The following is a 68,851-nucleotide window of genomic DNA, read 5'->3' on the forward strand; positions in this document are numbered from 1 at the left end:
AAATTAACTAAAACTCTCTAATGCTTTATAACTTTCTTTCCTGATCATTGTGTTATATAAGACCTACATATGAAGAAAAAGATTGGAATGGGTAAAGAGAGTGGTGGACTTTATTACTTGGTGAAAAAACCTTCTACTGCTGCAACATTTTCTACTTAAAATTTTGGTTTTGATCTTTGGCATTGGCGGTTAGGCGACCCTTCCTCTTCCATTTTACCTTGTTTGTCTAAGTTAAATTCTCATATCTCTCTTCGAAATAAATGTCCTTGCACCATTTGTCCTTTATCCAAGCATTGTCATTTACCATTTCCTATTAAACAAAAATCTATTGCTACTTGTTTTGACTTAGTTCATTTTGATGTACGTGGCCCATATCGAATTCCATCTTTGTGCAGTGCACGAAATTTTCTTACAATTGTTGATGACCATTCATGTGCAACCTAGGTATATCTCATGCAAACTAAGTCTAAATCCACTTTTCATTTGCAAAATCTTTTTGCTATGGTAAAATGTCAATTTAACACAAAATTAAACAACTTCGCTGTGATAATGCACTTGAATTTTGTTTAGGAGAATTTAATAAATTTCTTTGTAATCAAGGTGTCATTCATCAATATAGTTATTCAAGAACACCCCAGCAAAATGGGATTGTTGAACGAAAACATTAACAACTTCTTAATATTATACAATCTTTACGTTTTCAAGCAAAATTGCCATTAAAATTTTAGGGAGATTATATTCTTACAGCTACTCATCTTGTTAATCATATTCTTATCAAAATTCTAACTGGTAAAATACCATTTGAAATTCTTTTCAAAAATTACCTTCATATACTCTCTTGCGTGTTTTCGGGCGTCTTTGCTATGGTCATAATGTCATGAACATCAAGCATAAGTTTGATTAGAGTTAAGCTTGGAATTTTTATTGGTTATTCTTATGCTCAAAAGGCACATAAAATTTTTGACATATCCACGAAGAAAATTTATACCAGTAGAGACGTGACTTTTTTTGAAAATTATTTTCCATTCCATGGTCAAGATTACTTTCACCAATCTAACCCTTTAACTATTCCTTTTCCTATTCTAGATATATATGTATCTTATACCCCAATATCACCTTCTGTATCTAAAACACTCCTATCACCATCATCCACTTTGGACAATTCCTCTTCCACAATTCTAATAGTTCAAAATAACATGTATGAGTCACAATCACTCATTGCACAATCACATGTTAATGCACCAATTCCACATCGCTCCACTCGTTCTCATCACCCACCTCCATACCTAAGTGATTACCACTGCTCTTATGCTCAAACTAATTTTTATTCTTCTCATTCAGGTTGTGAAACCTCAATTTTGCATGTTGTAAAAAAATTGGTGAGAACTTGAATTTTTTATGCTTCATATGTTAGTGATGATTATCTATGAAAATTCCTAATCATTTGATGTAAATCTCTATATTATTGTGTTATATTCATGGATAAAAGATGGTTGAAAGAATGGTTGAAAAGGAAGTTAAACAAATGAATTTTTACAAGTTTGTACTTGGAGGGTCAACCTCCAATGGCTAGGAATGGACCCTAAGACAAAACAATAACTTGGGGGCTCAAAAAAACATCACATTCTAGTCTAGAGTCGACTACCCAAGGTAAGGGTTTGACTATATTAGGGAAAATAGAGCCATAGTCGACTACTAAGGCTACAAGGTTGATTATGGAGTTGCAGATTCAAAAAATAAAAGCCATAAATGTGATTTTCTCTCATTTATCGCGGCCTTCAATTGCCAAACCCTCCCAAACACTTTATAAACCCTCCCTCAACCTCTCAAGACCTTTTTGAATGAGATTCAACCTTCCAAATTCAAATTTAAGGTAAGGTTTAGTGTTTTTTGATTTTTATCACAAGGTTTCGACCTAACTCAAAGGTCTTGTAAATTTCAACTCTTTAAGTTAGAATTTGATTGGGTATTTAGGGGTTTTTGTTCTTTAACAAGGTTGTAGAGGTAAAAATGGTTAAGGTTTCATTAAATATGATTTAGGTTAAAGTATTAAGGATTATTGGCTTGAAATGAACATATGGGTTTAATCGTTTAGTTTCGAATGGGTTTGCTGGAAAAATAAGAAATTTATGTTAAAAATTGTTGTGATAGGTTGAGTTGAGAATATTATAAAATGAGTGAGGTTTGATGAAGCAAGGCTTAGAAGCACGTTTTTATCAAGGTGAGTGGATACATCACTTTCAAATTATTTTGGTATTTAATGTTAATGTAAAACCTGACCCTATAAACTCATGTCATGACATACATGCACTGAGTAGTATGTTATTATGCTAGGAAAAGCACATAAGAAAAGACGAAACCCGATATCGTACCTAACGGTACACTTGAGTTGATTTAACCTCGAACTAGTTCAAATAGGAATTGTAGGATGAAATTTAATATTTTATAGTCCAGGAATGACTAAAAATGATTGTTCGGAGTTCGAGAGTTCATTTGGGGTAAAATTAGAAATTTTGATATTCAAGGGTAAAATCGTCATTTTGCCACCTAAGATAATAATTTGATCATGGAGTGAAATTTTTGACCAAGATTAACTATTTAGAGTATAAATTAATGATAGGAAAGAAAAAGTTTAATTCTGGTGATTTTTGGAGTGTAGGGGCAAAATCGTAATTTTGCCACCCACGGACAAAATTTGAGATTTTGAGAGAATTTAGATCAAATTTGATAAATTGGAGAATGGTATGAGTATAAGGGATGAAAAATATGTCTATGGGCAATTTTTCAATTTTTGGGGCAAAAATGTAATTTTTGACTTTTACAGGGGCAAAAGTGTAAATTTCAAAATTTACTCCACCGAGACTTTGGATGAGTCTGAGAATTTTATCTAAGCTATGAATATATGAGACAAGTGTATGGTGAAAATTTGGAAACAAATGGATGAAATTTTAAAAATGGGCCAACGGGAAAGTGACATGTCGCATTTTTTAATGATATAATATTATTTTAATGAAAAGTCAGCCCATTTAAACCCAAATTTTGAGTGCTGGCCGGCCATAAGGAAGAACAAGAGAGGAAATAGAGAGGAAATGAAGAAAAAAAGAAAAACCAAAGAGAAACAAGAAAATTCAAAGGGAAATTCGCGGTTTTCGACCGTTTACGCGTCTAACGGTAAGATTTTTCGATTTTAGCTTGATTTCTACCTTTCCTATGCCTTTATTTCCATTTAGCACGCTTGAGGAGAGAGATCAAAAAGTGATATCAATGGCTGGACGAAATTCTAGGGGAGAGAAATTGAAATTTTTAGGTTTTGATTTTTAGTTAAATTGATAGTTTTAGTTAGTTAAATGTGTTTAGAAATTAAATTGGGCAAGAAATCATTAAATTTTCACAATACCCACTCTTGGCTGGATGCTCAATGCTGTACAATGATGATGAATTAATTTTATTCTAAGGGAAATGAAGAGAAAATTATGAAAAACGATTAAACGTGATAGAAAAACAAAGTAGAAAATTAACCGAGTTAATGTCCCATTTTTGGCCGAATTTTTCAAGGAAGGGAGTGAGCTGATTTTGTTGTTTTTAGAAGGTTATTGGCTGATATTTAATGGTTAGAAATGTTGGAGATAGAATGGGATGATTTAGAGCTAAAATGGAGCGCGTTAGCAATTTATCGAGCAAAGTGCCAAAAATAGGTTAATATCGCGTTTAAGCCGTTTTAGGCTATTGCATTTCATACCATGCATTAGTATAGGATTTAAGTTAATTATATAGTGATTTAGCATCAATGTGATGAATTGTGTAAATTTTTGTAATGTGTCTAGGAGGAGAGCCTTCCGAAAAAGGCAAAGAAGTCGTACCCGACGAGTAGTGATCGGGGCGCTTAGAAAGCTTTTAGTTTGTACAAACGGTGAGTAAACTTATTATTATTGTAAATTATCTAGAGTTTATTTTTAAATGCCCTTTATGTATTTTATGAAATGAGAACGAGATTAAAATGGGATTTTTGATGTTTTAGGAATAAATGTGACAAATAAAAATATATTGTATTGATTATGAAATTGAGTAATTGGAGGCTGCAAATTGACTTGAAAAATATATATTTTCCTAGGAATGGCCTATGAGAAATGAGTATATGTGGCTATATTTTGTGAGTGCATTTGGGAAATTTATGTAAGTTGATTTTACTATGCAAGCTGGATAAATAAATAAAAGTCACGTTATACTGTCGAAATTTTATTAAAATTGGTGGGTTAGTCACTACAGTGACGGGTTTCCGTAGACTGCCTATTAGAGGGGCACGGTAAACCCAGTTATATAGTTACTCCGGTTGTAGAGGCGAGGAGGGTAACTCCCGGGGTAGTATTAGAACTCACTTCACGTCGAACCCCCACGTGAATATGTAACTCGGCCAACGCCAAGGAACGGCTGGTTTTAAAAATAAAAATGTGTTTCACATGTGAATATTTTAACACCTTTGGCGGACTCGGTTAGATGCCTCGGCCAAGGTATCCCCAAGGATTAGTTTTGGCTTGAGCCTTGTTTTAATAAAAGACATAAGCCTTAACAACTGTTTTGGTAAATTACAAATATTTTATGGTTTAAGAAATAAACTGAAAACATTATGAAATGGGTTGAAATTTGTTGTTTAAACTTGCCTCCATTTTACTCGCCTTTAGATATTTATGATAATGTCTGTTTACTCATTGGGATTTTATAATCTCACCACCCTCTTTTCCACCCATTTCAGGTTCAGTATAGACTGTAGATAGCTGATCTCATCGAGGACTACCATTGGATTTGCATTTTCTAAACTGTAGGTTCACAGTCCTCTTTACTTTTGTTTATTCGGGGGCCTTCTTGTTATTGTAAATTAAATTAAATATTTTGGCTTATTGTATTTCAGTATGTATAAATTTATTTAGCTTTTACGCTATAAAAAAATTATTCACGTATAACTCTATAAATATTGTTTTATAAGAAAATAGAATATTTTCCTTAATATTTCTTTTATTTTCTTATTATATTCAAATAACCGTAATTTCGTTTTAAATGAAGATTTTAGACTTTTAAACTCATTTTGAATATGAATTATGTGTTTTGTACTTGTATATTACGTTTTAGCCAGTTTCGAAATTTTTGAGAAAAAAATGACCAAAATACCCCTGTGTGGCGAAAATTTTATTTTGATTGTTTTTGATCTAAAATAGTATATATTCTCTAAAAACTCGATATTTAACAATGATTGCTCACAGGAAAGGAAAGAAACTGATATGTAAGCCTTGTGGGGTTCCGGTTGGCATTCCGGATAATGCGTGTCAATCGGGACGTCGCGGCGATTGTCATGGGCCTGAGGGAGGTTCCGGGTCGTGATAGTTAAAGTATAATTTGATGAGTATGGTTTCACATAAATTTTTTGCTAAGTGAGAATGTGTTTGTGGATGATAAATTGTTTTGAAATGGTTTTCAAGTTACTATATATATGTACATATTCTATTATGTATTAGTTTTGAACAAGAAGAAATAAGTTTTTTCAAGTGTTTATACCAAAACTACCACTTCTATGAGATGTGTATGAAATGCTTGGAGCATGCTAAATTGCTATGATTATACGATGATGAATTTCACATAGCAAATGAGTTATGAAGGATTACATATTTATGTATGTTGATTTGTAAGTGATGACAATACCACATACCCCATAAACGAAAATAGACATATGATGTAAATTATGTTAAGATATGTGAGGTAATTTCCACATAACCTATATGAGAATGAGCACATGTTGAATGTCATGATGCTAAGTATGTGAGGTAGTTCCGTAGACCACATGTTATGAGTATGAGAGCACTAGGTGATGCTAAATGAACACGATTAGTAATGAATGATGGTGAATTATGAAATGAGTATTCGATGTTAAGATGTTAAATGTTGGTTGTTGCCAATGGTGAACGAGGATTATTCCGTTAACAAATTTTATAAGCTAATAAAGGATTTTTTCTATTCCCATCTTTTAAGACAAGAATGAGGCATTGATTCAATTCCATTGTTACCATAAGATAAGGAAGGACATTCCATTACCACCTATAAGGAAGAGTAAAGGGAATGAGGCATTGATTCCATTCCTTCATATGCGTACACTCATGCCAACGTGAATTGTATTGAAAGGCTCATTGAAATACCCCATACTTTGATATGGTGATAAATAAAGTTGATCGAATGTAAATTGAGGTCAATTAAAACGTTTAAAAGTGATAAGAGACAAAAAGAGTAGTTTAGGATAAAATATTTCGCAAATGAGAAAATAACAATAAAATAATAATAATTTTATCGGAGGAGAATTTGTGAGATAAAAGACGATTCAGAAGTCAAGTGAGGTATAATAAGGTATTTTGGGTACCAAGGAGACAAGATAAAATTTTTAGAATAAAATAATATTTTATAAATAAAATAATATTAAAATATTAATATTTAGCCGGATGTCGAAGTCAATCAAGAAGAAGGATCATAGGGTTGATCCAAGTGGGGGAGAAGATGACAAGCCCAACTTTATAAAAATATTTATCATGACATACATGTGATGGATAGCATGTTTGCATGCTAGGAGAGTCTCGAAAAATTTACAAAAGTCGGTATTGTACCTAGAGGTACAATAAAGTTGATTTAAGCCTCGAACTAGATCAAATAGAGAATTTAGGATGAAATTAAGAATTTTAAAGTCCCAGAATGGTTTAATATGGTGATTCGGAGTTCGAGGATCAATTTGGAGTCAAACCGAAATTTTCGCTATCTAGGGGTAAAATGGTCATTTGCCACCTGGGGACAAAATGAGAATTTTAGAAAAGATTTTTTTGGCCCCATTTGACTTATTGGAGTAAGATTTGAGGTTTAGAAGTGAAAAATTTTAATTTCGGTATAATTTGGAGTAAAAGGGTAAAATAGTAATTTTACCACCCCAGGGGCAAAATTGTAATTTTCCACCACCAGGACATTTTTCCAGCACATGGTCTTCCTTTATCCTCATTTTGGCCATTGACTAATTGTGTGGTGGAGATAAAAAGGATTAAAATTTTAAAATTTTAAAAACGGGCCAATGACATGATGCCACTTGTCATGCCTTTATTAATTTATTATTTTCCTTTTTAAAAGGCACAAAATCAGCCCATCTTCCACCCCATGGCCGGCCAAACCAGCAAGAAGAGAGAGAAAACAAAAACAAAACCCTAGAGAGAGAAAATCAAAGAAAAAGTGTGAATTTTCAAGGAAATTAAGTGAAATATGTGAGATTTTTTCTATTAAGCTTGAGTTTTCTTATTCCTAAGCATTTCTCTTTATTTTCCATGATTAAATTACATGTTTTCATGATGAATTCAATTCTGAAAAAATGGGTTAGGAGAGAGAAACTTGTTAGATTAATTTGATTTTAAGTTATGTTAGTGTTTTAAGTTAGTTTAGCATATTTAGAAACAAAACAACAAGAAAAGAACTTATTTTCTCCCACAATCATTAATGGCCGAATTTACTATGTGTTGAGTGAGGATAAATTTGATTTTCATTCTAAGAGAATTGGTTAAGAAATGATGAATTATGAGCCTAGAAAAATAATGGAAATTTTCGGAGTAAAAATATAATTTTTTACCCACTAGGGGTATTTTCAAAATTTACTACCGAGATTGATAAATTGAATCTCATTCACAGGCATGGAGGTAATTTAGTTATAATTGGAGTGTAGAAAGTGAGAAGAATTGATTTGGAGTTAAATTGGAGATAATAGGCCGAATTAGGTCAACACCGCATTTAAGCGGTAGTCGGATAAGTTGTATATCATATCATGCATATATACCGAGCCTAAATTGATTTTATAATGGTCAAGCATTGATGTGGTGAATTATGTATTGTACATTGTGGATAGGTGGTGAGCAAAGTACACTGGTAAAAGTACAAAAATTGTGCTTGGAGACTGGGATTAGGAGTACATCGACTCCTAGAATTGTGAGTGAACTTATTATCGTCTTAATTATCTAGAGTAGTTTTATACAATTGTGTGATTTTATGAAAAATGGGTTTAAATGGTAAATTGCTATGTTTTAGGAAAAATTGTGATTTTATAAAATGATTTTATAAATTTTCTGGAAAATCGAATACTGGTTTTGAAAATAGAGTAATTGGAGACTGTCTGCTTGTGTTGTAAATTTATGGTTTTAAATTGAATAGCTTATGACAATATATGAGCATGAATGACTAAACTGATTTTGGTATTAGAATTATTTATACTGTGTATTCAGTCTTGAGAGGCTAGGTTGCGATAAATTGCCATGTCATGCTGAATGAATTTTATTGATTGGTGAATTATATATTAATTATTTACTGCAAAGGGGGTTCCGTGGACCAGCCTATTAGAGGGGCACGGTAAACTCCATTATATTATTACCTCGAACGGAGAGGCGCGTAGGGTATCTCCTGGGATAAAGCTTAGGGTTCACTTCACGCCAAACCACCACGTGAAGGGAAACTCAGCCAACGCCAAGGAACGACTGTATTTTTCTCAAACTAAAAATATATTTTAAGTGTATACAAAATTTTAATAGCCTTGGCGGATTCGGTTGGATGCCCTGCGCAAGGTATCACCGAGTATGAGTTTTGGCACGAGCCAAAGTTTTAAGAAATTCATAAGCCAAGTTGATTACTCGATTTATATGGATTGATTTTATTTGGTTGAAATGAACTGAAAGGTAATGAAATTACAGTATGATGACTTATTTTAATTGTCTCAATTTACTCGACTTTAGATAGTTTAGATGGTATTTGTTTACTCACTGGGATTTTATAATCTCACCACCCTCATTTTCTCACATTTCAGGCTCAGGGAATTCCATAGTTAGTTGACTTTGACAAGGACTTTCATTTGGACTCGAATCGGTAAAAGCTGTAGGTTTCCAGCTTCCGATGCATTTTGGATAGATGTGGGCCCACGTGTCACTGTAAAAGAAATTTTATGCTTTGGTTATTTGCTTTATAGTATATATGAATATAATTATCTTTTACGCTATAAGAATTATGTACCGATAGTTTTATGAAAATTATTTTACAAGAAAATAGTTTATTTTATTGAATATTTTATTATATTCAAATGGTCAAATTTTCACTTCAAATGAACGTTTTAGATACTTAATTTGCTTTTAAATCATTAAATATATATTTTCTGCTTACCTACTACATTTTTAGCAAGTTTTGAGATTTTTGAAAAAAAATGACGAAAATGCCCTTGTGAGCAAAAAAAAAAACAATATGTTATGTTATGATTTGAAAATGATTTGTAATCTTTCGTATTTTAATTATTTGATAACTATTGCTCATCGAAGATGCGAAAGCTGATACGAGAGCCTTGCGAGGTTTCGATCGACATTCGGGGTGAAGAATGTTTGTCGAGGCTTCGCGGCGGTTGTCATGGGCTCGATGGGGAGTTCCGGGTCGTGACACTCATGGTGAACGAGATTATTCTATTACAAATGTTAAATGATGAATGTTAGAATGATGAATGTTAATTGATGAATGCTACTCGATGTATGTTATTAATGTAGTTGATTTTATTTAATGAATATGATGTGTATTATTTGTGTTGGTATGATTCATGAAAAGTGGATAAGGTTCTTTAGTTTATTATGAAAGTAAGAGGTAAAGTTGAAGTATGAGATTTGGAATCGGATAGTTCGAATTCCTTGATTTTCAAGTCCATAGTTGATGAGCCCTAGAAGGTAAGTGTCGTTTCCATGATATGAGACGACTAATGCATAAGCTAGCCTTTTTCGGATGTGATTCAAAAGGTTTTACGTTCAAACTGGTTTCTAAAGGTTTAAATGATTTATTCTGCAAAAAAAGTGTTTCCATAGTTTATTTGGATTCTTTACTCACTGATTTAAAGGAATGGTATTTATTTTCGATGAATTTACAAAACTTGTTTAAACGCATGATTATTTTTTTGCAAGTTCCTTATATGTATTTGAATTGTCATATGTGCATGGTTATGTAAATGTTTATTTGTGCAAAAGCTCTAACCCCTTGACTTGTTCCTTTCCCATATCCACTCATGGAGTTTTTATGACTCACATGTTAGTTTTTTTTCAATTTTTTTGTTACAGGTTAATGATAGCTCTTAAGCACCTGTGTCACGTAAACGTGGCCCGTTCTTCCTTCAATAGGTGATATAGTAGCCCTTGAAGCCTAAGAAGTCGAGTCATGTTTCACTTGACGAGTCAGTCTTTAAATTTTCATTTATAACTGTTTGTTTATGGATGATTGTTAAGCTATTCAATGGCAAGATATTTTTTATTATGTTATGTAAATGTTATGAATGATGGCTTGAGGCCTTATAAGCACTTAGGGTACCAATTTATAGAATTTATATGAAATGTATTGGGTACAATTACTATGAAAAAAAAACATTCACGCCTTTTGTGTTGAGAAGTCCATAATTGTATGATTCGCTTACATATGAATGTTTTATGATTAGTTGACTCATGCTAAGCAATGTATGACAATGATGATGGCAAATAACCCAAATGTGATTGATTGATGATAGAATGATGTTAAGAGGTTTACTAGGGTCAATGGGTCATACCCACGTAGGTCCTAGTACCGATCATGATCCTTTTAGAAAATGGGATGTGACACAAGTACTATTCATCCCATTCAAAATTATTTATCTAAGGATAAGTTTATCCCTTCTCATGCATCTTTCCTTATTTCTTTATCTTCATTTGATGAACCTAATTCATTTGCTAAGATTGAGCAAATTCCAAAATGGAGTGAAGCCATGCAGACTGAAATCGAAGCTCTTGAAGATAATAACACTTGTGCCTTTTTTCCTTGACAAATAGCCATTGGTTGCAAATGGGTTTTTTAAATCAAAAGGAAGTCTGATGGTTCAATCAACCGCTACAAAGCTTGACTTGTGGCCAAGGGTTACACTCAAACTGAAGGAGATGATTACCATGAGACTTTTGCCTCAGTGGCAAAACTTATGACCATTAGAGTTCTTTTTGCAGTGGCTACTATCAAGCAATGGCCTCTTTATCAACTTGACATTAATAATGCCTTTTTACATGGGGATTTGGTTGAAGAAGGGTACTTGAAACTTCCTCTCGGTTATTAACGTAAAGGGGAGAACCTTGTTTGTCGTCTTAACAAGTCAATCTATGGTTTAAAACAAGATTCTGGAAATTGGTTTTGAAATCTTTCTCAATCTCTATTTGATGTTGGCTTTCACAGTCCAAATCTAATTATTCATTATTTTTGTCACTCTAAAAAAGGTTATGCATTTTTTGTCCTTATTTACGTTGATGACATAGTGATTACAAGGATTGATGAGTCTGCTATTCTTGCATTGAAATCCTTTCTTAGCCAACGATTGCACCTCAAGGACCTCAGTAAGCTCAAATATATTTTGGGCCTAGAAATTTCTTGCTCTAAGAAAGGCATTTTTTTGAGCCAACGCAAATATGTCCTTGACATCTTTGTAGATTTTGGTTTTTTTGGTGCTTGTCTAGCTTCTTTTCCCATGAAACAAAATCTTAATGTCACGACCCGGAACCTCTCTCGGGCCCATGACAACCGTCGCGATGTCTCAATTTACACTTATTACCCGAAATACCAATCGAAACCCCGCAAGGCTTACGTATCAGTTTCTTGCCTTTCCTATGAGCAATCGTTGTTAAACATTCCATTTTAAACAATTACCAGTCGTTTTCGGCTCAAGTAAATTAGAAGACAAATTTTTTTTTTAAAAGGATTTATAAACAAATATTACTATTCAAAATATTGATTAAAATATAGCATTTTTATATAAAACAATATTTATAGAAACACGTGTAAGTAAAATAAATTCATACATACAATAATTTACAAAGTTATAATGTACAATGATAATTACAATGACAAGTGACCCATAAATACACCAAGTGTTGGTGATAGTAACCTATTGTCTGTGAGATAGAGGGGTAAACTGGAATCCTCGACAAAATTGGGTATTTACAAGCTACCACAGGCCTGAAATATTTGGAAAGGAGGTGGGTGAGATTTTGCAATCCCAATGAGTAAACAGACATTATTATAAATATCTAAAGGCGAGTAAAATGGAGGCAAGTTTAAACGACAAATCATAAACCATTTCATAAGGTTTTCAATTTATTTCTTAAACCATAAAATATTTGTAATTTACCAAAACAGTTATTAAGGCTTATGACTTTTATTAGAAACAGGGCTCAAGCCAAAAACTAGTCCTCGGGGATACCTTGGCTGAGGCATCTAATCGAGTCCGCCAAAGTTGTTAAGATATTTACATGTTAAACACATGTTAGTTTTGAAAACAAGTCATTCCTTGGTGTTGGTCGAGTTACACATTCACGTGGGGGTTCGACTTGAAGTGAACTCTAACACTACCCAGGTAGTAATGCTCACTGCCTCTACAACAAGAGTAACAATATAACCGGGTTTACTGTGCCCCTCTAATAGGCAGTCCATGAAAACCCGTCACTGCAGTGACTAAACCCACCAATTTTAATAAAATTTCGACAGTATAACGTGGCTTTTATTTATTTACCTAGCATGCATAGTAAAAGACAACTTACATAAATTTCCAATGCAATTATAAAATATAGCCACATATACTCATATATTATAAGCCATTCATAGGAAAATATATTTTTCAAGACAATTAGCAGCCTCCCATTTACTCAATTTCATAATCAAAAGTTTCTTATTTCAGATAATCAACACAATATATTTATTTGTCACATTTATTTCTAAAACATCAAAAGTTCCATTTTAATCTCATTTTCATTTCATAAAATACATAAAGAGCATTTAAAAATAAACTCTAGATAATTTACAATAATAATAGGTTTACTTACCATTTGTACAAATTAAATACTTTCTAGGTGCCCCGATCACTGTTCGTCGGGTACGACTTCCTTGCCTTTACTGGAAGGCTCTCCTCCTAAACACATTGTAAAAATTACACAATTCACCACATTGATGCTAAATCACTATATAACTGACTTAAATCCTATACTAATGCATGGTATGAAATGCAATAGCCTAAAACGGCTTAAACACGGTATTAACTTATTTTTGGCACTTTACCCGATAAATTGCTAACGCGCTCCATTTTAACTCTAAATTGTGCTATTTTCTCTCCAACATTTCTAACCATTAAATTTTAGCCAATAACCTTCTAAAATCATCAAAATCAGCTCACTTTCCTCCTTGGAAAATTTGGCATAATGGGTTTCAATGGGAGAAAATTATTTCTCTAGCTTATTTTTGCTATATTACAATATAACCTAACTAAAATCACTTAATTCAATTAAAATCAATCAAAACTCAAGCTCAAAACTCATCCATGGAGGTTTGGCCAGCATGGGTGTCCATACCCACTTTCTAATTTTGCATGAAAATGAGAAAAATGCATGGGTAGTGAAAATCAAAAGGAAAATCAATGAAATTTACCTTTTTAATGCTTGATTTCTTGATTTCTCTTGATTTTCCCCAACATTTTCAACTAGGGTTCTTATTTCTTTTCCCCTTTTTCTCTCCTGGTTTGGACGGCTTGAAGAAGATGAGAATTCTAGAAATTTTGACCTTTTTAATGGCTAAAATAATATAATATTATTTTATTTATTTTTTAAATGTTTTATTAATTCCTTAAATTCTAGGCATCCATTTGTTTCCAAATCTTCACCATACACTTGTCCCAATATCCATAGCTTAGATAAAATTTTCAGACTTATCCAAAGTCTTGGTGGAGTAATTTTTAAAATTTACACTTTTACCCTCGTAAAAGTCAAAAATTACATTTTTGCTCCAAAAACTGAAAAATTGCCCATAGACATATTTTTCATCCCTTATACTCATACCATTCTCCAATTTGTCAAATTTGATCTAAATTCTCTCAAAATCTCAAATTTTGTCTGCGAGTGGTAAAATTACGATTATGCCCCTACACTTCATAAATCACCGAAATTAAACCTTTTCACTTCCTATCATTAAATTATACTCCAAATAGTTAATCTTAGTCAAAAAATTTCACTCCATGATCAAATTATTATCTTAGGTGGTAAAATGACGATTTTACCCCTTAACATCAAAATTTTTAATTTTTTTTCCAAATGAACCCTCGAACTCCAAACAATCATTTTTAGTCATTCCTGGACTTTAAAGTATTAAATTTCATCCTACAATTCCTATTTGAACTAGTTCGAGCTTAAATCAACTTAAGTGTACCGTTAGGTACAATACCGAGTTTCGTCTATTCTTAGGGACTTTCCTAGTGTAATAACATGCTACTCAGTGCATGTATATCATGACATGTGTTTATAGGGTCGGGTTTTACACTTAAACTTACAAATACTGATGGTGACCTTATTTTGGATCCTTCATCTTATAAGCATTTAATTGGTCAGCTTATTTACCCCACCATTAGTCAACTTAACATTGTTCATACTGTTCATATCTTAAGTCAATTCATGCAAGCACCATGAAAGCCTCACATGGATGCAACCACTCACCTACATCGATATCTAAAAACAAGTCTAGGCCAGGGTATTTTTTTCTGTTAATACAAATTTGAACCTTTGAGCTTATTGTGATTCAAATTGGGCTAATTACATCATGACTCATCGATCGACTACGAGTTATTGTATATTCCTTGGTTTAAGTCCAACTTCCTAGAAGACCAAAAAGCAACTACTGTTTCTCTCTCATTTGCTAAAGCATAATATATGCTAAAGCAGAATGTAGAGCAATGGCAATGACTACTTGTGAAGTCACATGGCCTAGTTATTTACTTTGTGACTTTGGTATTCTTGTTGCATCTCCAATACTTCTCTTTTGTGACAATCAAGAAACTTTACATATAGCAGCCAACCCCGTCTTCCATGAATGCACTAAACACATTGAAATTAATTGCCATTTAGTGAGGGATAAAATTCAAGACGACCTCATTTCCACTTCTCATGTTTTTCTTTCCATCAATTGGTTGATCTTTTCACTAAAACCTTAGAAAATGAACAATTTCATTTCTTGAAGGACAAGTTGGGCATTTGCAACCTGCATGATCCAACTTGAGGGGGAGTATTACACTAGCTTAATCTTCTCCTTGATTAGAGCATGTTGACCAGCTCCAAATCAACTACACTTCTCCTTGATTAAAGCACGTCAATTCTTTCTTAATTTTTGCAATATCATTTCTTCTTATAATTGAATTGTTAATTGTTCTTTTTCTACAATAATAGTTTACGCTATAATCTTTTCTTTCTTTTTCTATTCCCAGCTCATATCTGTATATAAGTATGTACCATTGAGTAATTGAAAGTGAATGAAAAATACCATTTTCTAACAGGTATCTCAATTCTCAAAAGCATATATAGCCTCCAATTTAAGCTCAAAGATATTTTGATAATTTTATTATGCTTGCAATGTTTGAGGCTTGTTTCCCTTCATTTATGGTAACATTGTTCTTTTAGAGTGCGCATATTGGTTTAACCGCTGAAATGGCCTTACGAGGCCAACTTCATTTATGGTAACATTTACTTGTTGAGCACTACAATTAGATATAGCAATATTTTTAAGGTAAGCTTCATTAATAAAAAAGAGAAAAGCTCCTTCGTGAGTACAAAAGGGTTTGAGGTTCTTATGTTCAAGAAACATATGAATCTCAAACCTTAGGTCACAAGCTCTTAATACCAAGAGCTTTCCCTAATATATGTTTAAACCATGAGACCATCAAGAAGGGTCGTAGGTGTCTTTTAGTGATTTCTTGCTTATTTGGAGCATGGGAAGAATGATGGCATTGAGAGCTATATACATAACAGCCATGCGGTTGTTTATAGCATTTATTTTAGATTTTTATTTTCATCTATTTTTTATCTTTTGCGCCATGGAACTATGACAAACAAAATGTGCATTTTGTTTTCTATTGGTCAAAGTGGCTTATTATTATTAGCTGACTTGATGACCAAGTTTTCAGTATGTTATTTATATGTTGTTAAGGAATGAAAAATCTGCTTGGTTAGCCTCTGATTTTAGGAATTTTCTTTCTTAAAAAGTTTTTCTTACAAAAGCTCTCTTTTTAATGATATTTATGGTATCAGAGTTGAAAAATGTCTTAAGGGATTTGTTCAGCCATTATTCGCATGTTTTTTGCCTTCGAGATAAAGAGACAACCTATGTTTTCTTCTCTTGAAACCTTGAACCGAAAAATCAAATGGCTTTATCGAGCTTCAATGCTTCTTCACCCTTTGTCTTTATAGATGAAAATTTTCCCATTTGGAGTGTTAAAATGAAGGCATACTTGAGGGCTTGCAACTTGTGGGAGATAGTAGAAACAGGAAGTGAACCACTTAAGTTAAGAAGGGATCCCGCTGTTACTCAACTTAAGCAGCATAGTGAGAAGATTACGAAAAAGTTGAAGGCTTTTGCTTGCATCCACTCTGTCGTTTCAAACTCGATCTTTACACACATCATGGCATGTGATAGAGCCAAAGAAGCATGGGATAGATTGAAGGTAGAATACCAGGGAAGTGGTGGTACTAGGCATATCCAAGTACTTAATCTATAAAGTGAGTTTGAAGTACTCAAGATGAAAGAAGAATAGATAATCAAGGACTACACAGACGAGGTACTGAAAACTGTAAACCAACTTAGATTACTTGGTGAAGAGTTGAATGAGAAGAGAATTGTAAACAAAATACTTGTTAGCTTACCTGAAAAATTTAAGGCTAAAATCTCCTCACTAAAAGACATTACAAAGCTTATTGTTATTGAGCTTATCAATGCTTTTTAGGCATAAAAGCACAAATGAGCTATGAAAGTGAAGAAAAAAATGAGGGGGCTTTGTTGACAAAATAGAAAAGAGGTGCAAATAGTAGCTTTAAAAAATGAAGATGGAGAAAAGGGAGAAAGATAGAAGGCCTGGTGATGGAAGAAAGTCAAACAGAAAATTCCTACCTTGTCAGTACCGAAAAAAAAGGAACCATTCAAAAAAGTTTTGCTAGTACGGACCAAATGTCAAATGTCGTTCTGTAACTAGCTTGGGCACATTGAGAAGGTTTGTAATGCCAAGGTGAATTTTCTAAATGAGAAATCAAGGGTTGTAGAGGACAAAAAGCAGCAGATGAAGTTTTGTTCATGGCCAAAAATCCTGATATATTGAGAAGACAAGATATTTTGTATATCGACACTAGAAATGATGAGATCTTTACTTCCTTGGATAGAAGCTTCAGATCTCAAGTAGAGATAAGTAATGGGAACTTTTTGAAAATTTTTGGAACAGGAACTATGAGGGTTGAAACTCCATCAAGTATGAAGTTAATTCCTAATGTCTTTTTTTCACCAAAAATCAACTATAACTTGCTATAAGTCAACTGGTGTAAGAAAAATATTCTCTCTTATTTGATTACAAGTTTTGCATTGTTTTTAAACCCTGTGGAAATAAGCTACTTTCTACTGGCATGAAGAACAAGTGTTTTCCATTGTATTGGAAAAATATAAATCACCAAGCCTACCATTGTCTAATTGATCATTATGAGCTTTGGCATAAACAACTTGGGCATGTGAATTGCTTCTTTAGAGCTCATGGCATCTACTAATTTGGTAGAAGGTCTTCCTAAGTTGACTTAACCCGACCACCTATGTGTGGCTTGCAAATTTGGGAAGCAAACCAAGAAGCCTTTCCCAAAACAGAGCATGTGGAGAGCTTCTGAAAAATTAGAGTTGGTGCATTCTGATTCTAGAGATCCCATAAATGTGCCATCACTTAATGGTAGTAAGTATTACCTTTCTTTCATTGATGACAAAATAGGATTTTTCTAGCTTTATTTTCTCAAGCAAAAATTAGAATTGTTTGGGTGCTTTGTGAAGTTTAAAGCCTCGATTGAAAATCAATTTGGCAATACAATCAAAGTTTTTAGAACTGATAATGGTGGTGAATATGTTGCTGATGAGTTTGAGGAAAACTTGAGAAACCTTGAGAAAAAGCACCAATTTACTATCCTGTATAATCCACAGCAAAATGGAGTCATTAAAAGAAAAAATTGAACCTTGCTTGAGATGGCTTGGTATTTGATTTTTGAGAAAGATCTATCAAAACCATTCTAGGCCGAAGCAGTTAATACTGAAAATGATTTGCTAAATATTATGTCAACTAAAGTTCTTTTAAACACAACACCATATGTAGCTTGGTTTGGAGTTAAACCATATGTCTCCCATTTGAAAGTATTTGGGTGTATAGCGTTTGCATAAATACTAGAAAATAAGAGAACAAAGCTTGATAAAAAATCTCATATTGAAATTCATATAGGTTACAACAATGTTAGCAAAGGCTATAGGTTATTTGATGTGAATACTAACAAAGTCTTTGTGAGTAGGGATGTTGAGTTTGAAGAAAACAAAGATGGAACTGGTCAACAAAGGAAGCTGAAAATTCAGAAAGCCTACAAACTTTCATGACAAAGAACCAGCTAAAATTGAACTTAAAGAAGGTGATAATGTTGATTATGCTCTTGTACGTGGGACTAGGTGTTTCAATGAAATCTGTAACAGGTGCAATCGAGCAATGTTGGAACCTAATACTTTTGATGAAGCATTCAGCTCAAATAGGTGGAAACAAGCTATGGAGGTAGAGATAGATATGATCATAAAAAAAATACTTGGGAGCTAGTGTCTAGACCAACTGAGCAAAAAGTGACTGGGGTTAAATGAGTTTATATAACTAAATTGAATCCAGATGGTTCTATCAACAAGTTAAAGGCTTGCTTGGTAGTCAAGGGTTTTGCACAAGTATATGTCATTGACTACATTGAAACTTTTGCCTCGGTTGCGAGGCATGATACAATCAAACTATTAGCTACAATTGCAACTAAGAAAGGGTGGCAACTTTCGCACTTGGATGTGAAATTAGCCTTTTTAATGGTTTGCTAGAGGAAGAAATTTTTGTGGAAGAACTAGAGGGTTTCGTTTGTGCCAAGTATGGAAGACAAGGTATGCAAGCTCAAGAAAGCTTTGTACAGGCTCAAGCAAGCTCCCTGTGCTTGGTATGGAAGGATTGATGAATATCTGAACAATAAAGGATTCATGCGAAGTGAAAACGAGCACACTTTGTATATCAAGGACTAAAGGATTGAATACCAGATTATTACTTCTATTTATGTTGATGATATACTCATAACTGGTCGAAATGGTTTTCTCTTGAACAAATTTAAGTAAGAGATGATTAAGGAATTTGAAATGATTGACTTAGTCTTTTTCATATCTTTCAATTCTATTATAAATGAATAGTCCTTCATATCGTGGAAATAGATTCTTTTATCTTCATTATGAAAAATATGAAAAGAGGAGTTTACAGTTTATATTCTTTTTTCAAGAACTCTAATTTAATTTCTTGATTTTATGTTAATCAACTCCGAGTTAAGTTTAGTTTCAAATAGAGTTTGAATCATTTATTTTTTTCAAATTCAATATTTTGATTTCGTGCTAATTTTTCATAAACGGGTTATTATTAAGTCTATCTAGTTTTTCATGCTATATTTATATCTGACACGTAATATGTCTAATCATATTTCGCCATTTGCATTCCTAAAACTCTATTGTAGAAAAAATTGTTAATGGTCAAGCAAGTTAATTCATAGCTTATCGAATTATGTACTAGTTTTATTACAAGTTTAGGATGCAAATGATAGTTTAAAGCAATTATAACTCAAGTTTATGTTTACAAAAAGATATATAAATATATATATATATATATGTATATAAAAACTCTACAATTCTTTGATTTTCCTCCTTTTCTGATGCTAAAAGCACTATAAGATACGCAGACAATCTTGTTGGAACTTGGAGGAGCCAGTAAAGATGTTCTTAAATTAAGTGTCACGTGTGATTCCATGACGTACTTTCATGCTGTTTCAAATGTGACATTTTACATTACATTCCAATGTTTCACTATACATTTTGATTAATTTACATTATTTGTACACCTAAAACGCCTAAAACCTCAAGGAAATGAACACCTCTCAAATCTCAATAGATTGGAGAAGGGGCGAGGGGTGGCACCCCAAAAATTTTGTAAATTTTAATTATTATATATATATTTTTAATCATCCTGAAGAGTAGTATATTTATGGAGGCTGTAGCTCCCCAAAAAATTTTGAAATATTTCATTTATTATAAATTTTTGATGCTCTTCAAAATAATTTTTTATTTAATAATTAATATAAATAATAAATAATAAAATGACCATCTAAACCCTAATCAACGTTACCTTAATTCAAGTTTATTCATACTTCTTTCTCTCTCTATTTCTTTTCCTCTTTCTCTTATCTTTTTGTTCTTTTATTTTACTTTACTCTCTATTCTTTAATTAATTATTGAAACATATTTTATTCTTTAAAAGAGAGATTTATGATCTTGTGAACTTGGATAAGATAAGATTTTCTTTTATTTTCTTCTTTCTATTTATATTATTTAATTATTATTTGATATTCTATATATGGTATTTAACTATTTATATTTTATATATTATATTTTATGAATCTAAAAAACATTATCGAGCATAACTTTTTTTGTAAGGTTTTCTTTCTTATTTCTTTTGATTTATATGTTATATAAAATTATTTTCTATTATGAATCTCTTAATTGTTGTTTAAACGTAATGTATTAATTTCAAAAAATTTTAATTTTTATTCTTCTTCGACTTTGACTCTCAACAAAAATTGGCTGGCTCTGCCTTTGGATTGGAGGATATAATTTTTACTTGATAAAAACTCTAAATGAGAAAGGATATTTAGGAGAGAAACTCTGGTATGGATCAAGCTCCTAAACAAGCACTACAATCCATCTTCAAAACCTTCAAAGATAGCATCCAAAGATTCCAATTTTACCTTTGCAGATTGAATTTTCTCTTCCTCAAAGTCATCTCTTGAACTCTGCAGTAGTAAGTTGCTCACTGCAACATCCACTCTCTCTAACTCGTTCATGTTCTGATGCTCTCCACATGCTGTCGGACCCTTCCGTACCAATTTTGAAACCAATGACCATTTTGAAGGCTTTGGCTTAAACAATGTTGGAGACAGGAATAACAGGAGGGTGTGAAAGATGGAAGTAGTGGTCAAGCTTGCTTCTCTAAGCACTCCAGCCACTGCAGAGTGATGATGGTTTTGTTCTAACTGGGGAAAGTCCCTCAATATGCTATCCATTTGCCTCCATGGTGCAAGAGAATTTGCAATTCCCATTTTCATGGTCTTCCTGGAGGAAATGTAAGCTTTTATATTGCTCTCAATTCTCAAGCTCTCCTCCCTTGCTTCGTCGAAGAGCTGAAAAGTTCCTGAGCACTTTGTTTCATCGACAAAATGGCGTCCCTTGTGTTACAGCATATAGATCCAAGTGCTTTAATGAACTATCTAACAATTCATTGTCCCATTTCTCATTGTGATGCTGAGCCAAAGCTTGCTGTGTGAGGGGCAAATTAACAAGATCCTCTACGCAAATTTACAACTCTGCTGGGGCAAATAGAGTGGTGCAAAGTGTTTCAGCATTTGATGATGAAGCTACCTGCCAAGACCTAAGCTTGTTCAGTTTAAAGAAAAAGGTTGGCCATTCTATTATATGTTTTACAAGTAATACTGTAAACCAAACATCTTATATACCATAATGATAAAGTTTCATTATCGGTGAAATCATTGATGGTGCAAGATCATCAATGGTTTCATTTTATCCTTGATTCCTTAAAGATGAGAAACACAACTTATAAGAGTATTTCCATGTACTTAAGATCTTTGTTCTTTAACACATATTAAGGGCATATTCATTTAACAAGTTATTAATTCACCCAATTTTTTCAAAAACGAAAAAAAAAGTTTATTAATTCACCCATTTCGTATTGAAATGTACTAATTAATTTGATACCTTTCTCAATATATCTAATTTGTATTTACATATAATGCTTCAATTGGACATTCTCAAAGCCCATAGAAAAGCCCACAGTTCAAGGTTTAATTTCCCCGTACATAGCAGGGGCCATACAAATGTACAGGGACTACGTTTTGCTTAGTGGATGAGAAGTTTGTGGTCAATCGATGCGAGGTCTCTGCCACAAGGAGACCCTTCCATGGGCTCTCCACTGCCTTAAGATTTTCCTTTCTCAGGGTAAATAAAGACTCCCCAAATATCAAATGTTATCCACATGAATTTGTAATCTGTCCAGCACCTCACAATTTTTTTTTTATTTTTTTCAAAAGAATATCCACTTCTAAATTATAATCATCAGAAAGTTTCAAAACTGGCCCCCAAAAAATATCACTCCTGCAAGGCTGCAAAGGCCATATCTTTCACCATTTTCATCCTCCCAAGACTCTTAGCGAAGAGCTAGAGATGGCTCTGGAAAACTGTTTTCAGTTGAGCTCAGCTTGCACTACTAGAGCTAGTGTGCTGCAAAGCTACCATCATTTTTCTTCGGTTGAGAAGGTTCATTTGCCGACATTTAGAGGGTTCAATAAACCCAATTTATCATTCACTTCTTCTTCTTCTTCTTCATCTTTAGCTCATTCATTCACTCGCAGAAGCCAAAAATCCAGGCTCATCTGCAAAGCTCGTGAAGCTGTAGATGAAGGTACGCTGCTATTTCTCCACTTTTTATTTCTTGCTAATTTATTCATGTTTTATTGTTGCCTTTATTGCTATGGATACTCCTTTTAAATAAGCCTACCTAAAGAAGATCAGTAACCAGACTTCTGTGGTAGGTTGATGATAATGTCCTAGAAAAAAAAATAATCCTTCTTAAAATGAAGGAGGCATAGACAAAGTCAAAAATATTGCCTATTAAGTAGGTGGAAGAAAATGAGAGGCCAGCAAGTGTGGTTGATAAAGTAATTTGGTTATTTGTGTTAAGGACCTGAATCTCATAGTTATTAGGAATTATTAGGGTGAGGGGTTAAGGGAAAGAGGGACATTACTCTCATAATTTCATTGCATAGCCTAGCCATGGAAACACCTAACCCAGAAAATTTCTGGTCCTGTTTTTAATTGTCAACAATCCTACTAATTTTGGCGTTAAGAAGCATTAATGTGGCATGATATTTTTTGGTAGTAATTATTGCTAAAATCCGATTCATATTCTACACTCTGCAGTTGCAGTGGTGACAGAATCAAGCTGGGGTGAGCTTGTCGTTGGAAGTGAAACTCCAGTTTTAGTGGAGTTTTGGGCACCATGGTGCGGACCCTGTCGCATGATTGAGCCAGTTATCGCTGAATTGGCAAAAGAATATGCTGGGAAGATTGCTTGTTACAAGCTCAACACTGATGACAGCCCAAACATCGCCACAGAGTTCGGGATTAGGAGTATCCCAACTATGTTGTTTTTTAAGGATGGGGAGAAGAAAGAGAGCATCATCGGTGCAGTGCCCAAATCTACCTTGGCTGCTACCATTGACAAATATGTTGATAGCTGAATCCAAACAAATCAAAGTTTGTTGTAAGAGCTACATGGTCTTGTTCATACCATGCCAGTTTTATATATTATTCATTCAAATGGCCTCTCTCTGAACATTTGCTTCCATTAATATATATGTTGTAAATATTAGTAGTATGTCATGTTTTTCAGTTTGCCGTGCTCAATGTTCTTTGATTAACCTGCATTACACTCAATTATATTTCTTAGCTTCTCCTGTTAGACATTAAACAATTACCCACTATTCTAACTTTTAAGATTTAGCATTTTTCCTTTAAAAGTTACCCATCTATTCTAAAGCCCAAAAGGTTTGGTAAGAAAGAGGCATTCAATGTCATCAAAGATTGGGGTCAACCAATATCATGCAAGTAAAAGCAACATATATACATATTTAATTTTTATATTGCTTGTTAAATAAAGTAAAAATAAATTATATATAATACAATTAATAATTTTTACATGATTTTTGGGAAAAAAATATAGGGTTTTGCTAAAATTTAGTTATTATGAGAAAATATATAAAACAACTTTTACCTATAAATCTATAGTAACATTAATATCAATCCAATAAGAAAACTTTTTAAGTTCATCTTCATTGCACATGTTGTATATGCACTAGCCAATAAATTGTTCCCTATCTAGTCATTTAACACTTCAACAATAACATATCCATCATCCAGTGCTTGAATTGGGTTATTTAAAACATAATGAAAGAATCAAGATGAAAATGATTCTTGTTGGTGTTTTGAAAATCAAATTAAATCAAAATGACAAATAGCGTATTAATGAACCCAAAGTCGATTGCTTGTTTAGTCATCAATGAGGCTTCCTAAATAGTTTTCCTTTTTATTTGGATCGATTAAATATTTGATACCCAAATCATAGTGAAACTAAAGATTTGGCATATGAAAGAAAAAAAAATTCATAATTAGGTACTTCAAACTTTCATTTTATCAATTTGTGTTTCCATTAACTCTATTAGTGACATGTCCAAAAAATACTTGATCTCATGTGTCTAAAATAACCATGTTATTTTTATTTTGGCTGATCAGATGATATGGGATGAAGAAAAAATAAGGGAGTGCTTTTTGCCATATGAAAGCAATCATATTTTATCATTGTCGTTGAGTCTAAGGAGGCTGTAAGATCGATTAGTGTAGACCAATAGCAAGGATGGCCACTATATGGTTAGATTGGGCTACTGTCTGCTATGTTCGGTAATGGGGGGAGCGCATGAGCCTAGTTTATTTGGTAATGCAATATCGATGCGGAGGAAATTGTGGGGTCTGAATTTGTCGAGGAAAATTCTTCTATTTATATGGAGGGTGCTGAATAGTTGTTTGCCTACAAGAGCTGCTTTGATTAAGAGGAGAGTTAATGTTGATACAGGTTGTTCGTTTTGTGATGCGGTGATGGAAACAGAATTTCATATTTTATGTGAATGTCCTTTTTCTAGAGCAGTATGACTTATCTCTATGTGGGATTTTCTTTCACAAAAATTTTCTTCTATAGGTGATTGTTGAGAGTGGTTCCTGCCTCAGCATTGAAGTTGTTCACAATGTCAACAGTGGAGCTTTACTTATTGTTAAGTAGTTATTTTACTATTAATGTTAGAAGTTGGTTGTGGTGCTTGACCAAGTTTTTTGTAATGGGTGGTTATCCCATATTAGGTACCAAACTTAGAATGTGCCCATCATGGCACTAATTTTCAGTTCTTCTTTGTTGTTTTTTCTTGACTTTAGTTGCAGTTTTTTTATGAAATGTATTGTAAGACAAGTCTATGTGTGAGTGTGATCATCTTCTCTAATGTCCAATACCTGGTTTTCTTGATATCTCTGTTTTTCCTTCTTAAAACTCTCTTTACTTCATTGTGATCATCAACAAAATACATTTCTTAACATGGTATCAGAACAGTAAGAGGCATCTTGAGGGACCTAGTTTTATTTTATTTTTCCTTTCATCAAGTATGAAAACCAGTATCATCTTAGTATTCTTTTTTGCCTGCATTTCATTGTTTTTCAATGGCTTCTGCAAGTTACAATGCCTCCACTCTACTTGTTTTTTTTGGAGAAAATTACCCTATATGGGCCGTTAAAATGAAGGCTTATCTTCGAGCCTTTGATTTGTGGGAGGTTGTAGAAGTTGGGGGAGAACCCTCGGTTATGAGGCCAACAAATTCAACCATCACTCAGATAAAGCAGCACAGTAAGGGGGTGGCTAAGCACTATAAAGCTCTCTCCTGTATTCACTATGCCATGACAGACTCAATTTTCACAAGAATTATTGCTTGTGAATCTCCAAAAGAAGCTTGGGACAAGCTTAAAGAGGAATTTCATGGCACTGACAAAACGAGACAGATTCAAGTGCTCAATTTGCTGAGGGAGTTTGAAGTGTTAAAGATGAAAGAAGATGAAACCATAAAAGACTATTTGAAATAGTCTTGAAGATTGTCAATCAACTGAGGTTATTAGATGAGGAGCTTCCTAATAGAAGGATTGTGCATAAATTTCTGGTTAGCTTACCAGAAAAATTCGAAGCAAACATCTCCTCTTTGGAAGACTTGAAGGATATGTCTAAACTCTCAGTGATTAAATTGATAAATGCGCTACAAGCTCAAGAACAAAGGAGAGCCATTCGTCAGGAGGAGAATGTTGAGAGTGCTCTTACAACAAGGACAAAGGATCTTAGACTTGGCAACTATAGTGCTAAAAAACATGACAACTTTAGGCGAGATAAAGAAAAGAAGAATGGTGATGGCAAGCAAAACAAACAAGGAAATAAATTTTCTCCCTGTTAGCATTGTAAAAAATAGGAACCATACTCCTAAATATTGTTTGTACAGGCCTAATGTTAAGTGTAGGTCTTGTAACCAATTCGGTCATGTTGAAAAGGTTTGTAAAGCCAAGAATGGTCACACAGATGAAAAGGCAGCAATTGCAGAACAAGTAGATGCAATAGAAGAACAACTCTTTATGGCTCAAATTGCTGATGATGAGGAAAGGAACACTTGGCTCATTGATAGTGGGTGCTCCAATCACATGACAAGGAATGACCAACTCTTCACCAAGCTTGACATAAACTTCAAGGCAAGAGTTAGAATTGGAAATGGGATTTATTTGAAGATTATGGGAATAAGAACAATAGTTGTGGAAACAATGAATTGCACCAAATACATCTCAGAGGTCCATTATGTGCCTGAAGTGATGCAAAATCTTCTAAGTGTGGGTCAACTAGCTGAAAATCACTATACTCTTTTGTTCAAAGAACAATTCTGCACAATTTTTGATCCATTTGGTGATGAGTTAATGACTGTCAAAATGAGAAATTGATGCTACTCTATTAACTGGATGAAAATCGAGCATACTGCTTGTGTTGGTCAAGAAATTGATGCTGAACTGTGGCATAAAAGGTTAGGACATGTAAATTTTAAATCTTTGAGTTACATGATTAATTCTAACACTGTTGAAGGACTTCCCTGTATGTCCATTCTTAAGCAAATTTACAGCACTTGGATGCATGGCAAACAGAGCTGGATGCCATTTCCCCTATCAAGTTCCTGGAGAGCGGGTGACAAATTGCAACTTGTCCATTCTGATGTTGGTGGTCCAGTTAATACTGCTTCACTAAATGGTAGCATCTATTATGTCATTTTTATTGATGACTTTTCTCGATACTATTGGATTTATTTTTTAAAAAATAAATCAGAAGTATTTGAGAAGTTTAAAATCTTTAAAGCGTTGGTGGAGAATGAGTTTGAAAGTCCTTAGAACTGATAATGGTTCAGAGTTCTGTTCAAATACTTTCAAAAGTTATCTTGTGGAAAAGGGGATTAAGCATCAGTTAACAATCACATACACTCCTTAGTAAAATGGGGTCTATGAGAGAAAAAATAGGACCATATTAGAGATGACACGTTGTTTACTACATGAGAAGGGATTACCCAAGTCATTTTGGGCAGAGGCTGCAAGCAACGCAGTGAATTTGCTTAATATTTTGCCTTCAAGCAGTCTCAAAAATTGTAATGCCCATGAAATCTGGTTTGGGGAAAAACCCTCTGTGACTCACTTGAGAATTTTTGGGTGCATTTGTTATGTGAAAATTCCTGATCAGAAAAAAACCAAATTAGATTGCAAGACAAAGATTTGTATTCACCTTGGTTGCAGCAGTGTCTCCAAAAGATATCAGGTTTACAAAGTTCAAAGCAAGAAAATATCTATCAGTAGAGATGTTTGGTTCGATGAGAAAAGTAAATGGAATTAGGAAAAGAATGCTGTTGGAATTTCAGAGAAAGTGAACTTCTTTGATGATGTAGTTTTGAATGAACAGAATCATGAAGAAGACATTAAAGATGAAAGTTTAGTAGTCAAAGGAACAAGAACATTGCAAGACATATATAGCAAATGCAATACTGCTATAATTGAGCCTTCCAATTTCGAATAAGCATCAACAGATAACAATTAGAGACAAGCCATGGAGACTGAAATGGAAATGATAAAAAAAAATGGCACTTGGGTCCTTGTTAATCGACCATTAGATCAAAATATCATTGGAGTAAAATGGATATTTAAAACAAAGTTGAATGCTGAAGGAACAGTCAACAAATACAAAGCCAGGTTAGTTGTTAAAGGGTATTCCCAAGTTTATGGGGTGGATTATTGGGAAACATTCGCTCTGGTGGTCAGACACGATACAATAAGATTACTCACTGCTGTAGCAGCAAGAGAAGGGTGGAAAATTTGGCATATGGATGTCAAGTCAGCTTTTTTGAATGGCACATTATCTGAAGACATTCTCATTGAGCAACCGGAAGGTTTTGTTGAACTTGGCAAGGAAAGAAAAGTTTGCAAGCTTGTGAAGGCTTTGTATGGTCTCAAACAAGCTCCTCGGGCATGGTATGATAGAATCGACACATATTTAAAGTCTCAAGGATTTATCAGTAGTGCTAACGAGCCTACATAATATGTAAGTGATTCATCTATTTCTGATAAGCACATTATTTCTCTTTATATGGATGACCTGTTGATCACTGGTCCTAGTGGGTCGATTCTTGATGATTTCAAAAGACGCATGAAACAAGAATTTGAGATGTCAAACTTGGGGGAAACAACATATTTTCTGGGCTTGCAATTTCATCAAGCTTCTGATTTTATATTTGTACATCAACGCAAATATGCTTGTGAAATGCTGAAAAGATATCGCATGGAAGCTTATAAAATGGTGGAAACTCCACTAGTTACTGGTGCAAAGTTCAATAAAGATGATGGAGCTCCAGCAGCTGTTGGTTCAACTTATAGAAGTTTAATTGGCTCTTTACTATACTTAACAGCCTCACGACCTGATTTAATGTTCACAGCAAGCTTATTATCCAGATATATGCAAGCTCCTTTAGAGATTCATTTTCAGCTAAGAAAAGAGTTCTACGATACATTAAGGGAACTGTGGATTATGGACTCAAGTTTGAAAAACGAAAAAGCAAGGAGCTAAAGGGATATTGTGATAGCAATTGGGCTAGATGTTTGGATGATTCCAAAAGTACGAGTGGATTTTGTTTTTCATTTGGTAGTGCTATTTTTTGTTGGAAATCTCGAAAGCAGGAGGTGGTTGCCCAATCATCAGCAGAGGCCGAATATATCTCAGCTGCTTCAGCAACAAACCACACACTTTGGCTTAGGAAAATGCTTGGAGACTTGGGCTTCGTACAAATAGAGGGCACTACTCTGTTAATTGATAACAAGTCAGCCATTTCAATTGCCAAAAATCCTGTACAGTATGGTCACACTAAACACATCAGAGTGAAATTTCATTCCATTAGAGAAGCTGGAAAAAATGGAGAAATCAAGGTAGAGCATTGTAGCACTGAAAATCAACTCGCAGATATCCCTACTCAAGGATTAAGTAAAGAAAAATTCATTTATCTGAGAGCCAGACTAGGAGTCTATAAGCTAGGAACCAAGGAGGTGTGTTGAGAGTGGTTCCTACCTCAGCATTGAAGTTGTTCACAGCGTCAACAGTGGAGCTTTACTTATTGTTAAGTAGTTACTTTACTATTAATGTTAGAAATTGGTTGTGGTGCTTGACCACGTTTCCTGTAATGGGTGGTTATCCCATATTAGGTACCAGACTTAGAATGTGCCCATCATGGCATTAATTTTCAGTTCTTCTTTGTTGTTTTTTCTTGACTTTAGTTGCAGTTTTTTTATGAAATGTATTGTAAGACAAGTCTGTGTGTGAATATGATCATCTTCTCTAATGTCCAGTACCTGGTTTTCTTGATATCTCTGTTTTTCCTTCTTAAAACTTTCTTTACTTCATTTTGATCATCAACAAAATACATTTCTTAATAGTGATTGGATCAAGATGCTACTTCAAAATGTCAAAAATGATGTGGTAGAGGAGATTTGTTGTGTTATATGAGCTCTTTGGAATGGCCGAAATGCAGTCGTCTTTAACAATTAGAGAAAAAGGAACCGACAAAGGTGGTTGAACTAGACATGACATGTGTTCACAGTAACACGTTGCTGTTGCTGTTGCTGTAGCAAGGCTGACTCAGATGGACGATGTATTTGAAGGAAGATGATGGAGCTTTCCAACTAGGATGAAGCTTAACTATGATGCATGCATCGATTTTTGCTTTAAATTGTGAAACATGGGTAAGGGCGGGTTTCATAGTTAGAAATTCTAATAGGGAACTACTGTTGGCTAGTGGGGTGAAAATTGCATACAATTTGCATGTCATGGTAGTTGAGCTACGATCACTATTGTGGTCTTTTCCGGCCTGCCACAGAGAAGTAGTGTATGTGACAGAAGTTGAAATCGACTATATGCATGTAGTAAATTCGATTAAAGGTAAACAGTTTAATGGTGACATGAGGCATGTGAATTATAACTACTGTTTGGTATTGAGCCAACTTAATTGTTCTTCCATTGAGCATTGTAGAAGGGAAGGAAATATGGTGGCTTATGAAATTGCTAAATTGGTTAAAGCTTTAAGGTTGGACCAAGTTCTATGGAGGGAATTTTCTACTCTTCCTAATTCAGTCCAACATGCAATTAGGAATGATAGTATTATGTAGCTAAGTTTGGTATTGTGTTTAGTATGGCATGATAAAAGAGTACTCTTTTTTTCCTTCTTATGGTTTTTATCCCACTAGATTTTTCCATGAGAAGGTTTTTAATGAGGCTCTTTTTTCATGATAGGAATTTACAATGTGAGGGGCTATGATTGTATTTATTCGATACACTTCATATTGTAATTGTTCTGGTATTTTGTCATGGAATGAAATTCTCCTTTCTCTAAAAAAAAATTAACCATGTTATTGTTTCTTTTTTATTTTAAATTTGATATAGTATCTAGAAAAGTCTTTAAATTATTTAAAAAAATTCAAATAAATCTTTATACTTTGATTATGTTCAATCAAGTCCTTATACTCTTATTTTGAGTCAAAACAAGCTCTTATAACTATTTATTAACTTAATCAAAATATCATTTATCATTTTATATCACGTGACATGACGTTATATACTAACATATCATAATTGATAATGATGTGGCACGTTGACATGTCATAATTGATAATGACATAACATACTAATTAGCCATGATAATATAACCATGTGACATTTTTCACTCTCCACATCAACGTCATATCAATGTCATGTTGACAAGTGATGTTTTGACTATAACAATTAATCAATCATTAATTATAAAAGTTTATTTGACTCAAATTAAAAGTATAAGAGCTTGATTGTACGCGATAAAAGAATAAATACTTATTTGAATTTTTTTAAATAGTTTAAGAGCTTATTTGAACATTATACGTTTAAATTCTTTCTAATCTTGAATTAAAAAAGTCAAAAGATAGAACAAATTAAAAAAAATTTAAAAAAGAAAACAATATAAAGGGAAATCGAGAAAAGAGGGAAGGGGAGAGAATGAGAATAGGAAAGACAAAAAGAAAGGGGAAGGTTGGCCGCTGTCAGTCTGGTCGGTGTAAGTTAGATCGAGTTGCTTGCCTAGCTTTATGAAAAAACCAACACTAATATGCCAAGACCAACATCAATCCGCCCTTTCGCTTCTTTCTTTATCTTTTGTTTTCTCATTCTCCTCAATTCCCTTTTTATGTCTCCTCCATTGATTTTTCATTTTTTTAAATTCTTTTGGTAAAATTTTATAATTCTATAATTTTACTTTTTTACTTTTTCAAATTTCAAGATATAAAAAAATTTAAAAAACTTTAAAAATAAGAAATCTAGTGATTTTTTTAAGAAACATTACATATGCTTATTGATTATATTTAACCACATCACACATTTTGATTAACTTTGTTACTCAAAGTATGAATTGACGTATAGATTTATAATTTGAATATCTAATTGAGAATTTTTTTCTCAAATATTAAATTTACAATTTCATTATAATTCAAGTACTCATATATTTATTTTTATTTATATGAAGTTTTACTTATTTTTTTGTTAACTAAGTGACAAAAGCGTGACAATTGCATGACAAGTATTAAATTATTAAGATTTGAATTGTTTGAAATTTGGATCACTCAAATTTCAAGTTTCAAATTCAGCTAAATTTCTTCTTACTTATAAAAGAATGATTAGGCTAGATAAAACTTGGTAAGTTAAAAGAAGAAAAACAAAGAATTTTATATTACGAAATAGGTTGTTTTACCATTACTATTTTGTATTAGGAAAAAGGTTTTCTATCAACGGAAAACCTCTTTCTCTAGAGGAAATCAATCATCTTGAACGAAGCACAAAGAATTTAAAGCAGGGAGAGATGAAGCGATAAAGGGGATCAATAATGATCTTTCAAAAAAGATTTTCAAAGAGACTCTTTCGTGGGGAAAAAAGATGGTAGTGGTGCTGATGCTATGGGCAATATTGATAAAATTGCATTTGATATGGATAAAGAATGGGTGGATGATGATGATATGGTGAATGGTGAAGGTCAAGATGATATTTGTCGTAACACGCGGGTTTGAGAACCCGACCGCTAGGCGTGAGAAAACACTTAGGGAGTCTCCACCAACCGTTTTTTCTAGGTGTGATTGGCCACCTATCGACTTGATTCTAATCGACGAGGTCTTAAATTGAATTTAAGTCCGTCCAGAGAATTTTAAATTGGTTTACGATTTTTAAGACCAGGTTCGGGAGTACGGTTACGTTTGGGGAAGGATTAACACCCTTGTGACGTCCGTTCCGTGAACGGTACCATTAGACTATAAATTATCCTATTGAAGCCTTAATTCTTAAATTTATTATATGTTTTTAGTTATTATACATTCATTTCATCCTCTATTTTATTGAAATATTTTATTTGACTTTACGGGTGTGATATGAACATGATGTATGCATGGTATAAAATTCAAATAATGTCGAACGAATAACCTTTTATTAAGGATGTTTCCCATATCCTCCCATCATGCTGATGGGGTTTGGGGATATTCTCTCACCTAGGAAATTATCCAGAGAATTTACCTTCGTAAATTTGACGAATAAATCCCATCTTTGTGGTTATTGTACGCGTTTTAGAAAAAATTATGTTTTCGTGAATGTAAACCTATTATGAGCAAAAGCCTTCTTATTAAAGATATTTCCTGAGTCCTCCCATCGTATTGGTGGGACCCGAGGAAATCCTTTCACCTAGTGAACTTTTCAAAGGAAACTCGCCTTTGCAAGACCTTTCGGAAGATCCCATCATTGGGACTTATACTTGTAAACATAAGTAGCTATATGCCATGACATTTACGATGCAAAAATGATGCATTTTATGCTTATGAAATTCATTATTTTATTTTTAAGTCCTCATATATCTTTTTTATTTCCTTAAGACTTCCCTTTTCTATCATTTCTCTTTATAAATATGTATATTATGAATTATATATATTTCTATGTTATTTAAGTGTATATCTAGTAAGACATCTTATTTTATAATTGTATATATTTTTGATTCGATGTTTCCCCTTTTTATTATATATTTTATTCCTTTTTTTATAACAATTGTAAATTTATTGTATATATTCTACATAACCTAATATTTAACTTTTACACTTTAAATATGCTCATTATTATGAATTCCCATTATTGAATATTTTACTTATTTACTTATTTATTATTATCATGAGTATCATTTTAATAATTTTATCTTTATCTCTTAACAACTTAAATGAGTATAGGTCATCTCTTCTTACATATTTATTATATTTGTATTTATATTTGGGCTAATTTATTAGATAATAATTTTGTTTATTTAAAATTAGAAATCTCAGAATCCTATAATTGAGACCTTCCTATCATATTGGTGGAGTCTTAATTTGGATCCCGAGCCTATGAAAAATTCATCCGAGATTACGACTCCTCGTTCCGACCAATCATCCCATCATCAGTATTGAAATACTCCATACTTTGATATGGTGATAAATAAAGTTGATCGAATGCAAATTGAGGTCAATTAAAATGTTTAAAAGTGATAAGAGATGAAAGGAGTAGTTTAGGATAAAATATTTCACAAGTGAAAAAAATAACAATAAAATAATAATAATTTTATCGAAGGAGAATTTGTGAGATAAAAAGTAATTTGGAAGTCAAGTTAGGCATAATAAGGTATTTTGGGTACCAAGGAGACAAGATAAAATTTTTAGAATAAAATAATATTTTATTAATAAAATATTATTAAAATATTAATATTTAGCCGGATGTCGAAGTCAATCAAGAAGGAGGATCATATGGTTGATCCAAGTGGGGGAGAAGATGACATGCCCGACTCTACAGAAATATTTGTGATGACATACATGTGGTGGATAGCATGTTTACATGCTAAGAGAGTATTGAAAAATTTACAAAAGTCGGTATTGTACCTAGAGGTACAATAAAGTTGATTTAAGCCTCGAACTAGATCAAATAGAGAATTTATAATGAAATTAAGAATTTTAAAGTCCCAGAATGGGTTAATATGGTGATTCGGAGTTCGAGGATCAATTTGGAGTCAAACTGGAATTTTCGCTATCCAGGGGCAAAATGGTCATTTGCCACCTGGGGACAAAATCGAAATTTTTAGAAAAGATTTTTGGCCCTATTTCACTTATTGGAGTAAGATTTGAGGTTTATAAGTGAAAAATTTTAATTTCGGTATAATTTGGAGTAAAAGGGTAAAATGGTAATTTTACCATTCGGAATCGAAAATTTAATTTTTGAAAGGATTTTGATCAAATTTAATTATTTGGAGTGTGAAATGAGTATGAGGAGTGCAAATTATGCATTATGGTAAATTTTCAATTTTTAGGGCAAAAATGTAATTTTTGAAAAGTTCGGAGGCAAAAGTGTAATTTTAAAAAATTTGCTCCACCAAAACTTTGGAAAAATCTGGAAATTTCACTTAAGACTTGGATAAGTCAAAGGGAATGCATGGTGGAAAAAGTAGGACAAATGGATGGCTAGAAAAAAAAATGAATTAATAAAATATTTAAAATATGAATAAAATAATATTATTTCATTAAACAATAAAAAAGGCATAAAAAATTCAGCCCACCCATTCTTCTTCTTCAACATTCGGCCAAGCAAGAAACAAGAGAGAGAAAGGAGAAAATAAAACCCTAGCTAAGAAATTTAAAGGGAAAATAGGTGGAAATTCAAAAATCAAGTGAAAAAAGGTAACATTTCTTAAATTTGTCTTGTGCTTTACCTTTCCCATGCATTTTCCATCATTTTTCATGGTTGAATCATGTGATTTGAGGATGATTTGAATTCTGGTCATATGGGTTTAGAGAGAGAAAGTTGTTAGATAAATTTGATTTTGAGCTATGTTAGTGTTTAGTGTTAGTTTAGCATGTTTATGAGTAAAACAACAAGAAAAATATTTATCTTCTCCATGAATTTCCCTAGGCCGAATCTAGCCAATGGTATGTGAGGATGAGGTTGACTTTATTTTAAGAGAATTGGGTGGAAAAATGATGAATTATGAGGTTGGAAATTAAATGAGAATTTTCGGTGCAATAAATTGAAATTTTTACCCACTAGGGGTAAAAGCGTAATTTATAGTTCGGACTGATAATTGGACCAAATTCACAATCATTGAGGTATTGTGGATATAATTGGATAATTGAAACTGAAATGGATGGAATTGGAGTCGAATTGGGGATTTTAGGAATTTACACCGTGTATAGGCGAGTTAGGTCGACACCGCAATTAAGCGATTGTCTAAACATTTCAAATCCTATCTAGTGCATACGCATGGATAAGAGCCTGAAATAATTTATGATAAATTGACACAATTTACTGAATTTTGTGTCATGGATTATGGATAGGTGCTGAGTCAATTGTTTTGGGTAAGAGACTGCACCCGAGGGCCGAAGATAGGAGTATTTCTACTCCTAATACTGTGAGTAAACTTATTATCGTCTTAATTATCTAGAGTAGTTTTATACAATTGTGTGATTTTATAAAAAAATGAGTTTAAATGGTAAATTGCTATGTTTTAAGAGAAATTGTGATTTTATAAAATGATTTTATAAATTTTCTGAAAAATCGAATATTGATTTTGAAAATAGAGTAATTGGAGACTGCCTGCTTGTGTTGTAAATTTATGGTTTTAAATTGAATGGCTTATGACAATATATGAGCATGAATGGCTAAATTGATTTTGGTGTCAGAATTATTTGTATTGTGTATTCAGCCTTGAGAGGCTAGATTGTGATAAATCGCCATGCCATGCTAGAATGAATTTTATTGAATTGGTGGAGTATATATTAATTATTTACTGCAGAGGGGGTTCCGTGGACCAGCCTATTAGAGGGGCACGGTAAACTCCATTATATTATTACCTCGAACGGAGAGGCGCGTAGGGTATCTCCTGGGGTAAAACTTAGGGTTCACTTCACGTTAAACCACCACGTGAAGGGGAACTCAGCCAACGCCAAGGAACGGCTGTATTTTTCTCAAACTAAAAATATATTTTAAGTGTATATGAAATTTTAACAGCCTTGGCGGACTCGGTTGGATGCCCTGCGCAAGGTATCACCGAGTATGAGTTTTGGCACGAGCCAAAGTTTTAAGAAATTCATAAGCCAAGTTGATTACTCGATTTATATGGATTGATTTTATTTGGTTGAAATGAACTGAAAGGTAATGAAATTACGGTATGATGACTTATTTTAATTGTCTCCATTTACTCGGCTTTAGATACTTTAGATGGTATCTGTTTACTCACTGGGATTATAAAATCTCACCCCTTCTTCCTATACATTTTTCAGGCTCAGGACAGTTTGTAGATAGTCGAGTAAGACGAGAACTAAGCTCGGAACTGCATTATAAAAAGTAAGAGTTCACAGTCTTACATCCTCTTGGTCAATTGGAGCCCACGTGTCATTGCAGATCAAAACTTATATTTTGGTTATCTGTATTTCTATTCATACAATTTTTACTTTAATTTCATGTGCGAAAAATTATTTACGAATATTTCTATAAAAATTTATTTTATGAGAAAATAAAATATTTTATTTATTATTTTTTAATAGTATTAGTTGTCAACAATTTGCTTTCAAATGAACGTTTTAGGTACTTAATTGTTTTTAAATCATTAAATATATATTTTCTGCTTGCCTACTACATTTTTAGCAAATTTTGAGATTTTTGACGAAAAATTACGAAAATACCCCTGTGAGCCAGAAAATAATATTTTATTGTTCTTATTTAAAAATGACTTATGATTTTTTGAAATGCGAGATTTAATAACTGTTGCTCACCGGGGAGATGCGAAAGTTGATGCTAAGCCTTGCGAGGTTTCAATTGACATTCGGGGTGAAGAATGTCTGTCGAGGCCTCGCGGCGGTTGTCACGGGCCTGATGGGGAGTTCCGGGTCGTGACAATTTAGATTGGTATCAGAGCATGGTTTAAAGATCAGATATTTTGATTTTAAAGCTTTGGATTTTAAAGTTTTTGATTTTAAAATTGTTTTAAGGAATCTACACTAACACTGCGTGGCCCCAAGTCCAGTTAAGTTAAGATAAGTTAAGTTAGGTTAGATTGAATAGTATGTATGCATCTTCATATAGAAATCTACCTACTTTTGAGATGTATAAATAATTAAACAATTACTATTTGATTGCATATAGGTTTTGAGGTGCACTGGTGACATACACACCATATCTAGGAGAGACGGTGTCCCGACGCCTTTCATAGTATTAGTGAGGGATCTCTAGATTCTACTGTTAGGAGCCGATGGCAGCCCGAACCGAGTAGTCCAAAAAGTGCAGATAGTAATAATATTAATGTAAGCATAAGAGGTTCCCTTTTGAGAGAATCTAAGGAACATACTAAAGAAAGGGAAAATTAAGGATAGCCGAAGGAGGTATTCGTTCTAGGAAGAGTGTGAGAGTAGTCCGACACTTTCCACCAGGCTGTGGGAGAAATGTAAGGGGACAACCAGAAAAGGATAAGGAGAAAATAACAGTGGCAAGTAGACCCCTTAGAAAAGTGTCAAGTGTACGACATTTTCCTCCCGATTGTGGAAGAAATGCTGCACCCGTGAGTGATGAAGAGTATAGGAGAATACAACAAGCTTGGATTGAGGAGCAAAGGAAAAAAATCTCAAGAGGAGGAAAACTTAGAAGAGGATCTTCAGGAGGACTCGGAGTAAAATCTTCCGATAAGATCAGATTAAGATGATGATCCCAAGGACATGTAATATTTTCGTAGGATTTTACACTACCTTAACTCTAAGTAAATGTTGTGTAAAAGAGATAATAATTATCTATACAAAGAAGTAAAAATAGTTTGGCTTTTAAAGTATAGGACTAGAATGTATTATAAAATGGCTGTTTAAGTAACTGAAGGTATATGGGAATCTTTTAGTGTAACAGAGATAAATTGGTGATATAATTATTGAGGAAAGTTATAGAAGGAAGCAATAAGGTTATAAATGACATTCGGAATGGATAATGTGATTACATTAATGATGTTATGTTCATATGAAGGAGTGGAACAAAGGATAATAGAAGTTGACCCTGAAAATGAAGTCAGATAATGAAACTTTCCCAATATATTATGAAAATTGGAATTCGAAAATGCTTGAGGCATACATGATTCAAATGGGTTCGAGTCTTAAGTGACAAATCAATATCGTAATGCAAGAAAGATACAAGGTAATATAGAGGCATGAAAGATGATTAAGGACAAAAGGATGACTCTTAGGAATTGTGGTATTGCATGAGATGCAATGATCAAGTTGAGATAAATCTTTGAGGCATCAATAGGATTATAAAGCATACACGCATAATAGATTATAATTCAATGGAGATGACATTGTGGTGAATGATATATAGTATAAGGAAACTCAAACATATGGTTGGAAATGATATGAATGATATGAAGTTATACACAAGTATAATAAGAAGGTTGACATGCACTATAAGAATTATTATATTGAAACTAGGATTAGGATATGGATGAATAAAGGGGGAATGTAGTCCAAGGCATGTGAACACATGGATTCCTATATATAAAGAGAGATGTTGACATTTGAAAATGCATGTATCTATGTATATATGAAATTGATAATTTTTCTAACTAAAGTGAAGAATGGTTATCAGTAATTGAGAGATTTTGAAATAGTGTTCAGAGAGGTTAGTGAGCTAAAGTGTTAACGAACATGTAATGAATGATTAAAGTTATGAATGACTTTGAAGGTAAACCTTGGATTGTTTAAGTTCTTAATGGAACTCTAATAAAGGAAGGGTATGGACCAGTATAAGATGGATGAATCAAGGTTGAGAATTTTGGTACGGAGCGAATTAATAAAATGATGATTAGGTATACATAAGTAAGTATGATATGTGATTGAAATCAATATAATTGAGATGAAGTTATGGTTCAAATTTAATAATGGTGATAAAGGCATGCTTAGTGTCTCGATATAAGAGATCATGGTTATGAAAAGTATTACTGATCCAGTTCCAAAAGATGATAAGTGCCATAAATAAAGCATTTAATTGAACTGAAGGTGAACGAGGTGAACAAATTGAATGTCCCTATAGAAGGAACAAGGAGCAGGATCATAGAGGGAGACTGATAACGCAACTTCGACGGGAATTCGAGGACGAATTCTATTTAAGTGGGGGAGATTGAAATACCCCATACTTTGATATGGTGATAAATAAAGTTGATCGAATGCAAATTGAGGTCAATTAAAATGTTTAAAAGTGATAAGAGATGAAAGGAGTAGTTTAGGATAAAATATTTCACAAGTGAAAAAAATAACAATAAAATAATAATAATTTTATCGAAGGAGAATTTGTGAGATAAAAAGTAATTTGGAAGTCAAGTTAGGCATAATAAGGTATTTTGGGTACCAAGGAGACAAGATAAAATTTTTAGAATAAAATAATATTTTATTAAGAAAATAATATTAAAATATTAATATTTAGCCGGATGTCGAAGTCAATCAAGAAGGAGGATCATATGGTTGATCCAAGTGGGGGAGAAGATGACAAGCCCGACTGTACAGAAATATTTGTGATGACATACATGTGGTGGATAGCATGTTTACATGCTAAGAGAGTATTGAAAAATTTACAAAAGTCGGTATTGTACCTAGAGGTACAATAAAGTTGATTTAAGCCTCGAACTAGATCAAATAGAGAATTTACAATGAAATTAAGAATTTTAAAGTCCCAGAATGGGTTAATATGGTGATTCGGAGTTCGAGGATCAATTTGGAGTCAAACTAGAATTTTCGCTATCCAGGGGCAAAATGGTCATTTGCCACCTGGGGACAAAATCGAAATTTTTAGAAAAGATTTTTGGCCCCATTTGACTTATTGGAGTAAGATTTGAGGTTTATAAGTGAAAAATTTTAATTTCGGTATAATTTGGAGTAAAAGGGTAAAATGGTAATTTTACCATTCGGAATCGAAAATTTAATTTTTGAAAGGATTTTGATCAAATTTAATTATTTGGAGTGTGAAATGAGTATGAGGAGTGCAAATTATGCATTATGGTAAATTTTCAATTTTTGGGGCAAAAATGTAATTTTTGAAAAGTTCGGAGGCAAAAGTGTAATTTTAAAAAATTTGCTCCACCAAAACTTTGGAAAAATCTGGAAATTTCACTTAAGACTTGGATAAGTCAAAGGGAATGCATGGTGGAAAAAGTAGGACAAATGGATGGCTAGAAAAAAAAATGAATTAATAAAATATTTAAAATATGAATAAAATAATATTATTTCATTAAACAATAAAAAAGGCATAAAAAATTCAGCCCACCCATTCTTCTTCTTCAACATTCGGCCAAGCAAGAAACAAGAGAGAGAAAGGAGAAAATAAAACCCTAGCTAAGAAATTTAAAGGGAAAATAGGTGGAAATTCAAAAATCAAGTGAAAAAAGGTAACATTTCTTAAATTTGTCTTGTGCTTTACCTTTCCCATGCATTTTCCATCATTTTTCATGGTTGAATCATGTGATTTGAGGATGATTTGAATTCTGGTCATATGGGTTTAGAGAGAGAAAGTTGTTAGATAAATTTGATTTTGAGCTATGTTAGTGTTTAGTGTTAGTTTAGCATGTTTATGAGTAAAACAACAAGAAAAATATTTATCTTCTCCATGAATTTCCCTAGGCCGAATCTAGCCAATGGTATGTGAGGATGAGGTTGACTTTATTTTAAGAGAATTGGGTGGAAAAATGATGAATTATGAGGTTGGAAATTAAATGGGAATTTTCGGTGCAATAAATTGAAATTTTTACCCACTAGGGGTAAAAGCGTAATTTATAGTTCGGACTGATAATTGGACCAAATTCACAATCATTGAGGTATTGTGGATATAATTGGATAATTGAAACTGAAATGGATGGAATTGGAGTCGAATTGGGGATTTTAGGAATTTACACCGTGTATAGGCGAGTTAGGTCGACACCGCAATTAAGCGATTGTCTAGACATTTCAAATCCTATCTAGTGCATACGCATGGATAAGAGCCTGAAATAATTTATGATAAATTGACACAATTTACTGAATTTTGTGTCATGGATTATGGATAGGTGCTGAGTCAATTGTTTTGGGTAAGAGACTGCACCCGAGGGCCGAAGATAGGAGTATTTCTACTCCTAATACTGTGAGTAAACTTATTATCGTCTTAATTATCTAGAGTAGTTTTATACAATTGTGTGATTTTATAAAAAAATGAGTTTAAATGGTAAATTGCTATGTTTTAAGAGAAATTGTGATTTTATAAAATGATTTTATAAATTTTCTGAAAAATCGAATATTGATTTTGAAAATAGAGTAATTGGAGACTGCCTGCTTGTGTTGTAAATTTATGGTTTTAAATTGAATGGCTTATGACAATATATGAGCATGAATGGCTAAATTGATTTTGGTGTCAGAATTATTTGTATTGTGTATTCAGCCTTGAGAGGCTAGATTGTGATAAATCGCCATGCCATGCTAGAATGAATTTTATTGAATTGGTGGAGTATATATTAATTATTTACTGCAGAGGGGGTTCCGTGGACCAGCCTATTAGAGGGGCACGGTAAACTCCATTATATTATTACCTCGAACGGAGAGGCGCGTAGGGTATCTCCTGGGGTAAAACTTAGGGTTCACTTCACGCTAAACCACCACGTGAAGGGGAACTCAGCCAACGCCAAGGAACGGCTGTATTTTTCTCAAACTAAAAATATATTTTAAGTGTATATGAAATTTTAACAGCCTTGGCGGACTCGGTTGGATGCCCTGCGCAAGGTATCACCGAGTATGAGTTTTGGCACGAGCCAAAGTTTTAAGAAATTCATAAGCCAAGTTGATTACTCGATTTATATGGATTGATTTTATTTGGTTGAAATGAACTGAAAGGTAATGAAATTACGGTATGATGACTTATTTTAATTGTCTCCATTTACTCGGCTTTAGATACTTTAGATGGTATCTGTTTACTCACTGAGATTATAAAATCTCACCCCTTCTTCCTATACATTTTTCAGGCTCAGGACAGTTTGTAGATAGTCGAGTAAGACGAGAACTAAGCTCGGAACTGCATTATAAAAAGTAAGAGTTCACAGTCTTACATCCTCTTGGTCAATTGGAGCCCACGTGTCATTGCAGATCAAAACTTATATTTTGGTTATCTGTATTTCTATTCATACAATTTTTACTTTACTTTCATGTGCGAAAAATTATTTACGAATATTTCTATAAAAATTTATTTTATGAGAAAATAAAATATTTTATTTATTATTTTTGAATAGTATTAGTTGTCAACAATTTGCTTTCAAATGAACGTTTTAGGTACTTAATTGTTTTTAAATCATTAAATATATATTTTCTGCTTGCCTACTACATTTTTAGCAAATTTTGAGATTTTTGACGAAAAATTACGAAAATACCCCTGTGAGCCAGAAAATAATATTTTATTGTTCTTATTTAAAAATGACTTATGATTTTTTGAAATGCGAGATTTAATAACTGTTGCTCACCGGGGAGATGCGAAAGTTGATGCTAAGCCTTGCGAGGTTTCAATCGACATTCGGGGTGAAGAATGTCTGTCGAGGCCTCGCGGCGGTTGTCACGGGCCCGATGGGGAGTTCCGGGTCGTGACAAGTATCATTTATATACTATTCCTATAGTTAATATTATGGTATTTTAAAATTCAATTTTCTAAGGTTGATTCTCATACCTATCTTATTATAATTATTTGACTAATTCTACCATTTTTAATACTTAACATAAGATTGTTTTTTTGGTATGCTTATTCACTAAATATATTTTATAATCTAATGTATATACATATTTCACATGCTCTTTTATATATGTTTATTCAAGAATACCCCACTAATAGCCCAATAATTTCAAATTGTACTTAATTTAATCTATATATATATATATATATATATATATATATATATATATGTTAGCCTATCATTTATTTCCTTCATTTATATTTTTATATTTTTTATTTATCTCTCTAGCTCTGTCACTATAAACCTATTTCATTTAGCAATTTATTTTCTGTTTTGCATATAAACTTCACTTACCTAAGTTTAAATACCTTTAATAAATATTCTCCTACATTTAAATTATTTTCTTAATTAAATATATATTTTTATTTTTATATTATATTATTATATATATATATTTATATTCCTCTATATGTATTATTTTCTTCAACCTAAAAATAATATCTAAGAATTTTTTGAACATCATGCTAAAATAATCTAAAATTAATCCTACATGATTAAACAATAATCCTAAGGACCACTAAGATGAATTAGCCCAAACCACAAAGGATCCAAGGAAAATGATAAATGGTTTACCTTTCTGGGCTAGGTTGACCCAAATAAACAGCCCACTTTAACCAATTTGCTACTCTACAGCCGGTAGACCTTCCTCCCAAAACACACCATTTTGGTGCACAAGCGATAACCTTCCCACTTCTTGAAACTACGTTGTTCCGATCACTACTCCTTTTTCTCCAAAATGACGCCGTTCCACTCTAACCCTAAATATAAAACCATTCTTTTCACTTCTCTCTCCCCATTTTCCCTTTTTTGTTTCTCTCTTTAACCGTCGATTCCCTTACTTCTCTCTAAACCTTTCCTCTCCTTTCTTTCACTCCCTCATTCGCCGATGATCGGCAAATCATGTCCCTTTTGCTGACCTCACCCTAAACAAACTCTAAGCCTCTCCAAACTGTTACAACCTTTGCTCACCCTAAACAAACTCTAAGCCTCTCCAAACTGCTGCAACCTTTCCTCACCCTCTTGCTGACAGTCTGCAAATGGCCCCTAAAAACCTCTAGATCTATCCAAAAATCGCGACCTATCCCCTATTTATATATATATATATATATATATATATATATATTGTAGTTTTTGGCTGCTAGATTTTTTAGGGTGTTTTCTTTGCTTCGTTTTTTTTTTTTTGCCACAGGGTTTCTCTCTTTTTTTCTTTTTGTTGCGATAAGGTTTAGGGGTTTTATATGTTCGCCCTGGATGCTGGAGATACAGCCACATAGGCGTTCCCCACATCCAAGGGCTACTGCCATATGCGAAAATTTCGTATCTGGTGAGGCAACTGCCTTCGCACCCTGCAGAGCTGTTACCCTTTTCTCTTTTTTGTCCCTTTTTTTTTTATTTATTGTTCTTCTCATTTGCAGATTGTTTTGAAGCTTTCTTAGTTTTATTTACTTTTTATTAATCTTAATCTTGCATAGGTGGTTTAATCACTTTTTTGCCAAATTGTTCCTATCGGGCTTGTTTGTCCAGACAATGGTCTTGGTTGTCAACCCAATGGCAAGTTTCCATTACCAGGCCCAATTTGAATGACCACTAAAATAAAGTGTGTAAAAATAAGAACAAAAATAAATATAAAAAATATGAAATTAAGTAAAATGAAATAAAATAAAATAACATATGGTAATAATAAAAATAAGAATAAAAATAAAATAGTGTCTACAATATTCCAAGAATCTGTGTCGATAAAGATAAAAAAAGGGAGATGAGACAGCCATGGTGTTCAACATTGATAATCAAGTTGTTGGGAAAGTTTTTGGTGTTCAATGCACTTCATAGCTGAATCACTAAGTTATGGTGTTTGGATGGAGATTTTGAGATGAATGATTTAAGATTTGGCTATTAAATAGTTAAGTGTGATCAAAACATGATATGGCCATGGTGCTTACGAGGGGTACTTGGAAAATATTGGGCCATTACTTGACAGTTCAAAGATGGAAGCCAAACTTCAGGCTTTCCACAGCTATTCTTGGCTTGACTATAGTTTGGATCAGATTGTCGGAGCTACAGATTGAATATTTAAATGAGGAGGTGCTAATGAAGATAAGTAGGCTCATTGGTAATCCATTATGACTTGATACAAATACGGGCATGGCTATACGAGGAAAGTTCGCAAGAATTTATGTTGAAGTCGACCTTGCCAAACCTTTGATCCTTAGGATTAAAATCATTGACATGATCCACAAGGTTGAGTATGAGGCCATATACATGGTTTGCTTCCGATGTGAAGTGGTTAGGCACAGAGTTGAAAACTATCCTTTACAAAGCATTATGGTGGTTATTGAATTGGCTGGGAGTGGCACAACCGTTACAAAAGAAGATGGTTCAATAGGAACTAGTGCTGCATAAAAGGTGATGACATTCCTAGCTCTAAAACTTACAGCCTATGGATGATGTTCTAGAGAAAATCATGGAAAGGATTAAAGATCAAAAGCCAAAAAATTTGGCTTTAGTAAGAAAAGGGGATACGGCTAATTGCTTTGATATACTAAAAAAGGAAATTGTGGAACTTGGTAATGATTTTATAGTGACTCAAACCAATGAGATGGTAGTTAAACAAAATGTTTTTAAGTTGGCAATAAACACTGGAGATAATAAAGGGATTGAGGCTAAGTCTTTTAAGGAAACTAAAGAGGGCAAGAAGCAATTGATGGACACAGTTCTTGTGGAGAAGAATATACCTAAGTTGGCAAACAGGGATAATATTGCAAAATAGAGAAATGATTTGGTGAAAACAAATGGGCTTTTTCCTAGGAAAACCTCTTCTTTTAAATCCCAAGCTATTAAACATAAAGAGAATTCCTTAGCAATTGGTAGTTCTAGCAAAAACTGTTACCATAGGCCTATTACAATGCTGTGGAGCTTAGAATTGGTGGTGAATAAATTGGATAATACTAAAGCATTTGATTTAGACCCTAGTTCTTTAGCATCCACTAGGTTTACTCACCATATAGATCCCCTCAAACAGAGCCTTATGCAACGAGGCGGTAACTAGGAAGATCTAAAGCTCTTGATCTAATCCATGACAAAAATGCCTCATAAAGGGGAAAGAGAGGTGGTACTAATCGAAACCAAGAAGATGAAGCTTGTTCAACAAGCAAACATAATTCATCGACCACAGTGTCAATAAAGATAATATCATGGAATTGTTAAGGCATTCTTAACAAAAAATGTCGTAGAAGTTGTAAAGATTTAATCATGAAATATGACCTAGATGTTTTTATTCTTTTGAAACTAAATGTAGTAAGAAGGGTCCAGCTTTGAAGTTTGGTAAGAAATTGGGTTTTGATTGCCCTTTTGTGGTAGTAGTTTCAGGTTTTTGCAAGTGGAATTATTGTGCTTTGGAAACAAGGCAGAATTCAAATCTAGACACTATAGTTGAATAATCAAATAGTTCACCTAGTGATACAAGAACCAAACTTAAATTAGGTGTTGTCCTGTGTTTATGTGCAATCACAATGTCAATGGAAGGATCTTTTTTAGGATGAATTGAATAGGTTTTCTACAACCATGAGTTTACCATGTGTTGTTATGGGTTATTTTAATGATATTGCTTGATACGAAGACAAAAGTGAAGGGTCTAGATTCTGTGCTAACAGAGCTCCGCAGTTCATGGATAGATGAAATGCTTGTAACCTTTTAGATATTGGTGTTATTCGTGCTAAGTTCACTTGGTCTTATAAGATAAATGGGAGAGTTATAATTTGAGAGCAATTGAATAAGATCTTGATGAATCCCATAAGTCAAGAAAAATTACTTGAAGCGGACACCACATGATTTGTCATTTTAGCTTTGTGCTCAAAAGAGAAATCAAACTCAGCCAGAAGCTCCTGCCATTTCGCCTGATTAGTTGTAAGTTTTGATTGTGTGAGGAAGTGGCTTACAGTGGTGTTATTAGTCTTAACCACGAATTGAGATCTTAACAAGTAGTGTTGCCACATCCATAAACAATGAATCCTTACTAGTAGTTCTTTTTCCTGTGCCATGTATTTTCTCACAACTTCATTCAATTTTCGACTCTCAAATGCAATTAGGTGTCCTTCTTGTAACAATACTCCTCCAAGAGCAAAGTCTGGTGCATCTATTTGTACCTCAAGAAGCTTTTCGATGTTTGGGAAGGCTAAAACAGGGTCTATCATTATTGCCTCTTTCAGGCCTTCAAAACTCACTTGGCATTGCAATGTCCAACTCCACCTTTGCCTTTTTTTGCAATTATGTGAATACCACTATCCTTTTTGAATAGCCCTCCACAAATCTCCCATAATAATTGGCTACTTCTAAGAATGAATGAATTTCAATCGTATTCTTAAAGATCGCCCATTCCTTAATGGCTTTCACCTTCTGCATGTCCATCCGGATGTGACATTAGTCAATAATATGGCCTAGAAACTGAATTTAGGTTTGCTCAAAAATGCATTTCTTCTTTCCATGTACAATTCGTTGTCCCAAAGCCTTTGAAACACCTTTCGCAAATGTTTTTGATGTTATTTTAGTGTTGAGCTGTACATTATGATGTTGTCCAAGTAGATTACGACAAACATGCTCAGGTAGTCATGCAAAACTTGATTCATCAATGTACAAAATGTGGCGGGAGCATTGGTTAGTCTGAAAAGCACAACAAGAAATTCAAATATGCCATACCGTGTGACATAAGTGGTTTTCGATTCATCCCCATCAACAGTTCTAACTTGATGATAGCTAGACTTAAGATCTAATTTGGAAAAATATTTTGCACAACTCAACTAGTCAAACAGATCTGCAATCAAAGGAATAGGATATTTGTTTCGTATTGTGACCTTGTTCAAAGTTCAATAAGCCACACACCACTATAAATTTTTGTCTTGCTTTTTTTAAAATAACACTAGTGCCCCAAAAGGTGCTTTTGAAGATCAAATAAATCCCGCTTGTATTAACTCGTCAAGTTGCTTCCTATACGGCCTTTTTGCTGGAGGTTTGACTCTTGAAAGTAATTCTATCTCATGATCAATTGCTCGTAGGGGTGGTAGTATTTTAGGTAATTGTTCTAGCATCATATCTTTAAATTCTGCCAAAACTAACTTTACTTTTACAAGTACTAGATCAATGCTGCCACATAAAATGATTTTCCTTTTTTAATCCCTTTCTTGAATTGAATAATTGATATAGCCTTCCTCCCACTCTTAAGTAGAATTGTAACTGGTAGCACATATAGTCATCCTCCAAAAAACATCAAGCAACTAGTCGCATGAAATGGAATGGCTTGTGCCTTTGTCATGAAATCTAAGCTAATGACAAAGTTAAAGTCATCCATAGTAGTTACAACTAAATTTACATCCCTTTCCCAAAAGTTGATCTTGATCTTCACATTTTTAGAATTCCTCATAAAAGCGAAGGTTGGTGAATTAATTGCTTTCATCTGTCCAAAGCCTTTCTCAACCTTTAGACTGCACCTCTTTGCCTCTTTCAGTGTGATGCAAGTGTCTAAGGCCCCTGTGTTGAGCATGGCTTTGGGTTTTTTTCATTCAACAACACTTCTACGTACATTAGACACTGTTGGGGTTTCTTCTCCATTTTTTTTAATTGTGCTTATAAGGCACTAAAAAAATGAATTGAACCCATTTGCACCGGTTCTTCCTCAACTTCTTCGACTAAGGAGTAGGATGGAGATGTTTCAACATTGGCAGTGCATATTGCACTAAAAGTTGCTCGGTAAGGACAATCAGCTACTCGATGTGTCTCTTTGCACAGAAAATAAGATATCAGAGGTCAAGGCTTGAAGTTCCATGGTTTGTTTGTTCTCGGTTAGGGTAAGTCTCTAATAGATCGTTTTCTATTACCTCTCCCACTGAGGGTCTATAAACTCTCAAAAATTTTGCCCCATAGTTTAAGCTGGAGTTATTGGTCCTAAATGGAGGGTTGTTCCTTTTGTTGGATTTTTCACTATAATTAGCAAGGCGCTTGGCTGCCGCCATCGCCGAAGTCACATCTTGTACCTTCTGTTGTTGTAACTTTGTCCTCGCCCATGGTTTCAGATCCTCGAGGAAATAGAACAGTTTATCCTTTTCAATCATATCCTTGATATCTAACATTAAAGTAGAAAAGTTCTTCACAAACTCCAGCATTAATCTTGCTTTTGACAACTCTCATAGCTTCTGCCATGCCATATACTCAACATTTTTAGGGAAAAACTAGTTCTTAAGTTCTGCCCAAGTGTTGATGCAACACTCACTATCAACGAATTTGGAATGCCACCATAACTTCGCGTCCTCAACAAGATACATTAAAGCCATCGCCACTTTGTCCTCCTCCAACTCTGTCTGCACAACTTGAAAATACTGCTCAATATCAAAAAAGAATTTCTCCAACTCCTTAGCATCTTCAGCCCCCTCGTATCACTTGGGTTTTGACATTTTGGCCCTTTTACCTCGATTTCCTGTGTTTGCACTAGTATTATTTGTAGGAATAACCAAAAGATTTACCTGAGCTTTCAATTCTCTAATCTCACCTTGGAAAGTGCTCAATGAATCTATGGTCTCATCACTCAAGGTATGAATCGTCTCTGATAGTTCTCGCTGGATTGTCTTAATTTCATCTATTCACTCGCGCGGGACCATTTGAGCTTTTACTGCGACCATTGCGGCCTCTAGCTCTTCAATCTCTGATGGTCCTCTAGTGAACTTTGCGTGATCACCATTTTACTTTTCACTTAGCATGTCACGCCCATGCTCTGATACTATCACAAACTACATCCTTTTCGCTTAAGTACACAATAGTCCGTGTGGCACTCAAGTGGACACTTCCACACAAGCTAGCCAATTACTCAATTATATTTGAAGAACATAAATAATAGTCACGAGTTAAATCATGAAAAGCAATATTCAAATCAAAAAGACATACCGAATGCTATATATGCAACCACTAGTATTATATAAAAGAAAATGTTTTATTAATGTTACAAATAAGTACAAAGGGACTGAGAGAAGGAATGCGTCATTGTTGGGCCATAGGGCAGCCCTAGATGGTTAGTCACAAATGCACCTAAACCAATGAGATAGCCCAACAACCCGCCATATGTTATGTACTTTTTTCAATTGAAATCAAACTTTATGGTTTTAACTTCTTTAGAATAATTAAATATTATAGAAACTACTTTTAGTTATTTTATAATGCCTTTGCATTAAAATTATGATTTAGTTACAAGTTAAATATAATTGTAAAGAATAAAAAAATACAAAATTGCAAAGATTCTAATCCCTTGTCCATTTTATTTTTGTTTATTTATTTATTTATTATGTTTAATTCAAATTAGTGATAATTGCTAAATGATTTAAATAAAAATACAATTAATTAAAGTTGTTAATAAAAATGGTTATTTGAAAAAGTACCTTATTATAGAATTTTTTAGGATTTGTAGTGACATTTTTAAAAAATCTTCCTAATTTGAGGAATAATATAATTGGTTTCATGAAAGTGTTGAGAGAGCTCTTTTATTTCAATATATGAATTAATTTCATATAATCATAAATTTTTAAAAATGGAAATAAACATTAAAAAAGATGTTAATGAAAACAATAATAAAGGAATGAATAATGCTTTTAACAAAATTGATTCCTCATTTTATTTTATGTTGCATCACATGCATTTACAATATTAATTGTCCAACTAAATGAAAACCACCAATGATGGGATTTTTCAAAGAAAATTGTATTGTCAAATTTCTTCAAAATTTTTAAGTAACAAAATACTTTTAAATTTCACTAAAATGTTGGAAGAATTTAGAAAAATTTTCAATATAAAGGTTTTCATTTGCTATTAAAAAAATTGCATAATCTTTTTTTTTTTTTGTGTTGCATCGCATGCATTTGGGCATTTAATTGTGAAAGTAGATGAAAACTTTTTACATGCGAAAGTTTCTAAATTTCACCAAAGTGCGCTGAGAGAATTTTAAAAAAATCAAGATAAAGGCTGTCATTTACTGTTTAATAAAATTGGTAAGTGTTAATTCATGAAATAAAGAGATAATTAAAAGAGAATTACAATGGTTGTAAAATTAAGAAAATGGTAACTAAGTAAAAAACCAAAAATTATATAAGTAAAAAGACAATAAGACCTTTATATTTTAAATTTTTATTTCTTGCATTTGAATGCCTTTTACAACTCTAATCATGATACTTGATTGTGTGCTTAACTGCATCATTGTTTTAGAAGTTTTTACTTTTTGTATCATTTTTCTAATACAACCTTCCAATTAAATTTATTTTTTTCTTAATTGTTTTTGCTATTTTTCTTCTCCCTTTGTTTACAAGTTTTACCATATTTTCTCTCCGTGATTCTTTCCTTGCTATTACTTTGTCAACATGGGCATTGAAGTTGGTTATCTGTCTGCTAGCCAATGTGGTTTTAAGCAACACATTTTTTCTTTTTCCTTTTACTTTCCTCTCATGGAGCTCTTGTTATGGTCTTAATTTACTCTATTTCTTTCAATTTCAATTTTGAAAATTTTAGCCTTTTTTTGGAAACTACTAGATTTAAAATTTCTTTTCACACACTCCCGATTAAGTAGGAATTGGGAGGATATAATCTTTAAGTTAGGTCAAGTGTTTGGACAACAATTACCTTTTCCATTTTGTTTTTAGCTTTAACCTATAGTATTAGGCAAATGCATGCATGAATTCTTCTTTGTGCATTAAAGTATTGGAGGATTTTTTATTTATGGTGATTATTCTTTTATATAATCTTTCCTTATTAACTTTTTTTTTTACTTGCACTCCAAGGAAGTCTAGGATTAGAATATTTCCTTTTATACTATTTACTTTACTTGCACTCTAAGTAAGCCTTGTATATATATATATCTTCATTTTGTTAATGAAGAGTAAGGGTTTTTCTGACTCCATTCTTTAATTCATTTTATTTTTCATTTTATCAAAGTCAAGTTATGAAACCCTAAATTTTTTTAAATGGTAGGAGATGATGTGAACGATGACAAAGGCAAGAGCACTAAAGAATTGATTGCAAGTGCGAGTTCTAATCAAAACAAGGTTATTGATGCCACTTCTCCATACTATTTGCATTCGTCTGATCATCCAAGCCTGATTTTTATGAGGCACCCTCTCAGTGAAAGTGGAGATAATTATTTCACATGGAGGCGTAGCTTTATAAATGCATTATATTCCAAAAACAAAGCAGGTTTTGTAGATGGAACGATAGAAAAACCAGATGTTGATTCTCTGTATTTACAGTCATGGATACAATGTAATGCAATGCAATGGTTTTTTCATGGCTTACAAATGCACTTGCTAAGGAGCTTCAAGGTAGTGTTGCTTATGTTGAAATAGCAAGAGAAATATGGGTAGATTTGGAAGAAAGATTTAGTTAAGTAATTACGCCGAGAGTTTACAAGTTGAAATACACCATAGCTCTTTTATAACAAGAGAAATCCTCAATCTCATGCTATTACTGTAAATTAAGAACCATTTGGGGCAAGTTACAAAGTCTCAATCTAGTCACATCGTGTAAATGTGGACATACCTGTGGTGCGAAAAAAAAAAGATGCAATCTATGTGTAATGAAAAAAAGGTTTTGGATTTTTTTATGGGACTTGATGAAGTATATTCAACTGTGTGGTCACAAATATTAAGTATTGACCCATTGCCAAATCTTGGAAGAGCTTATGCCATTATAGTACAGGAAGAGAAGCAATGTTCAATTGTTACAACTCGTGCACCCATCATTAAAGCTACTGCCTTGTTGACTTAAAAAAAAGAATTGCAACAAAAGAAGAATGATGATGGGAGTCATGGCCGATTTCCATCTTGTATCCACTGTGGGAAGACAGAGCATGGTAAAGAATATAGTTACAAGGTGATTGGTTATCCATATTGGTGCAAATCTAGAAAGAGGAGCAACAAACTAACTAATAATGATCAATCACATTCTCAAGGAAATCAATGAGAAGGTGACGCTATGACATGCATGTCTTCAAGAGCTACTTGTGCCGCCACTGTGGATGGAGTTGCATCACCTATCCTAGGTTTGACTTTTGAGCAGCATCAACAGCTATTAGCTCTACTAGGTAGTCATGGAGCATTAATAGGCAACCCATCTGCAAACATGGCAATCTCCAATTTTTTCAATTAAAAAAACGATGAATGGGTTGTAGATATAGAAGCCATAAATCATAGAGCCCACAATATAGACTCTTTATCAAATGTGGTATCTCGACCTCATATACCACTAGTACAAATTCCTAACAGTGAAACAATGGAGGTTCATGCTTTGTGACAAGTTGCTCATGGAAAAACATTAATCCTTGAGCGAGTCATTGGGCTCCCTGATTCTTGTTTCAATTTATTGTCTGATAGTAAATTGACACATGATTTGCATTGTACGATAACTTTTTGGCCTGATTTTTTTGTGATTCAGGATTTACCTTCGAGGAAGCCGATTAGAGTGGGTAGAGAGCTTAATGGTCTTTATTACTTGGAGTCAATGAGAGGGGAAAAGGTGTTGATAGCCAGTGATTCAGTTAATGCAAGTTTATGGCATCGATGCTTGGAGCATCTACCAGTAAATCACATTCCTTTGGTTCTTGACTTATTTATTTCTCTTGATTGTAAGAAGACTTTGTTTTGTGATGCTTGTTGTAAGGCAAAACAAACACGATTATTTTTTTTTATCGGTGCAAATAAGACTATGCATGCCTTTGACTTAATACACTGTGATATTTGGGGCCTATACAAAACAAAATCAGTTTCTAGATCTCATTATTTTCTAACCATAGTGGATGATTTCAGTCAAGCAACATGGGTCTTCCTCAAGAAATACAAGTCAAAAACCAGAATGTATCTACTGTAATTTTTTAATTGGGTTTACACACAATTTAACTTGCGAGTTAAAATTCCATAGACAGATAATGGCTTAGAATTTACTCATAATGATTTAAAGACTCATTATTTTGATCATGGCAATGAACATTAATCTAGCTGTACAGACACACCACAACAAAATGGAGTTATTGAGTAAAAGCATAGGCATCTTTTAAAAGTTGCCCAAGCATTACGATTTCAAGCTCATCTTCCTATTACGTTTTGGGGTGAATGTGTTCTTACTATCGCATACTTGATCAACCGCATGCCATTCATTGTTTTACAAAATAAAACTCCATATAAAGTTTTACTTGGAAAAAGTCCCATATATGATCATTTGAGAAACTTTGGATCTCTTTGTTATGGGCATATAAATCGCAAGCCACATGAAAAATTTGCTCCACGTGCTAAACCGAGTGTTTTTGTTAGGTATCATAGTCAGCAAAAAGGATACAGAATTTATGACTTTGAAAGTAAGAAGATTTATGTTTCGCAGGATGTTCATTTTTTGGAAGACATTTTTCCATTTGCAGATTCGTAGTCACAGCCCAATTTCCTGGCCATGACTGGTGCAAGGGCCTAATAAGCATAGCCCACTAGGCCTTAGCAAGCCTTCCTGTATAAACCTGTACATTAGCCCATTTATCATCCATATTTTCTTTTAAGATCTATAACTCATAATGTTCAAATAATAACTTCGTTGAAATCAATTCATAGAATCCAAGCTTATTCTCATAATGGTATTCATCAAGCATAATATACATAAATAGTTTACCAAACGATTCTTAGCAAATCACATCAAGTTTACATGCACACATTCAAAGACTCTGACCGTTAACGGAGTGACTCTGGGCATGGGTGCTAACACTTAGTATCATAGCAAACCTACTGAACAACGGATAGGGAGGATCACCTCATCCGAGGATCTAGTCACCTTTTACTCATAAACCTAAAACATGAAGTTTATAAATGTGAGTATAAACCTAGTGAGTGAACAGAGGAAGGGAACAAGCATCAATACGGGAAGTTTTAGAAACCATGATGCACTTATGTTGAAAAAATTCAATTTAGCTTAATTTATTGCCACAATGAAAAACCATTTTTTTTTAGCTGCACTGAAAATCAATTATAAAGCATTTCTCAAGTTTTAATATTCAATAATCAATGCAACCACAATATAATTTCCATAACCTCTCTATATATAATATATATATATATACATACAACCACCGACCTCACCCCAACTCTCCCTCAGTTGGGTCATCATCAGCTCATGTGCACTCCTACACCACACATGGCTGGGTCATCATCAGCTCATGTGCACTTTTACACCGCACATAGCTGGGTCATAATTATCACACAATAATATCAGTCAATGCATAACATACATATCAACATAATGTGGGAACAAATGAATTCATCACATTCATATTTCACAACATAAAAACATCTCATCAAGGGCTTGTTCCCGTGCAAATTTTTAAAAAAAACCAACCAATATTTCAAGTAGCCCAATTAAGCATATAAATCATTTATTCCAAAACATTTTAATGCAAGTTCACTCACCGGTTCTCGTTGATTCTTAAATCGACTCCAACTCCCACTAATGGTCTGAATGGAGTTGTGGGGTTTCGTTGGAACCTATCACACATAATAGCATCACAAATAAACTCAATTCACATAACCATAATTCTAAAAGCTATCTCCTAAATCATGTTCTACTAGTTATTCCTATCTAGCTTCCAATTACCATTAACTAGCTATCTATTTTCACTATTCTAGTCACACTAAAATGAATAAACCACCTCAACTACGAAACACTCAAAATCTAACCACTAGTCATTCTCAACAACTTAAAAATCAACTCAATTCCATTACTCACCTTGGTAGCTTTGTAATTGAATTCCTTTTCAAAATCTTTCAAACTATTGTGAAAAATCTTTTTTTCTCTCTCTAGAATGTCTAACTAGTGAGAGAAAATATTAAGGAAAGGATTTTAAGGGTTTTAAGGTGAAAGAGTAAAACAACACAAAAGACCTTGTAAAAAAGTGCACAAAAGCATGAAAATTGGAGTTAACTTGAGAAAATTTATGGAGGTTTCAAAGCAAGCTTCCATGGAAGGTGAGAAAACGTGAGAAGGGAAGAAGAAGAAGAAGAAGTTGCTGGAAATTAGAATAAGTTGCTAGAAACTTAGATATTTATGCCTAATGTTTATCCAATTTCTCACAAAATTACCAAAATGCCCTTACAAAGGTCACTTTGTCTTTCCCTTAACTTTGTACAATCTTTTTACTTTTTTGACACTGAGACAAAGTCCATAATAGTTTCGAAATGCTCAAGTTCACGAAAACTTAAAAATTTCAACTCGAGATGCAAAATGACCGTTTTACCCCTAATATGAAAATTATTAATATTTCTATCTTCTTCATTTATTTTACCATCATTCATTTATTCCTTAGGTCTATTTAGACCTTAATAACATTTGAGAGCTACTTTCAAGAGCTCACCATGAGAAATGATGAAATTACCCCTAGTTCGTATTATCGCGTTTATTGCTAGTTACAAGTCTATAGAGGTCGAGGTTTCACAATACGAGGGTATTGGGTGTCACATTTGTTGGTCCCAATAATATGTGCTAAAAAGGGGGTGAATAGAACAATTTGGCTTTTTAAAAAATTGTCTCTAAGTGTAAACAAGGCGAGACAAATGAAGGAATGAAAATGAAACAAAAACACAGTAAAGATGATAACAGAATTTAAAGTGGTTCAATCCAAGACCTACATCCACTACCTTGATTATCCAACCAAGAATTTTCCCAATAAATCCACTATGAACAGATGAAATTCACAAGCTTTCATCAAGCTTTACAATGGCTTTTAGCAGGCTCAGCCAAAACCTTTTACACTAGTTTTTCACTGGCTAAACTAAAACCCAACACCTAACTTTTCAAGGCTAATTTAGAACCTTAACACAATCAAGCAATCCTAACTTGAAACAACCACTTAGAGTGACTCCCTTACTCTAAGAATACAATAAGAGAAGTAAAAGAAAGTACCTATGATCATAAGTTGATCTAAATGTACACGGTTGAGTGTAGAATATAAGTACAAAGAATGGGCGTTAAGGTGCAGCAGGATACAAGAGAGATTTTCTGGTTTTTCAGCTCTTATGTGGCTTAAATCTCTCTAACACTTCTAAAAATTAGTTTCTAACTATTGGAATATCCTTTTATACTTGGAGAAACATCTTTGATGGCAGTTTGACAGTTTTCTAGCCGTTAAAGATAGTTGAGAGTCGGTTCTAGCCATTACTCTGTCTTTTAGTGCAGATTTTAAACTTGCAGGCAAAATGCTTTTAGTCGACTAATTGATATCTTAGTCGACTAAGTCATCTATGTTTTCTGCTCCCTGTTTCTGGCAGTTCTGGTAGTAAGCACTTAGTCGACTAGCCCATTTCTTGGTCGACTAAGTTGGTTCTGTTTCTCAATAATCTTCAGCCCGTCATTTCTCTAATTTGAATCTTGGCCAACCAACATTCTTCCTTATTTAACTAATGAACTTCCTCCTTGTTAAGCAGTCATGTCTTATTATTTTTATCTCTCTTTTTCTTTTGATATACACTTTGAAAGATTGATTTATTAATTTCATTCATTAATTTTCCTGCACACTCAAGTAAAGGCATTAGACACAAATGAATGGGAATGTTTTATTATCATTAAAAACTAATGGAGTCAACAATCTCTCCCTTTTTAATGATGACAAAACATTCCTTGATTAATAGCATAGTGTCTGTTTACTCATTTTAGTTTATGCAGAAAATGAGGATTGCTCCCTTTAAGCATATGCTCTCCCTTAGTGTGTGCATATTTTGCTTACTTTATTCTTGCAAGTTTTATTCTTGTTCTATAGAAATGACATTGTATATTTAGAGTATATATTTGACCAGCAATATAGAGTGATTTGCAGTAAGTAGGTATTAACAGATTGTCATTAAACTTTCAGCAGTAAGTATTGACAGATTTTCATCAAAGTTCCAGCAACTGTCAACAGTTAATCAAATTTTGTCTTCATCATTTATGTTTCAACTAATACATTATGCATAACATCTATATCTATTCATAAACAGAAATTATTCATAGAAATTAATTGTTAGCATATAATTCAATATTAATGCAGCAGCAGATTTTGTCAACAACAGTAAAAATACCATGGATAGTAAAATATCAGCAAACTTCAATTTTCAGTAGTCAAACATCATAATCACATAAGCATCCATTTGTTACACAACCATATAGATAACAAAATTAAAACTGAGTGTTCAAGTGCGATTATGGCATAACTAGTAGGAAAACACAAACAACAGTCAATATTCCTAAAATGCCCCTTGTTCATTTCTAATAAGTCCTGGTACCTCTACCCTAATAATTTTTTTTTTAAATTCATTCTCTGGTTTCTGAACCTTTGGTTTTGCCATTCTACTCCCCCTTTTTGTCAGCATCAAATCAATGGGTTTCTAGTCATTAGAGGTGTCAGAGGGTGAGGATTCAATACCATAAAAAAGATTCAGAGGAAAAAGAGAGGGTTCTCTTAGAGGTGATGATTTTTTAGGAGAAGGTTCTGGTGAAGATTTGTCAAAGACATTGACTAGATCTTGAGAAGAAGAGACTAGAGCTAGTTTGGATTTCTCTGCCAATCGAGAAGACTTCATTCTTTTGAGAAATGTTATCTTTGTGGCCATAGTTTTCTTCCTCATCAATTGTGCTGCAATGGCTTCCTTCTCTTGTGATGGTACAGTGGCTTTGTGCTTCTCTTTCCTAGATTTTACTTTTACTTTAGGAATTGATGGAGATGCTACTTTTTGTGCTTTTTCCTGAACTACCATTTTCTCAACTTGTTCCTCCTAAACCATTTGTTAGAACAAACTCATGATTGAAACCTCTTCAGAGTGTGGAGGAGATGGTTGAGGCTGAGGTTTAGTGGGGGTATTTTCTTGCTCAGATGCAATCACTTTAGTACCTTGATCAGATTCATCCTTATCCTGTAACTCAGGTGAAGGTGATTTTCTTGGCTGTTCCTCTTCTGGCTGATGACCTTCAACTGGAACACCATAACTTACACCATAAGGATCAGATCCTTTTACTTGCAAGCCTGAACTTTCAGCACCTTGTTGTGCTGGTGAAGCACTTGGTGTTTCAGAGGAATCTGCAGCAGTAGGTTTTGATGGCTTTTCTTTTTCTTTCAATTCATTCTCCAGTTCAACAATTTTCTCTTCAATTTTCTGTAATCTAGCTCCTTGGTCAGTGAGCTTTCCATCTATCCTCATCAATAGATTAAAAATCATTTCACTAGAAAAAATTGTGAAGATGGTCCTTCTGTAGGTGTTGGAATTGCAAAGACTTTAGGTGTTTTAGTGAATTTCTCTCCATCCAGCTTGAACCCCATTTTGATCAAGCTGTCATAGTAAATGGCTTGATCTCTGGTCTTCACCATATCCATTTCATACCTCTTGGCCCAAACTCCATTTTTCTGTACAAGGGATGTGATGACATTCCCATAAGGCAAGTTGATTTTATCAAGTTTGCAAGCTCCTCTCATCTTTTCAATCATAAACCTGCCTATGTTCAAAGCAACCCCATTGAAAGCATGTTCCATCAGCCAAAGATCCTGAAGACTGATGTAACTTAAACTTCCATTTCTGCCCTGGATATTTGTTGCTACAAAGTAGTGCAAAATCCTTATCTAGGGGTTAATTATTAAACCAAAATTGCTCTTTGAGGAATACTTGTCCTTCCTCCCGATGATGATTTCCCGTAATGATGAAGGATCGTATTTCTCTAGAAACTCATACTCACCCTTTTCACACTCGATTTTCAGTAAGCTACCTAAATCATCAGCAGTGACAACAAATTATTTCCCATTCAAATACACATTCAGACCATTTTCAACATAGTCATCAAAATCCTCTAATTCTTTTTCTCCTAAAGTAATGCTGGAATAGAACTCCATTACCAGACTTGCACTATAGGATCTATTCTAAAAAGTGCTAAATCCTTTTAGTTTCAGTTCATCAAAATAGTCGGATAAACTAGTCTGAATTTCTAAATTCTCATCAAAACTCTTCTAGTCAATATATTTGGCACAAGTAATAGGTGCATTCTCAATTTTTCTGAACCTCAGTTCATGCATCTTATTTCTAAACTTAGAAGAAGAAGAACTAGTACCTTTCTTGAGTGTGGATTCCTTGTCCTTCTTCTTTTCTATTTTTTGCTTTTTTTCTTTCGGTTTCTCATATATCTCTTTCACTGAAGCAGACGTAATTTTTTGTTTCTTCTTCAGTATTTTCGCTTCAAGCCCTTCTTCCAGTGGCCTTTTTCCTTTCTTCTTTTCAGTGATTTTTTTACTTTGTGAAGTTTTTCTCATTTTGAATGAAGAATTATTTTGAATGGGGTTTTGTCTAAATGGCAAAGGTTTGAATCGATTTCAGAGGAAAATGTGAAGAAATGGGTTTCAGTTTCAAAGGCTCGGGATTCAGGGGAGAGAAAAAGAGAAGTTGTCAACAGTTAATTCCTAGAAGAACCGTTCGCCTCCCCCTTAAATATTGCCTTATTCTATTTGCTCAAAATTTCGAAACTCCCTCTAAATTTTGGTTATTCACTTTAGGTAGTATTTCTTCTTTTCTTATTACCCGGTACACACATTCTTTATATTATTTTATTCCTTATTTATTTTATTCACTGAGACTTATTATTTAATGCTACCAAAATACTCTTAGTTGACTAAAATTCATCTTAGTTGACTAAATGCATTTTGTTTTATGAGCATAAGCCATGATTTTTTCTCACAATTCTTGCTGACTAATCATACCTAAATTCCTTCTAATTTCACAGAATCTCTCTTCATTTAGTGGTTTTGTAAAAATATCTACTAATTGATGCAAAGTATTCACAAATTCAATCTTAATGTCATTTTTCACTACATGGTCTTTAACAAAATGGTGTCTAATCTCAATGTGTTTTGTCCTTGAATGCTGCACAGGATTTTTAGATATATTGATTGTACTTGTGTTGTCACAAAAGATTGGTACATTATGAACTTTAATTTCAAAATCTCTTAGTTGTTGTTTGATCCACAAAATCTGAGCCCAACAACTACCTAGAGAAATATACTCTGCTTCAGCTGTTGAAAGTGCTACAGAATTTTATTTCTTACTTGACCAAGATACTAGCATATTTTCTATAAATTGGCATGTCCCACTAGTACTTTTTCTATTAGTTTTGCTTCCTACAAAGTTTGCATCTGAATAGCCTACAAGATCAAATGATGATTCTCTAGAATACCATAATCCTAAAGTTTGAGTTTCTAAAAGGTATCTAAAAATTCTCTTAACAGTTGTTAGGTGTGATTCTTTAGGTTGTGACTGAGATCTAGCACACAAATACACACTAAACTGAATATCTGGTCTACTTGCTGTTAAGTAAAGTAGTGAACCAATCACACCTTTATACAGCTTTTGATATACATTCTTTCCTTTTTCATCAAGATCAAGTCTTGTGGACGGACTCATTGGTATGGAGATTGGTTTCAGCTTTAGCATATCGAATTTTTTGAGCAAATCTTGAGTGTACCTTTCTTGGTTGATGAAGATTCCTTCCACACTTTCTTTAATTTGAAGACCAAGAAAGTACTTTAACTCTCCCATCATGCTCATATCAAATTCACCCTGTATTTCTTTAGCAAAGTTCTTGCATAAAGCCTCATTAGTTGTACCAAATACAATGTCATCCACATATATTTGCACAACAATTAAATCATTTAAATATCTTTTAATGAACAATGTAGTATCAATGCTGCCTCTAATATAACCTTTTTCAACCAAAAATATTGAAAGCCTCTCATACCAAGCTCTAGGAGCTTGTTTCAATCCATACAAGACTTTGTAGAGCTTGTAAACATGGTCTGGTTTTTCAAAATCTTCAAAACCTGATGGCTGTTCAACATACACTTTCTCTTGAATGAATCCATTTAAAAAAGTACTTTTTACATCCATTTGGTACAATTTGAAATTCATGAAGCATGCAAAAGCTAACAACAACCTTATGGCTTCAATTCTAGCAACCGGTGTAAAGGTTTCATTATAATCTATTCCTTCCTCTTGGTTGTATCCTTGGGCTGCTAACCTAGCTTTATTTCTAATTACATTTCCTTACTCATTTACCTTATTTCTAAACACCCATTTTGCGCCAACAATAGGGTGATTTGAAGGTCTAGGTACTAGTGACCATACATGATTTCTTTGGAGCTGGTCAAGTTCCTCTTGCATGGACATTATCCAACTTTCCTCATTTTCAGCTTTTTTAAAGTTTTTAGGTTCAATTTGTGATATGAAGGCTAAAAACTCACAAGTCTCCCTAGTTGCTCTCCTAGTTCTAACTCCTTGAGAAATATTACCTATTATTTGATCTTGTGGATGATCTCTTACAAATCTCCAACTCCTTGAAAGATCACTATGCTGATTTTCTGTTCTTTGCAAATCTTCTAGAAATTTAGTTTCATCTTCTCTTCTAAGTGAGCTTTCTTCATTATTCTTATTGTTCTCTAAGCTCATTTCTTCCATTTATTTTTCTAGAATTTCTACATCATCATCATCAACCTAAATTTCCTTTTGTAAAGTATTGAACTCATCAAAAACTACATGGATCGATTCTTCAACATTTAGAGTCCTTTTGTTGAAAACTCTATAAGCCTTGGAGTTTAATGCATATCTTAAAAATATTTCTTCATCACTCTTTGCATCAAACTTTCCTATGGGTTGTTTTCCATTGTTCAATACAAAACATTTACAGCCAAAGCTCCTAAGGTGAGAAATATTTGGTTTCCTACTCTTGTAGAGTTCATAAGGTGTCTTAGATATCATGGGTCTTATTGAGACTTTATTAAGTATATAAGCTGTTGTGTTCACTGCCTCACCCCAAAAATATTTTGGTAAGTTATTCTCACATAGCATAGTCCTAGCCATTTCTTTTAAGGTTCGATTTTTTCTCTCTACAACTCCATTTTGTTGGGGTGTTTTAGGTGTAGAGAAATTGTGATCCAACCCGTTTTCATTGCAAAATTTCTCAAATTCATCATTTTCAAATTCTCCTCCATGATCACTTCTTATGCTAACTATGGCTAGTCCTTTTTCATTCTCCACTTTCCTACAATGACTTATAAAAGCTGATAGTGCATCATTCTTATGAGCAAGAAAATAAACCCAAGTATATCTAGAGTAGTCATCAACTATTACAAAGCCATAAGATTTTCCTCCTAAACTAGTTGTGCTTATTGGACAAAATAGATCAATATGTAATAATTCAAGAGGTCTAGATGTTGACACAATCTTTTTAGTCTTGAAGGATGTTCTAACTTGTTTTCCTAGTTGACAAGCATCACATATTTTCTCATTTTCAAATTTTAAATCCGACAGCCCAACAACTAAGTTCTTTCTAATCAATTTTGACATAGTATGCAAGCTTACATGTCATAATATTCTATGCCATAACTAGCTGTCATTTTCAGCATTCGCAACAAGGCATATTTCACTATTTATTTCAAGATCCTCAAGAAAAACAACATACATATTCTTTAATCTCTTTCCTATAAATGAGACTTTGTTTGTACCTATGTCTATTACTTCACACTTATTTGAATCAAAACATACTTTAAATCCTTTGTCACATAATTGACTAGTACTCAATAAATTATTCTTTAAGCCCTTTTACTAACAACACATGACTAATTTGAGTTTGGAAGTTCTTACCAACCGTACTTATTCCATGAATTCTACCTTTTGAATCATCACCAAAGGATATGATACCTCCCTTCCTTTTGTCCAGCTGAGCAAATAACATTTCATCTCCAGTCATATGTCATGAGCAGCCACTGTCCATGTACCAAGGCTGATTCTTCTTGAGTTGAGCTCTTGAACATGTCTCCTTTAAGTGCAGCTCAATCTACAAACCAAAGTTTCAATTTTTCTTTATAAGTACCCATACTTTGATGGGTCCTTGAGAGTTAATTGTAATATAAGATACTTTAGGGACCCAAATTTTTCTAACTTTCTACAGGTTGCTTCTCTTAAAGCAGTCATATGATATATGTCCATGTTTTCCACAACTATAACATTTAGATGATGCAAAAGCAGAATTTTTCTTGTAGTATGCATTTCTTTTTGGAGTTTCATTTTTTAAACATTTGAGAGCTGTGTTTTCATCAAGTAATTTTTGCAAAATTTCATATTTATTTTCCAGCTCTAGCTTTAAAGCTTCAAAATCTGTTTTTGAGTGTTCTAACTCAACTTGCAGGAAATTTTTTTGCTCAAAAATAGAATCGAACTCTTGTCTCTATTTTTCCAAATCATTTTCGAGAGATGTAGCCTTTTTCTTTAGAATCTTATATTTTGAAAAAAGTTTTTCAAATTCATCATAAAGACTATCATAGTCATCTTGTAAATCATCAATGGAGATATCACAAGGGGATAAGGATACCTCTGTTTCATCATATTTTGCCATCAAGCAGAGGTTTGCTCTTTCCTCAGATTTTTCATCTTTAGCTTCAGAGCTTGATGTGTCACTGTCCGACCATGTAGCAACCACCATTGCTTTCTTAGATTTCCTATTTTTCTTTAGTGTCTCATCTTTCAGCAATAGACATTCGGACATGAAGTGGCCAAGTTTCTTGCATTCATAGCAGATCAGCTCCTCCTTTTTGTTGGAATCAATTTTGTTTCTGATTTTTCATGAAGCACCTTGATCTTTTCTAAACCCTCTTCTCGCTAGCCTCCGATTTTTTCTTCTCATAAGCTTTTTGAATATTCTTGCAACTAGGGCTAACTCTTCATCATCATCACATGATAATTATTCCAGCTCTTCTTCAAGGATGCTAGCTTTAAGTTCAATACTCTTTTTCTTTTCCTTTGCTTCCCTCCTATTTTATTCTTCTTCTTCTTTAAGTTCCAGCTCATAAGTAAGGAGAGAGCCACAAATCTCATCTAAGGTAATCACATTTAGGTCTTTGGCCTCTCGGATTGCAATCACTTTAGGCTTCTAATTTTTTGGTAGGCTTCTAAGAAGTCTTTTAACTATTTCATGATCGGGTATTGGTTTGCCTAGCTGACTCAATTTATTTGTGATGTTTATAAATCTATCTAGCATACTGGTGATGTCTTCACCAGGCTCTATTTTGAACATTTCATAGTTATGAGTCAAGAGGGCAATTTTAGACTCCTTGACTTATGAAGTCTCTTCATGGATTATTCTAAATTTGTCCCACACTTGCTTAGCTGTTGTACAGCTTGAGACTTTGTTGAATTCAGTGGGGGTCAAGGCACAATGTAATGGATTGATGGCGTTAAAATTTGTTTAGACTTTCTTAGTTTCAGCCTCGATCCATTCAGACCTTAGCTTTGGCATCAACTCATTTGTAACTACATTTAAGGTTAAGGAATAAAGGGTCTATCAGTTATGATGTCCCACATTTCATAATCTATAGTTCTAATGTAAATTGATATCCTAGTACTCCAATAAAGATAGTTAGAGCCATCAAACAGAGATGGTCTGTTTGTTAAATGTCCCTCAGCAACTATGGATTTTTGTTAAGCCATTTGGATCCTCCCAAAGGGTGTTAGACCTTAATAATAGGGAACTTGCTCTAATACCACTTGTTGGTCCCAATAATATGTGCTAGAGGGGGGTGAATAACACAATTTGGCTCTTTCAAAAATTATCTCTAAGTGTAGACAAAAACAAGACAAATGAAGGAATGAAAATGAAACAAAAACAGAGTAAAGATAACAATAGAATTTAGAGTGGTTCGGTCCAAGACCTACATCCACTACCTTGATTATCCAACCAAGGATTTTCCCAACAAATCCACTATGAACTGGTGAAATTCACAAGCTTTCACCAAGCTTTACAATGGCTTTTAGTAAGCTCAGCCAAAACCTTTTACACTAGTTTTTCACAAGCTAAACTAAAACCCAACACCTAACTTTTCAAGGCTAAGTTAGAACCTTAATACAATCAAGCAATCCTAGCTTGAAAGTACTACTTAGAATGACTCCCTCACTCTAAGAATACAAGAAGAGAAGTAAAAGAAAGCACCTATGATCACAAGTTGATCTAAATGGTACATGGTTAAGTGCAGAATACAAGTACAAAGAATGGGCATTGAGGTGCAGTAGGGTACAAGAGAGATTTTTTGGTTTTTCAGCTCTTATGTGGCTCAAATCTCTCAACACTTCTAAAAATTAGTTTCTAACTGTTTGAAGATCCTTTTATACTTGGAGAAACATCTCTGATGGCAGTTTGACAGTTTTCTAGCCATTGGAGACAATTGAGAGTCGGTTCTAGCTGTTACTCTATCTTTTAGTGCAGATTTTAAGCTTGCAGGTAGAATGCTTTTAGTCGACTAAGTCGTCTCTGTTTTTTGCTCCCTGTTTCTGGCAGTTTTGGCAGTAAGCACTTAGTCGACTAGCCCATTTCTTGGTTGACTAAGTTGGTTTTGTTTCTCAATAATCTTCAACTCGCCATTTCTCCAATTTGAATCTTGGCCAACCAACATTCTTCCTTATTTAACTAATGAGCTTCCTCCTTGTTAAGCAGTCATGTCTTATTATTTTATCTCTCTTTTTCTTTTGATATACACTTTGAAATATTGATTTATTAATTTCATTCATTAATTTTCCTGCACACTCAAGTAAAGGCATTGGACACAAATGAATGGGAATGTTTTATTATCATCAAAAACTAATGGAGTCAATAACAGTCTCCCCCACTTAAATAGAATTTGTCTTCGAATTCACATCAGTGTCAAGTTATTAATCTCACTCTATGATCTTATTTCGTTCCTTATTTTATAGGAAATTTTGATTTATGCACTTCGTTACGTTCCGTTCGACTAAAACATTTTACAAGATCAGGGTACGTAATTTATATCTATTATCATCTTTGAGTCAGAACCATTGTATTTTTCACTAATGTTCTCTCTTTTATCATTAAGCCATTGAGCATGCCCTTATCTTCCATCATTAACCCCGAATCATAACTCTAGCTCAATCATAGCGATTTTGATCATATATTATACTTGCTTATGTATACCTAATCATCACTTTATTACCTCATTCCTTGTCAACTCCCCGACATTCATTCCTTCATTTTATCCCATACACTATTGCATAACTTATGGCATTATAAACATGTTCTACTCATTCCTATACATATTTTCAACATCAGAGGGAATTGAATCTTTCGACCATTCCCTCACTCTTCATGTTTATTTCGTATTTATGCAACTTAAATCTTCTTAATCATATTAGTCCATCTTACATGTCTTAATCACACTATAGATTACATTCCCTTGATATCCTTTCTTTGACTGTTTCTCCAAATTTCTTATATCAACATAGCTCAACTTTCTATGAGATTTCTTTTTGTTGTACTATCCATACAACTCATCAAATATATCATGTTCAAATTTTGAATCACTAAGAACAATTCTTTACCTTAGTTGGTTACGTCATCAATTCCACACATACGTATGTACACGCACTTCAAATGTCAGCATTCCTTATTACATGTGGGGATCCTTGTGTTCAAGCACCTTCGACCTAAATTGCACTTCTATTCATCCCATCCATAACCAAGATTCAATATAATAAGTCTCATAGTACATGTCAACATTCTCATTATTTAATCTACCAACATTGGGGTATAATTAATTTTTGATTGCCCTTTTTAGATGTTTAAATTACCATTCAACTTGCGTCTTACCATAAGTTATAGCTTACATAATCCACACGAATTCGCATTATGCCTACGCATAACTTCACATCATTTGCATGCTTATACTCCCTTCTTATCATTTCCAATTATATACTTAAGTTTCATTGTCCTATATATCCTTGCACCACAATGTCATTAGTCACATTTCACTTACTAAATATCATTTTCATTATCTTGCAATCCAATATGCGTATATGCTTTATAACCTCATTGATCCTTCAAAGGTTCATCTTTACTTGATCATTGCATCTTTTGCAATACCATAATCCCTAAAAGTCATCCTTATATATCCCTTTTGCAATTCGATATTAACCAGTCACTTAAAACTTAAACTCATTTGAATCATGCATGCCTCATGCATTTTTGAATTCCAATTTCCATAATACGTTAGAAGGTTTCCATTATCCAACTTCATTATTAAGGTTACCTTCAATCATCTTTTACACTATTATTTTATACCAATATAACATTAGTCTCCCTTAGTCAATTTACAATTTGCACTTGAAATTGCAAGACTTGAAACAAGGTTCTTCTCTAATAACTCTTAATGTCAATGTGAGTATCATTCTCAGCTTATAACTTCTTTTTTGTAACCACATAACTTAATGCTTGTTTCCACAAAATTCATAGCAAAACTCCTCTTGAGTATTTCCTTGGAAATACTTATCTTAAACTTATGTCTCACCGCCTATAATCACTTAACCCGTGGTTTAGCCTTCAGGCTTCTCAGCAAGTTTCAAAATTCCATATATTATACTTGTCCCGTATGTTTGGTAATTCCTTCTCAAGAATGTTCATGTTTTGTTGAAACATTTAATCACTTATTTGCTCATTAACATTCCGAGCATATCATTACAAAGGCAAGCACTTATTCTCTAAGATATATAAATGCATATTCA

At 33.4% G+C, this 68,851-nt stretch overlaps 2 protein-coding genes, 2 long non-coding RNA genes and 1 pseudogene across 6 annotated transcripts; 4 read left to right on the top strand and 1 right to left on the bottom strand.

Moving 5' to 3' along the window:
• Nucleotides 1-20,851: 20,851 nt before the first annotated feature.
• Nucleotides 20,852-21,922, bottom strand: LOC148761152 (uncharacterized; annotated as a pseudogene).
• Nucleotides 21,923-22,303: 381 nt separating this feature from the next.
• On the top strand, nucleotides 22,304-25,324 carry LOC18592504 (thioredoxin-like). Of its 3 annotated transcripts, none has more exons than XM_088809141.1 (3): nucleotides 22,304-22,657; nucleotides 23,176-23,518; nucleotides 25,007-25,324. In XM_088809141.1, the coding sequence occupies exons 1-2, from the start codon at nucleotides 22,420-22,422 to the stop codon at nucleotides 23,493-23,495; spliced, it is 558 nt and encodes a 185-aa protein (XP_088665267.1). In that variant the 5' UTR covers nucleotides 22,304-22,419; the 3' UTR covers nucleotides 23,496-23,518; nucleotides 25,007-25,324. The 3 variants fall into 3 exon arrangements, with proteins under 3 accessions (XP_088665267.1, XP_088665266.1, XP_017980814.2); XM_088809140.1 differs by lacking the exon at nucleotides 25,007-25,324 and adding an exon at nucleotides 24,547-24,954; XM_018125325.2 differs by lacking the exon at nucleotides 25,007-25,324 and having other exon boundaries at nucleotides 22,305-22,657; nucleotides 23,176-23,632.
• A 266-nt stretch (nucleotides 25,325-25,590) lies between these two features.
• Nucleotides 25,591-26,823, top strand: LOC148761153 (uncharacterized). Its single transcript, XM_088809054.1, has 3 exons — nucleotides 25,591-25,857; nucleotides 25,941-26,254; nucleotides 26,337-26,823. Exons 1-3 carry the CDS (start codon nucleotides 25,591-25,593, stop codon nucleotides 26,821-26,823), a joined length of 1,068 nt encoding a protein of 355 aa, XP_088665180.1.
• An 8,047-nt stretch (nucleotides 26,824-34,870) lies between these two features.
• On the top strand, nucleotides 34,871-36,905 carry LOC148761154 (uncharacterized). The gene is made up of 3 exons (XR_016027784.1): nucleotides 34,871-35,154; nucleotides 35,809-35,882; nucleotides 36,754-36,905. It is a non-coding gene; the product is annotated as an uncharacterized LOC148761154 (long non-coding RNA).
• A 3,694-nt stretch (nucleotides 36,906-40,599) lies between these two features.
• On the top strand, nucleotides 40,600-42,663 carry LOC148761155 (uncharacterized). The gene is made up of 3 exons (XR_016028086.1): nucleotides 40,600-40,883; nucleotides 41,538-41,611; nucleotides 42,483-42,663. It is a non-coding gene; the product is annotated as an uncharacterized LOC148761155 (long non-coding RNA).
• Nucleotides 42,664-68,851: the final 26,188 nt, after the last annotated feature.

Source organism: Theobroma cacao, chromosome 8, assembly GCF_053813885.1.
Source record: "Theobroma cacao isolate CCN51 chromosome 8, ASM5381388v1, whole genome shotgun sequence".
In the NCBI taxonomy this organism is placed as follows: Eukaryota; Viridiplantae; Streptophyta; class Magnoliopsida; order Malvales; family Malvaceae; genus Theobroma; species Theobroma cacao.

What these genes read in the sequence shown, in the direction of transcription:
- LOC18592504 (XM_088809141.1), top strand. Translation starts at nt 22,420, where the DNA reads ATGGCTCTGGAAAACTGTTTTCAGTTGAGCTCAGCTTGCACTACTAGA. An exon ending in TCGTGAAGCTGTAGATGAAG is followed by an intron (nt 22,658 to 23,175) that starts GTACGCTGCTAT and finishes TACACTCTGCAG; the next exon opens with TTGCAGTGGTGACAGAATCA.
- LOC148761153 (XM_088809054.1), top strand. Translation starts at nt 25,591, where the DNA reads ATGAAGGCTTATCTTCGAGCCTTTGATTTGTGGGAGGTTGTAGAAGTT. An exon ending in ACAAAACGAGACAGATTCAA is followed by an intron (nt 25,858 to 25,940) that starts GTGCTCAATTTG and finishes ATAGTCTTGAAG; the next exon opens with ATTGTCAATCAACTGAGGTT. An exon ending in AAGAAGAATGGTGATGGCAA is followed by an intron (nt 26,255 to 26,336) that starts GCAAAACAAACA and finishes TTGTTTGTACAG; the next exon opens with GCCTAATGTTAAGTGTAGGT.